We start from the raw sequence: 60,948 nt of genomic DNA on the forward strand, positions 1-60,948 counted from the left end.
ACAATAGGTTATCTGAAAGCAGTTATAATGGGTAGCGCTGGCTCATTCTGAATGCTCAGACTCAGGCACAATGCACTGAGATGGCTGCCTACTCACTAATATTACAACTAAAAAAAATACATTTGTTGGTTCGAGAATAACATTTTAAATGGTAGAGTGAATTATTTGCTATGTGAACAGTGTAATAAAGTAATATAAACTATTCCATAAAATCATAACAGGGGGCATACAATAAATTATTGTAAGACCCCTGTTATATATCATACCCCCCAACTGTCCCACTTTCTGCGGGACTGTCCCGGTCCCGGGCGCATCCCACTGTCCCGGATAGTTCAATGAATGTCCCACAATTCCGTAACAGATTACGGAAATGCGGGACATTCATTGAACTATCCGGGACAGCGGGATGCGCTGGCTGGAGCCGAGCGCTCCTGCTTCTTGTGCGGCTCCTGCTCCTTATGCAGCTCCTTGTGCGGAGGCGACAGGCCCTTTTTTATGGTTGCGCAACCTTATAAAAGGGGGGGCACTGTGTATGGGGGACACTGTCTGTGGGGCAATTCTGGGCACTTTCTATGGGGGGTACAGTCTTTGGGGGCACTGTGTAGGGGGGCACTGTGTATGGGGGCTATTGTCTATGGGAGCACTGTGTATGGGGGCTACTGTCTATGGGAGCACTGTGTATGGGGGTACTGTATATGGGGGGCACTGTGTATGGGGGCTACTGTCTATGGGGCAATTGGGGGCACTGTCTATGGAGTCAATTGGGGGCACTTTCTATGGGGGGTACTGTCTATAGGGGAACTTTCTATAGGGGGTTCTGTCTATGGGGGTAATTAGGGGGCACTGTGTATGGGGGGCACTGTGTATGGGGCCACTGTGTATGGGGAGCACTGTCTATGGGGGCTACTATCTATAGGGCAATTGGGGGCACTGTCTATGGGGCAATTGGGGGTACTGTCTATGGGGCAATTGGGGCCACTGTCTATGGGGTCAATTGGGGGCACTTTCTATGGGGGGTACTGTCTATGGGGGCACATTCTATGGGGGGTACTGTCTATGGGGGTACTGTCTATTGGGCCATTGGGGGCACTGTGTATGGGGGGAAAAACTGGTACATAGTTATAACTCACTTATAACTGACTGCCTTCTATCTATATTTGTATTTTATATGTAGGAGTTGCTATATTGTTTTCCTTAGGAAGTACAATATGAGAATATAGCACATTTTGTTTCCCTGATCATGACACACACTGCAGAACATTCTGTCAAAATCCAGAAACAACAACACTAACAGACTTAACTCTGAATAGAGGATTCTATACATTTCTTACAGTATCTGTTTCTTAACAACCCTAAAGAAAACATAATAAACAAGGAAATAGCAAAATAGCATTACTTTAAAGTGGGTGAAACCAGAAATTGTTGGTGGCCGAGGCTTATTATAAGAGTGGTTGGGGCTTAACTTTTCCCAGACTTGAATAACATTCCCCTACTTTTTTTTACCCTGATTAAAGTATGGCTGAGCTATTATAGTAGATGGGCACTGGTAGGGGATAAAAGGTTTAACAGCATGATAGGCACAGATGAACACCATGGTTGCCGCGCTAGTATTCTCCAGTATCTTAGCAAAATAGCCATATGAGAAATGATGAGAATTGTAGTTCCATAGATCACTGGTAGTTTGTTACATTTGACATACATGTTTGTACATCTTTGTATGTCTAAGATTGCCTAAATGTAGGACCCCGATCCACTGCCCTGCACAGCCAGAGATTTGTCTGTTACTCAAAGCTGGGCCAAGTAGTATTGGCACCCTGCATGTTGCCCAGTTTGCACAGGAGAGGATGCCTTGGTTTTGTTGCAATGAAGACATGTGCATCTGTTGCCCACCCTAGTAGCTGTGTGCTCCCAGGCCAAAGAACCAAACAATTGTTACAGTATAAAATAAGAATCTGCTATTTCCCAACAATTACACTCGGATGATTGAGCTATGGCAGAAGAAATATAATATACACATTCAGATAAAGTAATATGTATTAGCCTTATTTAGCCAAATATACAGTTTGGCTTTAACTTAGTAAACACATTACCAGGCCTTGAAGCCTCAACTGCAAATTGTGAATAACATATGGTTGGAAGTTGCATCTAGAAAAACACATAGCTAGAAGCAATACAGTGTATAATAAGTATACTTAGATGCTGCATTTAAACATTTACTGGGCTCTAGAATCACCAGAGGGTGCAATCCATACATTCATTTGGTCACTATTTCAAGCAAATGTATTACTAGGACTCAGAATCACTGCCCAGAAAAAACAGTAGATCATGAATAAGTACCTACAGACTTGCTGTTGATTACAAAACGTGTTATTATACCCAAAAAACAAAGCAAGACACCAATTCCACAGCTATTAACTGTATTCTGATTTAATAGAATATAAACACAATTCCTAGAGTGCCTTACCTAATGTGCCTGAAGATACATTTAGGGCTTTAGGGTAATTGTAGAGTCTCTTGATATCAATACTTCTTAACAAATTATATTTCAAGTAAGGTAGTCATCTCTGAATTCTAAACTGCTCCATTTGAAAAAAATTGAGCATCAGCATTTAGAGGGGGTGGGAAAGGAGGCCATAAGCATCAGGTTCTAGCTAAAATTCTAGCTAAAAAAGTAGACATTTTTGGCATCAATAACTATTTAGCTGTATAGGTTTTGCAGAATAGTATGGCAAGGAAATACTTGCACACTAATTATGGGTTTTATGTGATTAATACATTAATAATTATAGGAGATACATATATCACAAATTCCAATAAAACCACAAGAAAATAAAAAGATTGATGCTAAAAGCACAATATAAAAGACTCTAACCAATAGTTATAAACACCCACTTACACATGCCTTATATAACTACCCTTTTACTTGTGGGAATCCATTGTCTCGATTCCCTGGCTCTTACTGTGCTTTCCATTTACTTTGGCATGGTTATATACTGGATCTGAGCAGTTCTTCTGTTCTCTGGTTCTGTTTTCCTTTGGTCTGATGAGTCCTCCTGCAGATGCTCTGTCCTTTTTTGTGTTTCTCCCTTCTGGCTCCATTCTCCCTATACCTACTTTGCTTATACTGATTACCCCTCTTTCTAGCCCCTCTTACCTCAGCTTATGTCTTTATCTAATTTATTACTTACTTACTAATATTTCCAGGCAGTTCAGTGGTCAACAGTATATTGTATTCAATGGCAGGTAAGATTGAAGGCATCAGACCAGTGCCTTTGTTATCTATGAAATTCAGCGGTTGTTTGCTGCCCTGGTCACTACAAAACCAGAATAAGTACTTTTACTTTGGACAGAGAAAATAAAATGCATATCTGATTTTTTTAACATGCTACTAAAATCTTACAGTGGGACCACATACACCACTGCCACTGGACACCACAAGATTAAAAAAAAAAAAACAACAAAACAAAACAGTATGGTTAGTGTGCATGTGTATAATAAATTGTTGTGTGTACAAAAAGTTTTGTGTGAAAACACATTATTTCACACTTTTCCGGACCAACCCACTTTTCTGCTACCACAGTTTTTAGAAGTGTGCACAAGAGCTACTTTTTGTTTACCACAGTTTTTAAAAGTGTGCACAAGAGCTAATTTTTGTACAAAAAAAGGCCCTTTTAATTAATTAATTTACATAATGGAAAAAGAGTTAAGGTGGCCAGGACAGGGGCGCTCAGGCAGCAGCGACCAGCAACTCATCTCGGGCAGCAAAAAGCCGCTCCTTGTAAGATGAAATTCCAACTGAATTTTGGATCCTGTAGTGCAGAGAGCGCAATACGATCTCTGCACTAGCTATCAGGCCCAGATTTGCGGTGATGCCACAATGGCCCAGGCCTAGGGCAGCATAAATTTTGGGGCGGCATGTTGCCCAGCTACACCTCACATACGGAGCACTGGGGACGGGACACAGAAAACTTTTCAAAAAAGTGAGACACTTTCTTTTTTGCCCCATAAAATGCTAGAGCTGTGTAGTATCACCTCCCTGAAGTTACTCACATGTGAGGCAAAAGAATTCAGAGAACTATTTTCCATGCCAGAACAGTCCTTTATCTCCACATTAGATTTTTGATGTGGAGCAAGGATTCGCAAAGAGAAAGTGAGAGATAGTGCTGAGTCCTGATTCTCAGAAGAATAAATAAAAAATCATTATCTTTTTTCCAGCCGTATGCGTCGATACCGCTTGTTAAAAAATAGCAATGAATAATAAATCAGTCCCAACATGTTCTGCATAAGACTGGAAAGGAACAGCTCCCGCTCCCACCAATTTATCTGCCACAAAATAATATTCACCAGTATTGAATGCAAATGTTACTGTACATTTGAACTGACAAAACTTTCTATCTGGTATGACATCCAGACAACAATCTTGGTGCACACTGAAGATAAAGAATGTGTTTTAGCACCTTCATTTCAGGGTAGTCTTGCAGCATTACGGGGAAAAGATAGTTCTCTAAAAAATATTACTGCAAAAATCTAAACACGTGAATTAAACGTTGTACTGATGGAAAGGAACTGAATTTGACCCCTGAAAGCAGTAAAATCAATTCTGACAAACTTACTCCTGTAAAAACCCAAAAGTGTTCGTCAAAACACTCCTCTGACTGTCAGGAAAGAAAATTCTGCCAGGAAAGTTTCAATAAATGTGATAAAATACACATTCCCTAGTATTAATTATTATACATTTGCTCCTTGGATTTTAAATGATGGGCTTGTCTTGCAGATAAATAGTTAAAGATAAAGTTAAAGATAAATGTATTGCAGTTCAAAGGGGAAAAGAATAGCATTGTCTGTCTCGTTTCACTTAGCAGGTTGGTTTCTTTCTTTTCTCTCATTATTTTGTTTGGATTTGTTAGAAAGAAGCATAGCAGTCACATTACTATTTTACCACTCTTGGGCTTAAATCATTAGTCAAACAATACATACAACAGTAGGGGGATTATTTATCAAAGTTTGAATGTACATTTTCCCTGTGATTAAAATTTCTTTGAGCAAAAACTCGAAAAAATTTGAATTATGGTTTCAAAAAACTTAATTGCAAAACTTGTGTCTAAAAACTTGTGAGTTCACATAGAAGTCAATGGGAGTTGTCCTAGGCAAAATGTATGTTTTATTTGTCACTTCAAGTTTTTGAAATTCAATGAATTCAAGTTTTTGTTTTTTTGTGGTTTAATTGGATTGAGTTTTTTTAATTTTGAACTTTTTAATAAATAAAACAAATATTATAGTTTCTTAAATTTCAAGTTTATTAAATAAAAACTCTAACATTTTTAAAATTGATATATAAGCTTCCCTGTATTCTTAACGGAACAGTAGCACCAAAAAATGAAAGTGCATAAAAGTAATTACAATATAATCTACTGTTGCCCTGCAGTGGTACAACTGGTGTATTTGCCTGAGAAAGACTACTATAGTTTATATAAATAAAGCTGTGGTGTAGCCATGGGTCAGCCATTCAAGCTGGGGAAAAAAGGAGAAAAGGCACAGGTTACATTGCAGATAACAGATACCACTGAATTATAGTCTACAGAGCTTATCTTTTATCGGCTATGTAACCTGTGCCTTTTCTCCTTTTTTCCAAGCTTGAATGGCTGCCCCCATGGCCACAGAGCAGCTTTTTTTTATATAAACTATAGTAGTGTTTCTGTAGCGAACATACCAGTTTTACCAGTTCAGGGTATATTTTTATTACTTTAAATCACTTTAAATCACAACACTATTTGTTGGTGTTACTGTTCCTTTAAGATAAAACCAGGGGCACTTTTTTAGAACATTCTGCTATTGATTCCATTTCATTTAAATTCAATAATTTTGCATGCAGTGCAGCCCAGCATTTTTTAAACATGCCCTGATTCTTCCTTTAATCTTGTAACTTTATCTCAAGAGCATGAGAACAGGTTCATTTCAGCTGGTTTCCCAAGACTGTGTGCTATCCCTGATTTTATCTGCGTGGTGGCTTCCCCTTACAGCCCGTGCCTGACATGTATTAATAACTCTAGAGCAGACAATTATTATTTTTGGTGTCTAGGGGAAACACAAGACACTGTGTGATAGTCTGTCAGCCATCTTTCAGCACATTCAAAAGCATTTTTCTCTAAATGCAAAGAGAAAACATTTGCTACAAATTTAGCACACACATTTGATTAAGTTGGTTTTTCATATTTACTAAAAGAACATTTGTTTTTTCAGGATGTCTTTTCTGTAAATAAACACGTTGCTGAGGAGAGAAACCATTTTCTGTTTAACTGTTTTCTTTAAAATAAAAATTCTACCGGAGAAAATACGCTAAAAGTACTTTTTGGCCCAGTGGATTCTATTTATTGCTTTTTGGGACATATAATTTTGGGGACATGGGAAGACTTTTACCATTTTGCCAGTTTAAGACTTGGATTACACAACCAATTTTTGTTTTACTTATTCTTTAAAAGCTTGCAGCTGATTTGCAAACAGAATCCCTTTTCTGCACCAACCAGCATCATCAAAAGTGTCTGGACATTAATATACATAAGAAAATCCAATCAAAAACAATATTTCCATATACAGGTATAGGACCCATTATCCAGAATGCTCCAGTATTCCGGATAAGGGGTCTTTCTGTAATTTGGATCTCCATACCACCTCTAGTAAAAAAACTATAACACATTAATTAAACCTAATAGGACTGTTTTGCATCCAATAAGGATTAATTATATCTTAGTTGGGATCAATTAGAAGGTCCTGTTTTATTATTACAGAGAAAAAGGAAATACATTTTAAAAATCTGAATTATTTAATTAAAATGGAGTCTATGGAAGACAGGCTTTCTATAATTCGGAGCTTTCTGGATAATGGGTTTCCGGAAAACGGATGCCATACCTGTACTGACAAATTCTATTTCATAGTAACTTTCGTGTCTGTTGAAATGATATTGGAAAAGCATATTTGTTAAATGTTATATAGCCACTTTCCTGTCTCTGTATTGAAGCTGATGTCTAGCAATTCAGTTTCTGAAGTAGCTGGAGTTATTGCTTCTGCCTAACAAAATTAATTTTGGTATTTAATCGTTAAAATGTCCTCTGATGCTTTTTATACATTTAAACACCAGTTGCCTTTATAGGGACACTGCTGTCAGATTTAAAATGTTATCAATGTGCAAATAATGTGTAAAGTTGCGTTTGAGGGAAAAGTACTTCTGCTGCATAGTGCTACATGTGCTTGCATAGAGAAATCCATTTTTCTGGTACTGGTGTGGTGTCTATTTCCTTTTTGGCAAATTGCAAAAATCTGTCTTCTTTTATTTACATTAGTGTTTCTAGATAAACAGTATCAGAGCTACTGTCCCAATAGCACTCAAAGACGTATTCATATTGACTCAATTCTAACTAAGATAAAATTAATTCTTATTGGAGGAAAAACAATCCTATTGGGATTATTTAATGTTTTATTGATTTTTTTAGGTATGTAGATCCAAATTATGGAATTCTGTATAACAGGTTCCATACCTATACACAGCACTATGCAGCAGAGTAAATTAATAAACAAACAAGGGTCTGTTACAATAACAAATACAAAAAAAAAATACAAAGTACAGTTACTTATAGCTAAGTTTTAAAGAGACAAGAATAAGGTGATCTCTGTTGCATAGAGCTTACAATCTAAGTTTGCTGTTCAAGATGTCTGTGTGATTTGACAGTGAGAGTAAGAGATCAGAGGCAGGGTACCACTGGACTTATAGGCTAATAAATACAGTGGTGTTTGCCTTCTAAAATGAAAGTTATTAAGTGTTGTAGAAATGGTGTAGCTACAATTAAAAATGTCTATTAAAAAGCTTTGGAAATTTAAAAATGTATGATCTGGTTAGAAAAATTGAAGTATTTGGTTTTTTTGTTTCTTTTTTTTGTTCCTGATGATTTTAATGGACTTTACAAGTGTAAAATAATTGTGTAAATGTAGGCATCCTTATACAGATTTTATGTGCAAGGGAAACTTGACAGTCTTTTACATGCCACAGATTTATAAATATGAACTTTATGTATCCCAAACTTCCCATTTCCATAATAATTTTGAATAAGCAGATATTTTGCAGTCATTTACTGCCACTAACTGTTACATTTATTCAGTTAGTTTGTAGCTTTGGCCAGCACAAGCCCAAAATGTATAACATGTAAGAATATAGGAAGGCTAACCTCTGACGATGATTAACTGATTAACATTCTAACCTTCATAAATGTAAATACAATTTGTTATTGTTTGTGATATTGTCATGGCACCGTATACTCAAAGTGATTGTGAGTCCTGTGCGGGTATGTACTGCTGCATTGTGAAGCCTAACTGTGTCTTGTTTGTTAGACTTTTAAATGACTTCTAACCTCATTGTTCAGACAGGGAGAACATTCTGGGTAAAGTCAGGCTGAGAAGACTGTTATATCTATTTGATAATGGATTTTACGCAATTGCCATGTACTTCACTTTGCCTAGGCAGACGTCCGTTAACAGATGAGTAAAAATAAACTCAGCCTTTTATGTATCTGGAACAAAGGAAGAAATAACTGCAAATTTACAGTAATTTGCCTTTGTGCAAATAATACTAATCTAATGCAGTGTTTTCTGGTACAAAGCAGTGTTTAAAAACATTAATGGCCCCCATTTGTTATGGCTGTAACCTGGAGAAGGCATGGAAAAATCAAAGCAAGACAAGAAAAAGACTGATTTGCTTTTATTTTCTAGCCTTGTAATGCGAAATCCACAGCCGCTCCTCTGCACCGTGCTGCAAATTCATCATTTAGAATTTACTCCTTTGATTTTATTTTACACCTAAATATTGGTTAATCTTTAAATATTAGCTGTTAAGACTAATAAGGTTTACTGTTAATACGGAGAACAGTAAAGTGTATTTTTTTCCGTTAGTCACTTAATCCCCTAATGGTGGGCAGTGTGTTACTTTTTCTGCCTATATAACAGGTTAAGAGAGAATGAGGGTTTTTTTATCAACAATAAGGGGAAATAAATTATTGTACAACCGCAGAGGCCAATTATGCATGTGAACATCTTCACCTTTAATGGGAAGTCTGTGGATGAAGGCCAAGCGTCTTCTCATGAATAAGGTCTTAAGCCATTAAATCACTGGATAACACAGGATATTGGTCATTACTTTCCACATGAACAGTTCATTTTGTGACTGTACAACTGGGATGTGAATGTATGTTTGATCAGAGAGTCTGTCTCCTCAAGGCTGATCCCTGTTTCATTTATTTATTTTTTTGCGTGATTTTTTTATTCCTGTTCTGCTCCACTCCTTCTCTCTTTATGTTTTGAATGTATCCAGTCTGCAAATTCAGTGATGCTCAACTGAGCTAAAGCGCTTGGAACAGCCTGTCCAAGCTGAAAGATAGTCGCGCCCTAGAATTGAATGGTCTACATTAAATAGCTCTTCACTCTACAATTTGCAATTTATTTAAATGCACTCTTGAATAATTATTTGAAACTGGTGTAGCCTAGGTTATATTTTGCAGGGAATTTAGATTAATCAGAAGAATAATTATAATATTTATGGAAACGTACGAGTTTGTGGCTGACAGATAAAGTATATATTATCTTGCTGACTTACAATAGGGTCAGTGAATAGTGACTCACAAATTAGCTCTGCACTTTGTTTCTGACCAGAATAAAGGCAGAAATGGAACAAAAAAAAAATGGTGAGGATTCTCCTGCTGTATAATGTGAAGAAACAAGGTGATCTATCATACAGAAATGTAAGCCGCTGGTTACAATTTTCTAGGGCCCCCAGCAGAGTTCTGCAGTGGGTCGGGTACCCACAGGTTACCAGCAAGAAAAGCGGGTACCCTGCATATTGTGGCAAGATTTTAAGATGCAAAACAGCAGGTCACGTGTCGGGTCAAGGGTCTTATCCATATTTCTTATCTTATATTACCTATATCATCTATATTTTACTCATATATTTTACTTTTTAAAAAAATGTTTTACCCCTGCCACTTCTGATAATGTCACTTACAGTTTGTAGAAACAGCTCTTCCTGTTTAATGGTGGTCATGAATTTGGCTGCAGATAAGGTGTTGCGAACCGAGTAGCGGGTCAAAGCGAGTAAAAATGTGGGTTGTGGGTCCGGGTCTCAAAAATTGGTTTTGCGCAGATCCAAAACTGTTAGAGATCATTTTTTTTTTAAACAGATGTGTTGAGACTGCTCATCAGGGCCGGAACTAGGGGTAGGCAGAAGAGGCACCTGCCTAGGGTGCAACGACTGGGGGGCTCCAGGCAGGAGCCTCTCCTGCCTACCACTTGTCCACACTCCCTTCTCATTGCCCTCACTGATTGTCATTACGCGGTGGGGGCAATGACCCTTCACCCCCCCCCCCCCATCCACTTGACAGAACTGCGGGAGGTGCCTAGGGCGTCTGGTCGACTTGGCCTGCCCCTGCTGCTAATCATTCAGTATTTGCTTCGGGCCCCTATATTTTTAGAACTTGCAGCTCTCTATTCTCTACTACTCATGGGGTTCTGTAGGTAGCAAATACCAGTGAACAGATAATTGAGGGCACTTGTTTTTATCTAGTGGTAGTTTCTTATGTGTGTGCAACACAGTGGGCTTTTTTGCAATCCTGAAGAATCTGATTCTGTCTTGTACAATCATTCCTATTATAATAAGAAAGGGAATGGGACACAGCATTGCTGGAATTCTGCACGTAGACTAGAGTCAGCTGTTATTCAGCAATAACTGTGCATCTGTCACTATCTCCAAAAACTGAACAATCTCATGTTGTTTGAGGAATGTACATTTCCATATGTTATTTCCATTAAGGTTTAATACCAGAAAATGCATTTCTCTGCTTCAGGAATACTTACACTGAGCACACCATGTAACTCTAACGGCAGTGTTATGCTGCAGTACAAATTTATAAAAATGTATAAAATACCTCAGTCAACTGAGCAGTTTCAAGGGTCTCAAGGAAAATGTACCCTGCTTTCTGTCATGTCACTTTCTGAACTTCCAGAATCCACAGACAAACCATGATAGTGTATTTCTGTTTACAGGGACCATTTTCTTCATCTTGTTTCATTGTGATGTGATGGACTCTTAGACTCAAAGTCTCCAAGTTCCAGGGAATCTGTGCACTACCCACTAAGCAAAGTAGAGGCACTACAAGTCCTATAAGTCATCACTGGCATGGTTGGGTGTCAGGTGATTTCAATTTTAGTTCATGGGGGCTGTTTTATGGTGCATGGTTTGGGTTTCTTATACAGTTGAGTCATATAGCTCACACCTATGTTAAAGATATTTTAAGTTCACTCTTATCATGCTACCATACATTGCCAGTGTAAGGTGCTTTCCACAGCGCTGTACAAAAACAGTGTTTATACATACCGAATTACAAACAGATGAACATACAAAGCAACCAATAACTGATGCAAGGTCCCTGCCCAAACAAGCTTACAATTTATCAAGAGAAGGGGTTGAAATACAAAGTGTGGGAATGGGCAGGATTGAAATTAGGGAAGGTAAGAGATGTAGCACAAGATATTGCTTTTAGAAGCCTACTGAAGTTGTGCTAAACTTAATAAGGGTAAGCTTCTCTAAATAAAGAGATTTTTTGAAGGCAGAAAGATTGGGAGAAAGTAAGACAGAATGAAGGATAAAATTCCAGAAAAAAAGGTGCAGCCCTTGCAAAATCTTAAATGTAAGTGTGTGAGGAGGTAATGAGAGAGGAGTTGAGGAGCAGGTCAGTAGAGGAGTGTAACAAGCGAGATGGAGAGTATTTAGCGATAAGTTCAGAGATGTAGGTTGTTTCATAGATCACTTTGATCAGTGATCCCCGACCAGTGGCTTGCGAGCAATATGTTTCTCACCACCCCCTTTGATGTTGCTCCCACATTTCTGGCTTGGAGACAAGTTTTGGAAGCACAGAGACACAGTTTTAATCCAAGCAGAGCCTCCTGCAGGTTAGCAGTCCCCATGGGGCTACCAGATAGCCAATCACAGTCCTTATTTGGCATCCCCAAGAACTCTTTTCACTGCCTTTTAATTGTTTAGCATAAATCAAACACAATGGCAGATTTATCAATTTTTTAGTTGGATGAATAAAATGTGAGGTTTTAGAAAACAGTCTTGTGTATAGTCATGGTTGGATTTTTCAGGTTTTTTCACAAACTGAGAAAAAAAGCACAAGCTCAGTTTTTTATAAATCTGCGCCTAAGGTTAGCTTTCCACAAGCTCCCCACAATATGTTCCTGGAATTTTGCCTATTTCTCCTCACAGAACTAACTGTAAGTCAGTTAGGTTTGTGGGCCTCCTTGCTGCAAACATGATTTACGTCCACAAATTTTCAATGGGATTTACGTCTGTGCTTTGTAATGGCCACTCCAATACATTCACTTTCTTGCTTAAGCCATTTTGAAAATACTTTGCATCACTGTCATGCTGGAGGACAGAGTAGGTTTCTGATAGATGTCTCAAGGTGTTGCCCCAGAATTTCTACATAACCCTCATTTCTCATGATGATGTGCACCAGTCCCTTTTGAGCAAAACACCTCCACAGTATGATGCTGCCTCCCCATGATTTACATTTCGAATGCTCTCTTGATGGATCCTCCATCCTCTTGTGTCTTTGACTCTTAACTTATTGCAACTGTATCTTGTATTTATTTGTATTTATTGTTATACTTTGTATTTATCTATTATTTTATTAACCCCCTGTTTGTATTAATGTATTCTACTGTACAGCGCTGCGTACATAAGTAGTGCTTTATAAATAAACATACATACCTTTACCTTTTTGGAAATTATTCCTAGGAACCAGACTTGAGGACATACACAAGTTAATTTTTTTGGAGTTACTTGGATTTTCTCATGGTATTAAGGGGAAACATTAATGGAAGTGGCTCAAAGGTAAATACAGCAAAAGGCGCACTCCCATTTAATTAAGATATTTGGCCAATCAGAAGTCATTACAATACATTTTGGAATCTTCAAGACAGTTTAACGAGACAGTCAACATAGGGGCCCATTCAATGTACAAATGCGAATCCTGAAATACGATAATTTCTGATGATCGAAAATGTCGCGAAAATTCTTTTAGTTTCAATGCGAAAATTTCAGGACTTTCGAATCGTAAGTATGAAATTCTCACATTAAAAAGATCGTAAACGTATTGGTGATCCGAAAGCCACAAAATTTTTGTATCCCGACGATTGTAAACGGCGTAAAACCTTTTCTGACGTTGAAACTTCAATGCATGCTTTTAGGACTCAATAGCACTCTGCAGCTCCAACCTGCCCGAAAAAAAGTCACGATACCGAAGCTTGAATGAACTCTGAAACTTTCATACTTGTTGCAACAAATACAATTTTGTCTCACGAATTGTCGCGCAAATTGTCACACTAAGGGGCTGATTTACTTACCCACGAACGGGTCGAATGGAGTCCGATAGCGTTTTTTTCGTAATGATCGGTACTTTGCGATTTTTTCAGATTCTTTACGAATTTTTCGGATCCAATACGATTTTTGCGTAAAAACGCGAGTTTTCCTATCCATTACGAAAGTTGCGTAAAAAGTTGCGCATTTTGCGTAGCGTTAAAACTTACGCGAAAAGTTGCGCATTTTTCGCGTAAGTTTTAACGCTACGAAAAATGCGCAACTTTTTACGCAACTTTCGTAATGGATACGAAAAACTCGCGTTTTTACGCAAAAATCGTATTGGTAACGAAAAATTCGTACAGAATCCGAAAAAATCGCAAAACATACGAAAAAGTCGCAAAATGTTCGTTTTCAAGTCGGAACTTTTCCAATTCGGGTCGGATTCGTGGGTTAGTAAATCAGCCCCTAATTGTCGCATAGTAAGAAAAAGTTGCGGAAATTATTGAAAAAAAATCACATAAATTACACACAGTTATAAAAGTTCTCGGAGTAATCGGAACCAATCGTACATTGATAAATGGACCCCTTGGTATATGTAAACTTTTAACCCACAGGAAATTATATACAGTATATATGGTAAATAAAAGCTGAAATAAATCAGCCTCTAAGCTGTTATTTTGAAAATACCTTATAGAGAAATAGATATATTACTTCACTTATCACAGGTGATGTATGGTTAGATGAAAAGAGTGAAGTTGTAAAAAAATTAAGTTGAGGATAGATGTATGTAATCTTTATAATATAACTATAAATGCAGCACACAGTTCCTGACACAGTCCACTGCACTACAGTGGTTAGATGGCCTGATTTTTACACCACCCTTGTTAAGTTTCACACATTTCTTTTGTATGAGATCACCATTTTATTATAATCTTGTCCACAAACGTACAGCATGTTGTACAATGGGACCACAACATAGAACAAGCTGGATAGCAATGATTTAGAGTGCTTGAAAGGCTTAACTAAGCCCACTTCACTATTTTTGTACCTATTCTGGCATAAATCTAGTATGGCTAGAAGACTTGGTAAAAGGCAAGTATAATCAACTGTTTGCATAAATTCATATATACAATACAAAAACGATTTTTATAACAAAGCAATATCATCCACTTGAGCTATATTTACGGATACAATTCTTGTTTTATAGGCTCATAAATAATATTATTTAATTTAAAATACTATATGAACGGGAATACACATTAAAATGTCTTACGTCCGTGTGCTCTTTCTTTAGTCTTAAAAATGTTTTTAGAAAGCAGGATGGAACGCAACATAGCGGGTGTTGGAAGGGGACTGATAGAGTTTGCTACTCTGGGCCAGGCCCATCCAAAGATTTTTTTTCCTGGCGCAGAGTAGTTATACAGTTGGTGCCTAAGGTGTTCAATAAGTAGAACAATTTGGATTTTTAACCAAGCAAGCTGCAGATAAAGCTTAGTGCTTATTTAAAAGTAAATTGAAATATTGGAAATCTATATAAATCAAATAAAAGTGAGTGTAGTAATTGTCTTTATATTCTTTAATATATTTATAAAGGAGAATGGTGAGTGTTTCTTCATTATGTGTAAGAACTTGTGGTTTATTTTACATGGTGAAACACAGTATAATCTGATGTTTTGGTCCCACCTGGGGACTTTTCTCAAGGTTTAACCACCAGGTGGGACCGAAACATTGTATTATACTGTGTTTCGTCATGTAAAATAAATCACAAGTTCTTCACATATATACTGTATACACTTTAAATTTCCTTGTGAATAGTGTTGCTGCTTCTTGGGTCTTTACAATTGTATTGAAAAAAGTATTAGAACTAGCTAAAAATGTGTCTTGGCACGCATATAAATCAATAGACAAAAAATATCATAAATAGGACCCTTACTTCCATACATTCACTCACAGCGTTCAGCTATGATAGTGCCAGGAATTCTGAATGAGTACTGGCCATGCATATGTGATAAGATTAATAATAAAAAATATAGACTTTTGGCACCATCTACTGGAAAGAAATGTTTATATACAAGTTACAATTAGGTATCATTTCATAGTGTAATTTAATCTTTTCTACTGGATATATAATTACTTGCAAATTGTATTGCAAGGACATGCCAACCCCAAAAAATATTTTTTTGCCTAATAAAAGAAAAGATAATTCTAAGCAGCTTTGAAATATATATTTATTACAAATTTGTAATGGTTTTTAAGTTATTTATATTAATAATTGCTATTAAAAGCACTGCTTGCCCTTTTCTATTCTCTGCCCTGGTGGCTCTGGCATTTGAAACAATGTAACACAAGCCACAAGACTGACAGTCTTGCTGGAGGAGACTGGCTTTTGCAACATTGTTTAAAAATGTCCCACATCTAAGGGTGAAGGCAGAGAAGCGAATCCGCTTCCATACACCACTCTGTGTGCACTAAAAGCTATGGCATCAGCCCGAGTGTGAGCACACAGAGCGAAGCAGATCGGATCGCGGTTGGCCTGGAAAGGGTTCGCTTTCGTGTTTTCCAGGCCGACCGCGATCCGATCTGCTTCACTAGGGCTGCTGCCATAGGGTTTAGTGCAGGCACACAGAGCAGCGTATGGAAGCGGATCCGCTTCTCTCTGCCAGGCAGCAAAACGCAGGGCTGAGAGAAGCGGATTTACGCTTTGTCTGCCCTCACCCTAACTGTAAACAAATTGTTCCAAGGATAGATTTGCTACCTTTCAACAGCACCCACCCTTTACTACCAGTGAAGTAATTGTTTATAGAATTCCTAGCAGTTGTTAGTATGAAATATTTAATTGTTGTTACAACGTTACAACAAAAACAACTAAGGCTAATGCCACATGAGGCGTAGGGCGGATAAGCACACAATCTTTCCACTAGATCAGTGCTGTCCAACTGGCGGCCCGACCCCCCCTCTGTGTGGCCCCCCACCTGTCTGGCTGCTTTGATGGCTTACCTTTGTGTAAGCTTTAAATGGTATCAGTACTGAGATTAACTGGCCCCCTGCATGGTTCTCACCTCAGATTCAGACTGTAATCCTCCTGTATTGTTTAAACATGTAATCCCCTGTGTTGTTCACACCTTTTAATCCCTGCATTGTTCACCCCCTGCAGTGTTCACACCTCAGGCTCAGGCTGTAATCACCCCCATTGTTCACCTGTTCACACCTCAGACATAGGTACTGTAGGTACCTATGTAGGTACTGCCTAGACTATGCTGCCTGTGTGTATGGCACACACAGGGAGCATAGGGTAGGCAGAGTATGTCACACACAGACAGCATAGGGCAGGGAGGGTATGGTACACACAGGCAGGGTAGGGCAGGCAGAGCATGGCACACACAGGCAGCTAAGGGCAGGCAGAGTATGGCACACACAGCCAGCATAGGGCAGGTAGAGTATGGCACACACAGGCAGTATAGGGCAGGGAGGGTATGGCAGACACAGGAAGGGTAGGGCAGGCAGAGCATGGCACACACAGGCAGAGTATGGCACACACAGGCAGCATAGGGCAGGTAGAGTATGGCACACACAGGCAGGGTAGGGCAGGCAGAGTATGGCACACACAGGCAGAGTATGGCACACACAGGCAGCATAGGACAGGCAGAGTGCCTGTGTGCCATACTCTGCTTGCCCTATGCTGCTTGTGGGAGGTGAACCTGGCAGGGGTTTGTTGTGGGAGTTTGTTAGCAGTTGGAAATAGCCATGAAATGGTCCCTAAGGTGTGTAATTATGTGCTGGGGGTTGCTAAAAGTCAACAAATAGGTATTCAACCGCACAGCCCTTAGATCAGGCTTGATGCATCAATCCTCGCAAGGCACACCACTGAGCCCTTCAATACAATGCGAATATAGAGGAGAGCACCATAAAGCAGAATTTTTTCTGCAATTTTTTCAGACCAAAAAACACAACATGTTTCGGGCAATGTGACGCCCTTTATCAAGTGACACTTGATAAAGGGCGTCACATTGCCCGAAACATGTTGTGTTTTTTGGTCTGAAATAAATAGCATTTTAGCAGAATTCTGCTTTATGGTGCTCTCCTCTATATTCGGATTGTGCTGGGGGTTGCTCTGCTATCCACAGGGGAGGAGGAGGCATATGGAATTTAAGGGTATATCTTAATATGACATAATATAATTCTTTCACATATGAATGACGGTTGATATCCCCACAGTAAGGAACAAGCATTTGGGATTTTGCTGTGCTACCACCATTGTGATAAAATAGGTGTGGTTTGAAGTGGGTGTGGTTTCAAAAAGGGGAGTGGTCAAAACTGGCTTCCATTAGCGGCCCTCCACCATGTATGCTAGAGAAATTCCTGCCCTCGGCACCGCAGAAGTTGGACAGCACTGCACCAGATGTCTGAAAATCAGTATTCAATCAAATTATTTTATGAACCCAAAGAACAGCATTGAATCTCATTCAGATATATAACAACAATATTTAAATCTATTTTGATATCATGGCACATTACTGACTTCCCCCCTTACATGCAATATATGGTTGAAGAAAAGCAATGAAAAATGTTTTGAAGTTTTTTTAATTTCCTTACAAACCAGCCTCTGAACTCATATTCTTAAAGGAGACATATTGGATAAATGGGAAAAAACGCTAATTTTGTAGGCAATTATGAATAATATCCGGTGCTGGTTTCCCTCTGGGCTAAACATTAACCCTATCTGTAACAATGGCCCCTTTATTGGAGCTCCCTATAGATCCTATCACTTCTCTGTCCGAGTTTGAAATGAAGAGTGGGCGTGTCCTAATGGTCCCTGCCAGAAGCACAGTAGGAGGGGGAGAGCCAATCACAGCCCTGCAGTCACACAAGCACAGACAGGCTTCAGTTCCCTATCAGGTCAGCCTAGCTGCTGATTGGTTCCTATCCTACAGTGCAGGGTACGGAGGGCTGCCGGCTCCCCATCTCATCCAGAGAATTCAGCCAGCAGGAAGTGGAACAGATGGGCGGGGCTAGTGGGGTTTTGGTGGAATTTCTCAATAAATCAGTCAGAAACACAACTTTTTAAGCACAATCCTTCTATATCTAGAGGAGTATAATTCCCTGGTACATTCATAATTTTTATAGGATATGTCTCCTTTAACCCCACTAATTGCTCAAAATGATCCCAAGCAGAAACCACTGCAGGTACATTTGTATCTGTCTCTGCACTGTAGTTACTCCTCAGCTATGTCCCTGAACTGCAGTGGTTATTATTATAACATATATGGAATTATATGTGCTTTATTTTTATAGAGATATTCTGCAACTGACATAATTGAATTCATTTTTATGTCATTTTAATTTTTTTGTGGGCAGGGTTGACAATGCTTTACATAATCCTCATGCCACGGATCTTCTTTCCTGTATCTCCCTGCCCTGATCCTTTGGCCTAGCCAACCCTCACATACATTTTGCTTGATGGCTGCCCTCCTGTTGCTGCTGTGTGTAGATGTATCGCTCCTCTGTGTTTTACTTTGTCTCCTTACAGCTCAATGGTAGTGAAAAAAAAGTCTGAAAAATTCGCTAAAATTTTACTTGTGCAACAATTTTTCCACAGCAAATTTTTTACATGCCCATTTATGCACCCGCGAATCGATGCCTGCAGAAATTTCGCTCATCACTACTCACTAGCCTCTTTTTAGATGGGGAAGGTGGCTTAGAGAGACAAAACTGGAACAAACTAGGGTTAGGGTTGCCAGCTTTTCTAGAGAAAAATACCAGCCTTCAATAAGGTGTTTGATTTTAAACAGGTGATCAGTAAATGCTACTGATTGGTTGCTATGGGTTACTGTGCCAGGTCAAACTTAGTGCCTTTTATTAAATAACCCCCATGACTAAGTAATGAAAAGAAGTGGCATACAGCACATAAAAACAAAAACGCACACAACTCATAAGTTCATTTTCAAAAATAATACTTTGACAAAAAGCTGTTTTTTTTGTTTTTTTTTTGTTTTTTTTTTTACTCTACAGCGCATGTTCCAGCCTATGTGGCACTCAGGGTCAGACTGGGCCACCGGGCCACCAGGAAAAATCCCGGTGGGCCCTGGCGGCCCAGACCCGACCCTTGCCGGCGCTCCCTCTGCCGACCGTTCCTCCCCTGCCGTGTTTAACTTGCGTGCGTTCAGGAAAGGACATTCGGGGGGGGGGGGCGGTCAGTGCCATGGTCACTTTTACAACTTGTATATTTCAACTCTTCAGCATTTAGTAATTAATTTATATACTGCAATTTGTGTGTTTTGGATATTACTATATAATAAAGTACATCATATATATAAGGCTCTGTATCCTTTTTGGAGATTTGCAAATGGCTGCCCTATCACAAATGATGTACTAGAGATCTTTGTGGCCATTCTTTACAAATCAAGCCTATAGCAGTAAATACAGAGTGACAGCTTCATGGTCATTGTCCCAGAACACAAAATGCAAGAGCAACTTTATATGCAATGCCTCAAAACACACTCCAGAATAAGCACAGTGCTGTTTCCTGACCCCAGAACGGGCAGAAATAGGGTTGGCACCTTTTGCTGAGGCTAACCCCGGGCAGTCGGGACGTGATGATACATGCAAAGCAAACTTTGCCTCAAAAACAGAGCAAAAAGAAAAAAGAACTGCAGCAACATTATCACATGTAACGCTCCTGGAGCACAATACAGACAGTGTGGGACTGGCCCATCAGGATACCAGGAAACTCCCAGTGGGCCCAGGTGTCAGCGGGCCCTCCTGCTCCTAACCAATTGGCCTACTTCATGGTCAGTCCCTATTTCTGAATGGGAACAAAGCGGAAGAAGTATAGATGCTAGCATGTAATTAACAATAATAGGAGAATAAAGATGTTGAGTGAGGAAAGGAGGAATAATAGTTTGGAGAGTGGGCCCATGGTGTAAGGTTTTCTGGTGGGCCCCTGGGGTTTCAGTCCGACACTGAATATAGAACCCACAGTCTAATGCCTTCAGAATACACGAAAGAGTAAATGCAGCAGCAATTTCAGGGGCAATGACACAGAAGATCTTGGCAACGTCTCTTATAAAATCATAAGCTATACTAGAATAATTAGTTAGAGGCACTGCAGTTAAAAGGGCCATGCAAACATACGTAGGAGTCATACACTGCGACTCACTAATAATCACTGGCCACAAGCTAAATGGCACGTTAATGCTTCTCTTCAAACCAATGGCTTCACTCGTTGTTTCGCTACAGGATTTGCCCCACTGAGTGGCTAAGCGCCGCCGCTGGAATGCGCACCATGACAGACTGCGTTCTTGCACTTCCTGGTTACAGAGCTTGGTTGCTAAGGGCGCTCACAACAACAGCGCAAGGAATTGGAACCGGGAGGTTGAACTGAAGCGCTCTGATACCGGGAGCCCCGCTCTCTCTCACCCGTTACACTTGGCGTTTCGCTTATAGGCGCCTGTTCCCGTTACAATGAACCGTAAGGTGCTGGACGAGCTTAGATGGGACGATGGCTATGCCATTCCCGTGGCCAATGCGGAGAATAAAACCCTGGAGGAAGAGGTGAGCAAATGGAAACCACGAACAGCTGTTTTTGTTTTTTTTAATCTTCACTCGTTTTCATCTTCTCTTCATCTTGCCCCCGGCCTGCTGCGTCTACTCCCCCCGCTGTTATTCACTCACAACTCCCAGCATTCATTGTCAGCCGACTCCCAGCCGGGATAGGGAAAAGCGCAGGGGAGGAAACATTGCTTTCCTGTATTTATAGCCATATTTATATCCCTGCCAGTCAATTCTATAAAACTATACACAAATGTTGTTTTCAGGCGTGAAATAGCTTGGCTGGCCAGCTATACTATTCCGTGTCTAACATTCTTTCCAATTGTATTAGATCTTGAGAATATTTGCCCATTACATAAGCAGCCATGTATGATACCATACCTTTATGTGCATGCAGGAATCTCTGAATATTCTGAGTGAGAGCTGGCAACTGCCCAGAAACATACCTTTCTCCTACACTTGGGCTGCACCAATCCTTTACTATTATGAATATTCAAAAATACTTTATTCAATCAAAATGCGATCTATAAAAACATACATATGTAGCCCACCCTTGGGAGAGACTAGTATATATGTATGGGCATTTTCAGCACACTGACAGTGACACCCGTACAGTTATACTGGTTTAAACAATACATTCCATTTTTATTAATCAAGTGCAAACAGAAGGGACCTGAATCAGCAGATGATTATTATCAGAGAATAACACAATATAAATCACTAAAATAACATTTAGGTTATAAGGAACACAAACACTGTAGTGTTATATTAACTCACTATTCAAATGATTAGTCGCCCCGTGACAAATCTCCCTTGTCGCGGGCAACTAATCTCCCCGAAATGCCATCCCACTGGCTAGAATGTAAATCGATTTCGGCGCCGCGTATGCCATCCCACTGGCGACGACAAGGGAAATTTATCGCGGGGCAACTAATCTCCCCGTCTGTCACAGCCCTTATAAAGTTGCTCCAAGTGAGTGGTTATTGCTGTCCCTTGTTAGCAGTATAGCGTTGGCAGCCCAATAAGGTGCATTCATTTAGGATAGACTGCTATACTTCCAGGAAAGAAGTGCTCCTAACTCACTGGATCACATTGTGCAGCATATTTGGGCTGACAAGATGTAGGCAGCTTTGATCTGCTGCAGAATCACCTTGGGCTCATGTGCAGTTTTCCAGCATGGGGCCTTTCTGCCAAACAGCATTTCCCTGTTTCCAATTAGGCTAACACTGATAACAGCTCTTCTAGGGTAAGAACCTATGGAACAGTTCAGTCGCTGCAATAGATCTCTGCTACCACAGACAACTAACAACTCCAAAATGGCTTTCCACCGGCAACAATAGGCAACAGTGGAAAGTCCTTCTCATCGTTTTCATTTCCGAAGTCACGCAAAGTTGTCTGAAGGAGGAAACTTTGTGCAACGTTGGATTACCAAAGCCATTTTAGAGCGGTTAATCGCACACGATAGCAGAGATCTATCGTGAGCAACTGAACCGCTCTGTGGGTTCTTACCCTTACAGGTGCTAGTCCAAAGCTGGGATGGCAGGTTCAGCTTCCCTCCACTCACTCTCGGTAGCAGGCTTCTACTGGATCAAGATCTCTGCTGGTCTGTTCCAGCCTCCTGCTCTCCTTCACTGAAGGAGTATTAGTACCTTGCAGTGAAAATAAATGTACAACAATTTATAAAGTGTCAAATATTTGTTTACTACTTTGAGGCATGTGACATATTTAGGTCATTAACAAAATACCTGTTTCTAAGCTTTAAAACGTTTCCATTAAGTGCAAAAGGCATGTCAAAGTAGTTGTTGATATAGTAACAGAAATAGTGAAAATAGTAACATGTATCTTAAGTACCATTGTTTTAACAGTATTTCAAGGACTGTGACAGATAAAAAATATCAGTGTATTTTCACTTATTTTGCCCCCAAAAAATGGAGTTCATATAGGTAAGGACTCAGCTGGCTAACAGATTTTAGTTATATTCCAGCTGAAGAGAGTACTTAAATAGTGATAAGTGGGCAAAATACTGTTAAAGGTGAGTCAAAACAAATGTCCCCTTATCCTGTTAATTTTTATACATGAGCGGTGTGAAATTTTGTGCAATATTTCAAAACTATTTCAGCAAACAGGCACATATAAAATAAACCAACTATGACATAAAGCACACACTTACCTTTTAGGGATACTTTTCACTATCTTCCCTTATTTTACACTTTGGGGCAGATTTACCAAAGTGTTAGATTAGAGCTCTTCTGTCTATTTTAGAAGCATATTTATCAAATCGTGACCTCTAACTTTCACCCATTGATAAATATGCTTCTAAAATCCTATAGGAATTAATTGAAAGTGGGTGAGTTTTTCTGTAGTGAGCTCTATTCTCGCATTTTGAAAAATCATTTTGTTGAAATAGAATGTTTTGCACTATATTTCTTCCAAAAATACTGTATGTTGTCTTTGTCTTATTGAACCTTGGTTGATTTGGCCAGGTGTATGATTGCATGTATGCAGTATTCTTTGGGCAAACATATTACTTTCTAGTTATCTGCCCTGTCCTCTGTGCACTACAAACATTTAACTGACTTATTACTGACCATGATAATAACTCGTTCAGTGCTTAATTGCAAACTTCAAAAGACAGATGGAATGGGCATAACATTTATATACATTATCTATCTATCTATCTATCATCTATCATCTACATGTGCAGCAATACGTACACTGTTGTTACTACTAAGAAGAAATAAAATACATTTCGGCTTTGTATGTATTTCATATTAATTCAGATGCAGAAGAAAGAAAAGGAAAAGATCCAATTGTCGAACCAAGTGAAGGGATTCGAAGAACGAATCCAAGCAATGGCAGACCATCTCAGGAATGTCAGACAGGAGTTGACATACACTCAAGTAAGAGTCCTGCAGTTTAGATAGCATAATGTTGCATGGCAGTGCTGCAATGAATGTTTAAAACCAAAAACACATAAAGGGCACCTATCACCACGGAGTTGCTTTCCCCACCAGAGGTGTAGACTAAGAGCCCACACTTCGGTTGGGGGAAACAATTTTATATATATTTTTTTTTTTTTAAAAAAAACAGCCCCCGTCTATTGGAGGGAGCTCGCAGTGCGGGCAGCCATGTTATTTAGCACACATGAGCCTATGAGAGCCAGTTTGGACAGACCATTCTATTTGATTATAGTCAGTCAGTCCAGATACATAATCCCACCTGCATTTGCCTCTTCTCAGTGTACATGAGACATCAGTAGTTCCAAATAAATAGATGAGTGACTAAACAAAAACAACATTTCTCTATTTTACATATTTTCTACAAGGAAAAATAGAAAAAAATTACCTTTATGTAGGGTATTTCTATTTTTATAAGAAAAATTAGGTGTTGCAGAAAGGACCTCTTAAATGTTCTATGCAAGATACAATATATAATGAAATTATTAACTGAGGTTAATGTATCCATGCAATCTGTAGGGTCCAGGATATTTATATACCAGTATGTTTGTAATATATTTTGTGTTTGCAGTGAAACAAGTAATAAATAAAACTTTATCTTTACAGTCCCTCGTAAGGGCCAGGGAAAATGAGACAGAGAGTGAAGAACACTTCAAGACACTGTCAGAAAGGGAAATTGGACGTCTCAAACAAGAAATTCAAAGGCTTGAAAATGAGCTAGTGTCCTTGAGAGAAAAGAAAAACAGCCATGAAGTAAAATTATTTTTCATCTTATTTGAAGCCAAAGATAGTTTTTTCTAAAGATGGTTTATAATCAGCAATGTAAACCTTTGTGTCAAAGTGTGGAGAAATGGTTTAGTCCATCCTCATGGCTAATAGCACACAGGGTGTTTTTGTTCATCAGTTTTATCCACCAGAGGTCAGTGGTGGAGAAAATGCCCCTGTATGCCAGTCACTGCCCCTGGTGTTATTGATTTACAAGACACACACAGATGAACCTCAACACAGAAAAACTCAAGTATGCCTTTAAGCATAGCCAGGCTGCTTGTCAGTAAATGACTTAAACAGCATTGACATGTGGAGAAGGCTATATGTATTGGTTTAAAATTTACTTTCCCTTTTTTGCTATAGTTTATACAGGAGCAGTGGCCAGCTCCATGTTGTAGCTCCCACCCTTTCCAGCTAAAGTCAGGTGATCCCAATGGAGCCAATAAAATGGCAACCATTTGGGGGTTATAACCTTGAAAGCAAGCATGTTGCATGAAAAAATCAGAGGGAATTGCTTTGACGTAGTTGGCCATCTTGAAATATAATGTAATATATGGACAAACAATCCCTGTTTTGCTTTAAGGGGAAGGCATCTCTTGTTAGCTTAATGCACAGAATGTCTTAAAAGAGAACTAAAGCCTAAAAATGAATATGGCTAGAAATGCCATATTTTATATAATAAACTGGTTAAAAGTGTCAGCATCTCTTTAGTAGTAATGATATAGATCAGTGCTGTCCAACTGGCGGCCCCCCTCTGTGTGGCCCCCCACCTGTCTGGCTGCTTTGATAGCTTACTCTTGTGTAAGCTTTAAATGGTATCAATACTGAGATTAACTGGCCCCCTGCATGGTTCTCACCTCAGATTCAGGCTGTAATCCCTCTGTATTGTTTAAAAATATAATCCCCTGTGTTGTTCACACCTTTTATTCTCTGCATTGTTCACCCCCTGCAGTGTTCACACCTCAGACTCAGGCTGTAATCACCCACATTGTTCCCCTGTTCACACCTCAGGAGCAGTAGAAACCCACAAATTATCCCTTCACCCTACAAAAAGAACATATACTGAGGTAGTACTGCAATTAAAAAGTTTTTTAATATATAGTTATTGTGCAGACTGTAGGAGCAGTTTCAGCATTGTGTCACTGTGTGCTGCCTGTGTGTGCCATACAGCATAGGGCAAGCAGAGTATGGCACACACAGGCAGGATAGGGTAGGCAGAGTATGGCACACAGGCAGGGTAGGGCAGGCAGAGTATGGCACACAGAGGCAGCATAGGGCAGGCAGAGTATGGCACACACAGGCAGGGCAGGGTAGGCAGAGTATTGCACACAGGCAGGGTAGGGCAGGCAGAGTATGGCACACACAGGCAGGGTAGGGCAGGCAGAGTATGGCACACACAGGCAGGGCAGGGTAGGGCAGGCAGAGTATGGCACACACAGGCCAAGTATGGCACAAACCAGCCAAGAATGGCACACACAGTCAAAGTATGGCACACACAGGCAGGGTAGGGAAGGCAGAGTATGGCACACACAGGCAGGGCAGGGTAGGGCAGGCAGAGTATGGCACACACAGGCCAAGTATGGCACAAACCAGCCAAGAATGGCACACACAGTCAAAGTATGGCATACGCAGGCAGGGTAGGGAAGGCAGAGTATAGCACACACAGGCAAGGTAGGGAAGGCAGAGTATGGCACACACAGGCAGGGTAGGGCAGGCAGAGTATGGCACACACAGGCAGGGCAGGGAAGGCAGAGTATGGCACACACAGGCAAGGTAGGGAAGGCAGAGTATGGCACACACAGGCAGGGTAGGGCAGGCAGAGTATGGCACACACAGGCAGGGCAGGGAAGGCAGAGTATGGCACACACAGGCAGGGTAGGGAAGGCAGAGTATGGCAGGTTTTTGCTGTACTTCAACCATTAATATGGGTATGGTCATGTGATAACACGGGTGCGGTTTCAAGTGGGTGCGGTTTCAAAAAGGGGAGTGGACAAAACTGGCTTCCATTATCGGCCCTCCACCACGTAGGTCGGAAAAATTCCGGCCCTCGGTACCACAGAAGTTGGACAGCACTGATATAGATCTTTACAGTTGTCACAGTAGCTTCCTATGTTGGATTCTGTTAGAACTGTCTGGGACAGTGCACATGTTCAGTGGGCTCTGAGCAGCTGTTGAGAAGCTAAGCTTAGGGGTCATTGCAAATTATCAAGCAGAAAATGAGATATGTCTGTCATATAAGATGATTCTACAGGGTTAATCTAAATTAATTACTAATCAGCCTTTTACTGTTACATTTATAGTCTATTTATGCAGTATATTGTGAGTCGGTCCCTAAGCTCAGTAACTAACAGCATCACAGAGTAAATGCAGTGAATAAGCAGAAAAGAAGATGGGGAGTTACTGTGGCAGGTCTTCCCTGTTAAAGGGCTGTGGTTGACTTGGTCTGGTACAAAAGCCCAAAACATAATGTACAACATTTCTGCCCTACTTCTTTAGCTAGGCTTTAGTTCTCCTATATATTTTTGTAATGGGTGAGTGCAGAGGACCTCTTGTTGTTGTCTATATGTGGAGAAGGCCATGGGCGTCCGCAGAAAATTTTCCAAGGGGGGGCAAGTAAGCTAGCATCATCCTGCAACAGATAAATATATATATATATATTTTTTTTTGCAGGATGATACTAGGGGAGGCTAAATATGGCCCATACACAGACTGACCTACGGCTAATGTGACACTTAGTGGATTCACTGCTGACGTAAAAAGTTAACCTCCCAACTACCTCTTGCCGTTCCCACTGACTCCCAGGGATACTGTACAAAAGTGCGGGTGGGGGTGCTTTTTTTTTTTACCCTAAAATGTTTAGTATTAGTAGTAAAAGTATTCATACGCGCACTTCTGTTAGGGGATCTGCAAACATTTGTGTTTGGGATCAGTTAGCTTAAAGGGGTAGTTCGCATTCGAATTCACTTTTATTTTTAATGGTTTTTCAGTTATTTAGCTTTTTGTTCAGCAGCTCTCCATTTGGTATTTCAGCAGCTATCTGGTTGCTAGGGTCTTATTTACCCTAGCAACCAGGTAGTGATTTAAACAAGAGATGGGAATATGAATAGTTAAGGGGCCTACTTGGAAAAATAAGTAATACAAAATTATAATAATAATAAAATTGTAGCCTCGCAGAGCAATATTTTTTGGCCCCCATTTGAAATCTGTATAGAGGCAGAAGAGAAAGGCAAATTATTCAAAAAAATTAATTAGGAAGACCAATTGCAAAGTTGCTAGGAATAGGCCATTTTATAACATACTAAAGGTTAACTTAAAAGTGAACCACCCCTTTAGATGTGTTTATGTTAGTTTTATAGCAAGAAAGGCAGTGGGTACTGACTCCCCATTATATACAGTGAGATGCAGTCCGTATTTACAAACCCAGCACATTATATGCCATGAGGAGCAGTGGGTACTGATGGCAGATATTCAGGCCCTGGCACTATAACACTGGCACTGATACACAACATTGGCCCCACTGTAACTTACTATAAATGAACAAAACAATGACAAAAAAAAAAAAAAAAATAGTAAGTGCAAAAAACAACAACACATTTATAAACTCACAATGAGCTTTTTCAGAGGGAAAGAGTTAACTTACCCTCCATGTGTTAGGGTAGGGGATAGATTATAAATTAAACAATTTAATGTCAGCTAGTGATTCTTTAGAACTGTATAGTACCTGTGGGATGAAAACTGCAGCAAAAGTTGAGAGTTGGTTCTCAGGTAAAGTTACAGCTGCAGATTCATCTTTTCAGTCTTTATTTCTGTTTCCAGTTTGCAAAATCTCCCGATCCCTGTGTGCATCTGTGCTCTGATTGGTCAATTTTACTGTCTGTCAAGGAAGCTGTGCTCTGATTGGTGAATCCACAAGAAGAAAGATCCAATCGGAGCACAGCAAAAACGGGCTTGAGGGGAAAGTGCAGAAACGGAGTAAGGTTTTTGTTTTTTTTGCTACTTTTCCAGGGGGGGGCAAGTGCCCCCTCTTGCCCCCTTCTGTGGACGCCCATGGAGAAGGCTATTTTGACCACACAAAGTTAAATAAAGGTAATGATGTGGCAGATCCTCCACTGGGGGAAAAACAACAGTGACTGCCTAATATTGCTTATCCTACTTCTTTCAGCTGAATCAACCTTTCATGTGCACACAATACAGAATTTAGACCAAAAATGCACACTTGTGCAGTATCAAGCAGCAGAGGATTTGCCATAACTGTCATAAGACATAACAGTTTAGATGAATGCAAAATAAACAAATGTACAGTACAGAACAAACTTTCTGAATAAATATGATTTGTAAAAGCAAAACTCTGATCTTATTTATATGCGTTATGGAACAATCTGTATGTTTTTGTGCTAATAAGGCTGATAAATGTTATAACTGGTAAATCATTTTTTTAACTTCATATTTAATAACCTAAAAACTACATACATGTTTACATTTTATTCTTACAAATTGCTTAGAACAACATATTCAAAACCACTCAAAAGCTGGAAAATCTTAAGCGTCAGCTTAACTGGGACCAGCAGACTTTGGAAGCTTGGCTCGAAGAATCTGCACGCAAAGATGAAGATTCCATGGCAATACAAAAATATTCCCAGAAAGATGATGGAAAAATTAAAGTAAGTAATATTTTTGTTTGCATACAGTTTTTGTTCTGATTTTTTTACCCAGTCCTGACTAAACAAACATTTATAGGGAAATGTAATAAAATAAAAATAACAGGAAAATGTATAATGTTTTGCAAACCTGTAACATTTCATACAACTTTTATTAAATGTCCCATAAGACTTTTTTTCAGTACTATTGTCTGAAAAATAAATATAGTTTTTACTTTTGTAGGAACTGTCACTGCTGATTGAAAAACTGACTCTGGAGGCTGGTCAGAAACGTAAACTTATGGACAATGAGTTGACAGAGACTATCACTGCACAGGTGAGATTAAATTTACGTTTCTTTATGTGTACCTCCTTTACTAATGTAGAGTTGAACAGCGTGGTTGGCAGAGGCCATCTCATGCAGCTTCAGGTTCTCTTTTTGAGGTTTCGAGCAGAAGCATGCACAGTATTGCCCATGAGATTTAACATCCCAGACCAAACGTTCAGAGTAGTAGAGGCACAGAATATGAGGAAGAAATTTACGTAAAGTTTCTATTACATCATAGAGTATAGCCGCTCACAAGGTTCTAAATGATCTTAAACTGTCTGTTCTGCAGTGGCTGGAAGCTAAATGGTTTCCAAACTTTAAAAAAAAAAAAAAACACTTGCGCACATAATCTAACTTGTCAGAGGTACCTTGAATGGCAAAAAAAAATATTCTTTTTCTTACTATTTTGCACTGTATTCAACTCGGAACATATACAATACACTATATTTCTTCACTTTCATACTGCAGGTAATTCACAAACTATTATCATTGTCACTATTATTTTAAAATAGACTGCTTTTTCTTTTACAGATAGAGCTGGACAAAACAGCTGAAGATTTTCGGAAAGCTCATACTGAAAGACAGCAACTGATTAGTCAGTGGGAAAGCACCATAGGACAAATGCAGAAAAGGGACAGAGACATTGATCACTGTGCAATGGTATAAACTAAAAATAAACCCTCTAATCATATGCTTCATAATGAATTCTACTAGTACTTGTCACTAGTATAGTATAACTAGTAGCTTTGCTTTCCTGAAGTACAAGTATTAATATTTATAGACTTTACTGTATTATTATAAAAGCTATTCCTATCTGCTGCATTGTTCAGATGCTGATGCAGAGTAATGGCAAGGTAAACTTATTATTTTTTTTTTTATCAATTCTTTGTTTTATTTGTTTTTTAAAGAAAAAGGAGGGTTACAGAAATGAAGGGATGGGAGAGGGTTGTCCTTTAAATTACAGCCTTATAAACTGAGGTAATACAGCAAAAACTGACAACAAGTCGTTGCCAAAGATCATAAGAAAGGGTACATATGCAAATGTTTGATAATATACTAACAAATGTAAGTGTATAGTCTGATTTCGGAGAGCTAAAATGCTAGTTTTTTCATAGAGTATCATAAAGATTTGACAAAATTTACCCAAGGGGACCATATTTTCCAATATTTTGCATCATAAATGAAATTTCCTCCAAGCAAGTTAAAATTATTTGTATGTATGTCTTTTTAATAGTACTTTTTGTATAGAGAGTATTGTACATTTTTACAATATAATTACACCACAGATAACAGACATTGCAATAGATAAATAATTATAGTAACAAAGATCAAGTGCCATGTGTTACAGTGGACTTCATCTTTAAAATAAGTTTTAGTATGATGCAGACAGTGATATTGTTCAGCAATTTGCAATTGGTCTCTTGTAAGGTTTCAATAGAAAAATAACTGTTAAAATGAACAATAAAGCCTCAGAGAACAATAATCCCAGTGACCCACATTTGAGAGCTAACTAACTGAAACAGTGCTCAGAACAGGATATTTTATGACATACTAAAAGTTAACCTAAAGGTAAACTACACTTTTTTGAGACACAGGAAGAAAGAGGACCCACCAAGCAGATTTTAGGCCATCTAATTGGTGTTGTCTGTGAAAAAAAATCACAATTAAAAAAAAAAAACCCTGCACCTATTATTTTCTTTTTTAATGTGAATAGTATGAAACACTAATTAGGCTGATACAGTGGATCTAAATGTGGACAATGCTGTACTAGTCATCAGCTCAAAATCTGGAAGATTATAATCATTTTTTGGGAATCACTGCTCAAATCAAATCCTTATTTTTTTCTGTTTATCAGTATAATGAACTTTTTACAACACTACTTATCTACTTATACATATACAATAATGATTTTATATGATTTATAACTATAAATCATATAAAATCATTATTATATATGTATAAGTAGATTTATTTATACCATATACTATAATTGCTTGTTAATTGTTTTCTATTAGTTAACATGGTTAGAGTATATATTTATGAGTTTAAATGTGTGCAGGTGTTTAAAATGCATTTTCATTCCAGTTACTAGCCCAGGTCAAACAGGAGCTAAGAGAAAAAGAAAGTATAATCAAAGAGAAAATTCAGTTCCTGCAAAGTGAAATTGACAATAATAAGGAATATGAGAAAAAGATTTCTGCTGCAGAACGACAGGCTGCAAAGCTGAGATTGGAGCTGCAGGAACAAGAGATCATCCGAGGTCGTCTGCAAGATGAGGTACCTTTCCTTAATTAGGACATATGTACACTAACAGCAACTTTTTACGTGCTATAAATATATCCAGCTGGCTATTAAAATATTTTGTTAGTGTTGTTAAGTGATGGAAGCAGACTGTGCAAGCAGGGGTTTATTCATAGTAAAGAAGTAATGGACCCCAAGGTCCACAAGAGTTTAGGGAGGTAGGTTAAAAAAAGAGGACAATGGGTACAGAAAATGGGAGGGCACACATTGAGGAAACTAAGATACTTACTTTCTTTTTATTATTATTAACATGTATGTATATGCCAGTATATTCCACAGTGCTGTACATAAATGGGTGTGTATACATTAAACATGCATGAAAACAAAAAATCAGTAAGCAAGAAGTAAAAAGGGCCCTGCCCACAAGACCTTACTTTTAAAAATGTTTCTATAAAGTATAAATTATTCCTCTTGATTGACAGCTGGATTCTTTAAAAGGTGTTGTTGATCGGACAGCTAGTGACTTAGAGACTATGAGAACAGAGGTTACCAGTCTAAAGAAAGACATCCGGAATAGGCAAAACAGGTATTTATTTTATTAAATACTTCTTCCTAATTAAGCTTTTTACAAAATTTGTAGTGCTGTAGTATACACTAAAAATTATAAAAAAAAAGAAAAAAAAAACAGCAAATGGGGTCAGAGTAAAATTCAAGTTGTCTTTTAGTATCATGGGGAAATATAAATAAAACCGGGTAGAGCACCTCTAAGGATTATTTGTTATAAGCTGCTACTTGGTGTAATGTGTGTAGGGTAGCGACACAGGAATTGGGAGATTTTTAGCATATCAGAAACTCACCTGCTTTTCCCTGGCGTAACTGATTACAAACTGACATTTCTAGTGGCTTTTAATATAGGAGGTGGAATGACTGCAATTAAGCTGCCTTGATAAAGCAAATTAACATTTTATAATTTTCTATTTTTACATTTATAAACGAATACCTTTAATAATGTATTGGTTTCTATTTATCTGAAATACTGCTTTTTGTATCTTGCTGTCTTACTATTCATTTTTACTGCAGGCTACAAATGGCACAAGAATATAATGATGGCCTATCTGACAAGCTCAACTTTGTCACTGAATCAGCCTTAAGTCTGGAAGAAAGAGCTTTACGGATGGAAGAAATGTTCAAGGAACAAGAAAAAACTGTTAAGGTGTTCTTATATTTACAAAAACATCACTAATACATGTTCATAAAAAAAAGAAAAATATACTGTATGTATATGTAATATGGTGACAAAGAAAGGAAACATTCTGCATCTTTAACAGTCAAGTATTCAATGTTATGAGATGCAGGATTTTTTTCTCTTTTTTCAATTGGAGCCTTTCATTACACTCAATTTACAATACAAGGCACATTCTTCACATAATAACGTGGAACACATCTGTAGGCTCTAGAATGTTTGCTACATGTGTTTTATATTTTAGTCTTATAATTAATTGTATTCTTTATTCATTTAAGTATGATCTATTTATATGCCGCTTTCCCACCTATGTGCTGTTTTGCATAGTGATTAAACAAATACTGTTACTGCATTGAGCAGGAAATATACATAACCATTATTTTTACACACAGGATCTTGAAGTCCAGTTAAAACAGATAAGGGAAATACTTTTCAAAAAATCTCAGGAGCTGCATGAGTGTAAAGCAAAAGAAAAGGACGTCATAGCAGAAATCAATGGAGGCCAAGTTACACTCAAGAATCTCAATAGTCAACTACAAAAACTTGACTCACATGCTCTAAAGCAGCAAGGAATAATGTACAATCAGGTACACATCTTTTTTTCTGGTTTATTGATATACTTTATATTTCACATTATTGGATATAAAATATACAAGTTTTTTTTGCTGAAAGGGGGAACAGCTTAGGACATGGAATTGCTACATTACACCATATACCATAAAATACTCAAAACCCAGTGCACATATGTAGGGGTCTACAGCATCAAGCACAACTGTACATAAGCCTAAGTAGTGCATACTGACACAAATACCTTTAGGGCACTGCCACACTGGGCAAATTCTCAGGCTGTCGATACATTCAGGCAATAATCTCTACACTCTAAACATCTTACTGATTTTAGTGCAAAATTGCACACTCAAGCAGTTTGTGCCTGCACCTGGGCTGACAATGGCTCCAAGTGCAGGTACATCAGTTAGGTTTTTGGAGCATAGAGGTGGATTCTTAGCCTGCGTTTATCCACAGGCTGATTGTGCCTTGTGGTTATAAATGACCCCTTATGTTGTATGATGACAATTAACCTTATGTATGTAAACAGGATTTTCAGATCCAGCAATTAGAGAGACGGCTATCACGTTTAAAAGGTGAGGTCAATACAGATGAGAAGCAAGCCTTGGAAATGAGGGTATCGCAGCTTACTAAAGTATTTGAGGAGCGCAGAGCTGCATTAAAACTATTGAATACCCAGCACAAGAAACTCCAGGTACTATTTTGTGATTTTACAGATTCCTAGATATATAGGTTGTCCTATATTTAAATGCACCTTGGTTGGGTAAAGAGCAAAGGTGGCCATGTAGGTAACGAAAAATACGAGCAAGGACCACATCACTGAGCCAATGCAATTAATAACTATTAATTTTAATATATGTGAGCAAGAAAACATGTCAAGTCACAAGGCAAGAAAGATGTCACAAACAGAAAAAATGACAGCAAAACATAAAGGCAAATTGCAATTAACTGTGACTGTGCAGAACCTTCACAAATGTCAGATTCAATCTAGTGATGATTTTCTGGCAGAAAAGCAGTCACACATCACAATTGTGTGAGCAGCAGTCTATATCACTAGAAAGTTGGGCAACAAAATTACCTTTTGCTATGTTCATACATTAATAGGTGTTGTTAGTTAGTTCAAAATACAGGATTTAATTAAATTCAAAGCTTATTCATATTTAATAAAGTTTGTTTGTGAAGTTAGTTGGTTTTGACAGTTTATGTTACAACATTTGCTATTTTGATAACAGGGGGATGTGCGTTATATCAAAAGAGAACTTGAAAAAACTGGCCAGGAAAAGGGAGATTTGATCAGCAAAAAGGAAGAATTTAATCTCTTCAATATGATGTCCGAAAAGACTCTGAAAAAGATCAAAGCATCTAAGCAGGTACGTTATAAATGTTATATTTGTGCAAATATTAGAATCACTGGGGCTCTCGTTTAATCTGTGGGTTACTGCCCAGGTGCACCATTGCCCTCCTAAGGCATGACAGAACTGCCATCTCATAATCCCATTGGAAAAACAATAATCGATTTACATGTAATGCATTTTTTTGTGTTAGAATTTAAGGTTTTTTCTTGCAAGTTTAAATATTTTTCCTGTGTTTTTCTTGTGTATGAAAAGTCAAGTACATGGCAAAATATTACATTTTATTCACAAGTGTAAGGATTCCTGCAACTTACTAAACAGTTTTTTAAAAATGTAGAACTTTTTTTCATTTATAAAGTGTTATATAGGGTTGCCACCTGTCCAGTTTTGACTCAAACAGCCTGGTTGTTCCACCATTGATATAAAAAAAATAGTGCAAAATGTTTGCGTCAAAGCAGGAAAATTGCACAATTTGGTCATTTACTATATCATCCCTCCCTAGTGATTCATTTTCTGTTTCATCTGCATTCCAGTGATCTAGCAACAAGTGATATTTTATGGTGTTGTTATAGGATTTAATGGTTGAAGACAATATTTTAAAGCTGGAAATAAAAAGGCTAAGGGACATGCTCTACAGTAAGGCAGATGATGTTTTCTCATTGGAAAAACGCAAGTTGCAGTTACAAACTGCAATGAAAGAACGAACCGAAGAGATTTCAGTCCACAAAGAAATGCTTAAATCACATATAAGATACGTGGATCAGGAACGCCAAAATATAAGGTACATTGTAATTTTGTAATTGTCGTGATATGACATGAAATGTTTTCTAAAGATTACTTAGCAAACATTTTCTGCAGTTCAACAAAAAAGAGCTGAGGCATTTTTATACAGTATTGGGTTCAGTCTCTGAGGTAAACTGGATTGGAAAAAGAGTTTTTTTTTTGTATTAGACTCTTTCTCATGTAAAATCCAGTGTTGTCTACCAGTGGTGTACATAGTACATTGAAGTCAGGGTGGAACCGCTTTAGCTAGTGACAGAAAGTCAAGTGGCCAAATACATCATCATAGGAATTATATTGCTTTCAGTCATACAGGATATAAATACTATTGTGCAAAATAAACTACCAGTTTACTTTAAAAATAAAGTAAAACCCTTTACTAATAATTGTCTCCTGTAAGCACTGATGCAGAGCAGTGATTTGCTGTGGATGACAATATAATTTTAGTGAACATTACTGGTTCATTTATGAAGAGCTAGGAAGCCCAGTGCACAAAGCCCTTGCACTTAGCTCTTTGAGTGGTCCAATCTGCATTCTACAGCTTTAGTTGGCTTACAAATATGCAGAATACAGTGATGACATATGCAAAGGAGTCCTGTAATTAACACTTGCAAAAAACAGGCAGTGAGTACACAGTACCGTAGCGCCTTGCATTTCCCATGCACTCGTTGACATCCAAGCTAGGACTGTGCCATACAATGCACATGTGCCTACCTCTGGCCCCTCCCGCACACAGCATAGCATAGAGAGTCTCTTTCTGTTCCACTCTGGGAGAGCAAAGAGTTGTACGTAAGTAACAAGATACAAATATACAAGAGGAAGATGTGTAAATAGCACCATCATGCCTATTCTTCTAAATGTGTTCCTTTTTTTCTAATAAAGTATGTCTAATTAATTAAAGAATATTTTTATTTTTGGGTGATACAAGATCTTCAGAATTTATGGACCATAGACTAGGTGGATGCAACAGAATTTCCACAAAGAATGATTTGCTCATCACAATTAACAGGAATTATTTTATAAAAAATGCTAATTATAACAAATTATGTAATATATCTTGCATTTACCGTGGCATGATACACTGTCAGTCAGTGTACTTAGATTATATCAGTACTAAAGGTGTTCCTGCTGTTCCTAGCAGATGCAAGCAAAACACCTAGCATCCCATAGCATTAAGATGTTGACATATTAAGGTAGGATTGCATTGCCTAGAATGCTTTTAGTTTGAAATTTAAAATTTTTTTTTTTTAGTTCACAGCTTCATGAGAGACTTGCAAAAGTTGAGAAAATGAGGAAGAGGTTTGAAATACTAACTATTGCAATGATGCCACCAGAGGGTGAAGAAGAGAAATCTCAGGCCTATTACGTAGTTAAGGTAATAATAAGAATATATATACGGGTATGGGATCCCTTATCCAGAAACCCATTATCCAGAAAGCTCCGAATTAGGGAAAGCCTGTCTCCCATAGACTCCATTTTAATCAAATAATTCAGATTTTAAAAATTGATTTTTCTTTTTCTCTGTAAAAATAAAACAGTACCTTGTAATTGATCCCAACTAAGGTATAATTACTCCTTATTGGAGGCAAAACAATCCGATTGGGTTTAATTAATGTTTTGTTTTTTTAGTAGACTTAAGGTATGAAGATCCAAAGGAGGTTTTTTCACTTTAATGGGTAACCCACAAAATTGCCTAGTGTTTATAATTCAGTCATTCTTGACTGAAAGACAATATCTGTATTATAACAGAGCTGCCATTGTAGCCCAATGACCGAGGTACTAGTGCTGCAGCTTTACCCATGTCCACACAAACATAGAATTTAGCTTTTATTTCCTTTTGCTCAAACTAGACTGTTTAAGGAGTACTATGTTTTAGATCTTTGTTCATTAAATGACAATGTCTTTGAGCAATCAGATACAGACTAATCACTGAAAATGGAGTTTCTTTCAACCATTTTAAACTAGCTTTAAGGGGCAGATTCAAAATCTGAGTTTAATACATACATAAAACGCACCCACATTCTGTTAATTTCTGTGGGGTTTTTAGATGCTTATTTATCAATACGCTTCTCACCATTTGATTAATATGCTTTTAAAAGTCCCATAGGAATGAATAGAACATGGATGAATTTTTATGTATTAAGCTCTAAACCCACATTTTAATAAATCTGCCCCTTGATATACTTTTTAAATTAAAGATTGTAATTTTCTACATCATATCAAGAGAACAACATGAACTTCCCCTTTATAAGCAGATTTGACATAATATCCTATTCTGAAGGATGTTCACTGTTCAGTGTTATTGGTCCTTAAAATACCTTGCGTGGGATCTATTTTTAAAAGAGCTTGCTTTGCTCAACAATAATCTTATTAATAAAATAAAATCTTAATAATAAAATTTTCCCTAGGATTTTTCTTATATATCCTTTACCCCTTTGTTGCCTGAAAAACACACTGCATAAAGCAATATTGGTGCATTTGAGATGCAGGTTTGAGCACACTTAAATACATCACCTAATTGATCTTATTATATTTTGCTTGTTTGTACTCATGAGCGTTCAGAATTGCATTTTATTAAACTTGTATTTTAGTGCATTTTTTTAAAATGCAACATGATGCATTTTTTGCTCTTACTGCACATTCTAAGAGCCTAAAGGAATTTGTTCCCAGAATCCTGTTATGACTTATGCACATTTAAAAAACAATGGAACATAGAGTTTTGCATTTGAAACTCACAAAAACACATTTAGTTAGGGCTTCTAAAAATGCGTCGAATGCAATACGTATGTTTTTACGTGCTCAGCATGTATTTAGAAAACATGTGTGCAAGAACCCCAAGGAGCCAGAATGGTGTCTGGCCCAACACCTCTTGGACACAATGCAGGTAGGCAGCCAATAGCGCTGTCAATGGCACTCTCCATAGCAGAAGTAATCATTAAGGATTGATTACTCCTTTGCATCATGGGAGATTTTGTAAGGGTTATTTAATAATGACCTGAACACGAGTGCAAATGCAATAGCATTAAGTGCCACAAAACTACACCACATTGGTGCTCTTGTACTGAGAACTTGTGTTTGGGGCACCTTGCGCTGGAGTAAAGGCACAACAGTAAGGCCCTATTTTTTTAAGCTATTTTGACATCTGCCACACCTTTCACATATTTGTCCCCACTGTAGAAATCTATGAAGGAAGGTTTGTTCTTTTCTTCTTATGTTCAAAATATCCAATGGCAGAGAGCCTTTTGTAATGCTTGTACTTCCATATAGCTACTGGAAGCCTAGTGTTGCTTTCCATACACTAAATAAACTGCTTTGTTTTCAGGCTGCTCAGGAAAAGGAGGAGCTACAGCGAGTAGGTGATGATCTGGATGGGAAAATTCGTAAAGCTGAAAAAGAGATCAGGGCTTTAGAAAACACCCTGCAAGTTATTAATGGATGTAATACCTCTTTCAAAAAATCATTTTCCAAAATCACAGAAACAAGTAAGTAAACCAAACATTTGCTTTCAATAGGAGAATTGCACTTGTCTATGAAAAGAACAACCTATAGATATCCCTCACTCATTTCACCAAAGGAAAATTTAATCCTAAGCAACTTTATTAACACAGATTTATTACAATTTTTACGTTGTTCTAAAGATATCTGTCAATGTAATTGCTTTTGAAAGTAGTATCTGCAAGGCCAATTACATTCTGTGCACTCCTGACCTGGAAAAGAATTGGCTTCTACTGTGTCTTTTCAAGAGTCAAAACCAGAGGACAGAAATGGATAACACTGCAGGTTACAGGTTTTCATGTATATCAAGGACCATGCGCTACCGGGGGGCATGCTTCACATATACTCCATCCTGTACCCTTGAGCTCTAACTCAAGATGCAAAGCCCAAAATCCTTATTGTAATTTTACAAGGCTATGTTCAGAGTTGGCTGTAATGGGTTCTTGCCTTGGAATAAAGTATCCTAAAGGCACAATGAACCTAAATGCCAATTTCTGTACAATCTCACAAGTGTAAAGGACTCATGAACCTTTCTTTAGGGAATTTCTCTGAGCTAAACTGAGATTAGAAGTGGCAATAACAGAACAATATCTTGCAGTAAAGTAGATAATAAGATAAATAAAACATAAAGTATGTCAAGATCTGAGAATTAGCATATATATATATATATGAATATTACAAAAGGCATTTTCCTTTTCTATAAATGTATAATTGATTTAGCAAAAATGCCATAGAAGATTTAAATGCTGTGGGAAGCAAGCACACATGTATATCATATAAACATTAAATATAGTATATTAGTGGCCCTTTAAATTGTGCACTTCCTGTTATTAAAAAATCTATACCCTTACTGGGTAAGTGAAACAATGTTGTTGCATTATGTCAGGTGAAGAATACGACGAAAAAGTTCAACTTGAAGAAGAAAAAAAAGCTGCAGAAGAAAAGCATCGATACAAACAGAGGCAGATTAGGGAACTGCAGGAAGATACGCAGGTTAGATACTTGTTTCTGTATCTAACATGCAATGTGTAATTTAGCTATTATAAAATGCTTTAATATCCTATATATCAGGGGTCCTCAGACTGTTGGGGGGGGCCGGACCGCCATCACCACTGTCCTCACTTAGAGTATTTAGTGACTGGTCTGTAATTGGTACACCAATAAACAAATAAAATAGACAACTCTTTTTTACCCCACCCACCCACTCCCTTTACTACAATGTTACATACAAGTCCAGCCTTGATAGCATACAGAAGTAAAAGTGTTAAAGTTGGTATTGGTGTTGCTTTATAAAAGAGTAATCTAAAGGCCCTTAACTCTAGCTCAGGCTTGTTACTTTAACCTTTTTCTGACTCATATTGAGCTTCACCATCTTTAACTCTGCTTTATAATTTGCATGTTATGCCAAAACTTATACAATTTACGTAACTACGTAAAACTACGTAACTTGCCTGAAAACTTAAGTAACTTGCGTATTAAGCAAAAAACAATGCAGAGAAGCTTTACTGACCCCCAATGAACGAAAAAACGTATGGTTAAATTCCACTGCCCCCAATGAACTGACTTATTAGCACATTAATTATATTTACTATTTTTATAAACTACTACAGACACAAATTACGTAACTTGTGCAACAACGTATGTTACTTTAAAAAAAAAAAAAAAACTTACGCATAAACTCTACTGACCCCTCAATTAAAATACTGAATTATAAGCACATTAATCATTTTTACTATTTTTATGGACTTTTACTTACTAGTTATTGTGCCCCATAGAGAGATCATTGGCCCCTAAACTTACACAGTTTACGGAACGTATGCAAAACCATACGTAATTTCCATATCAAGCAATTACAGCACAAAGCAGGTCAGGTAGGTGGGGCTAAAAAAAACCATTGACCAAGTTGGGTATGTTCTACCTAGGTTATGAAAAACACATTTGATAGCATGATAAATGAGGAACTGTCCTATCAAGAGAAAGCAAAGGAACTGCTTCCAGCCATTACCCAACTTAACAAAGAAACAGAGGACCAAAAGCAAAAACTGGAAAGAGTATTGAAACAGGTATGTAAATCTCCAATGTTCCTTTTAAAATGATCTAACACAGGCTAACACCAATATGTTTTGTTTTTATCCTGATACCATCCTCTGTGCCAAGAGGCTGCAGCTAACTAGCTAGGTAAGAAATAATATAACAGATTATATATATAAATATATATGCAAAAAAAAAACAGACCGCTTGCTGCTTCCATTTTTGTATATATATATATATATATATATATATATATATATATATACACCTTATATCAGGAAACGTAGGAACACTACCAGTTTCAAGTTCTGCATTCTTTCTATATAAACACTTTATGCTATATACAAATATGTTTAATACAAATAAAACCTAAAAATGAGGCTCGCAGTCTACTCAATCAATATAAACTATAAAACATAATCTTTAAAATCAGAAAGCTAGTTTACCGCAGTTCCTATATCCAATTTTTTGTGTATAAAAATTTACAAATGTGTGCAAGAATGTGTGTGGAGTAGCCATGAAGTAATGATTTAATACTAATACTCCAGAATAAGACTCTAGGGCATCCCCTGGTACAATTACTATGTGCCTTAATAGAGTATCCTAAAACCCCAAACCATTATTCCACTTACTCTGCTTGCCACTCTTATCCAGTTCCTCCAGTGGGTACTGTATAGATGCAAGCATTAAGGTTTTGGCAGAGTCTCCTTCACTGATCATCTGACCGCACTTTTGGAAAAAGTCGGCCATGCATTTCTGTGTTGTGTTCCTGTTTTGTGTCTATGGTAAAATTTGGACTCTCAATGAAATTGTAACTCCAGTATAACCATAATATAACCACATATATAAAATAATAATAAAGTGTTAGTAGCACCACCTCGCTTTGAATAGAATAGGGTTTGTACACTTTTGGGCCGCTCTTGTGATCAGGAAATATCCATGGATTTTGGTATTTCTCACACCAAACAAGAAAACAAAACCAGATTATTTTAGTTCTTGGTCTTCCTGTTCTACTGAGCAGATGCTGACCTTGAACAGATGGGAGACTTTTGTTTATATAGAGAGGGGCTCTTTTAATAAATTACCCTGTTTATAGGGGGAGTACATTCAGTGAAAAAGAACATATTTCCATTAGGGCTTTATAATGACAAAAGAAAAGGAAAAATATATTTAAGAATAGGTATAATAATATATAATCTTAAAAGTCCTATTTATTTTGCGCTATTTTAGCAAAGATATTTTAGGTGTATGCTTTCCCTTTAAACCATGTCACCTACCAGTAGTGCCATATAAGTTCAGGACAAGTAAAACTCACTGTAAAGCTCCCTGTTGCAATTAAATATAGTCTTCTTTTCAAACGAGAGGGAAGCTCCAGCTTTAGCCAGTGAATGTATGGCTGATGGCCCGCGGGGAAATTGCCTGCGGTTATATCTTGGCTACTGGGTGCATCTGATCTCACTGAAATGCCTTTCCACCAGCAACAAAGTGAATTGAAAGGCATACGCATCACTTTGTTTTCTGAAGTTGCACAAAGTTTCCTTCTGCAGGAAAAGTTGAGTGACTTTTGCCGATGGAAAGGCATTTCGGGGGGGGGGGGGGATTAGTCACCCGTGGTAGCCGAGGTTAACCAGAGGCAACTAATCTCACATTGGGCCATTGCCCTATAGTTTGTTAACTGACAGCGTGTTGGGCTTGCTGCTGATCCGTCCTTCCTGCTCAAAATCAAGCCAGTTGTGCCTGTTGACATAGGGGAACCCTGAAGCTATTGCTGCCTCTGAACCAGGCAAAAGCTCAAGGGTTTCTACGATGGCCTGCGTCAATTGCTGCCGCACAGTTCTTAAAGAAAAAATAGGGCGCACATGCCGCTTGAACGCCAAATGCTGGAAATAAGGTCAACTGGACAATTTTCAACGCACCTGCGTCTGACTCACATCAAAGTGAGAGAACAATTGCAGTAATTGTAATGCACTGGCCGCAATTACATCACCCCTGGTGACCACAATGACACTAAGATTTCTGTGGGGAAAATGCTTCATTGTTAGGAAAAATTATTGGGATCTTTCTCAAAATGGCATATTGCTCACTTCACTTGCATTCATAAATGGCCCCTAAAGTCTGTTACATACACAGTACAATATAAACTACCATGTGACAGTGATCAGAGGTCAGATGAGAAGTGGTGTTGGTTAAGGGCATACCTTGTCAGTCCAGGGCCTGAGGTTCACTTTATCTGCTGATGCACATACCAGTATGATGCTGAAGGTACATGTGGTGTCTTTCAAGACCGCAGGTTTGCCACTGTAATACATATGGATGCTGACCTTGTAGCAATGGGAAGAGATCTCACTTCAGAAATCCTTTGTTAAAGTTGCCTAATCTATATGGCTTCCTGAAATGAACCATTTAGTTTTACTGGTCCTGGACCTATACAGATGTCTCTATTTCCTTTATTCACTTTTCCTCTTTTTCAGCACAGAAAGGGTTAATGTTAAATGTACCTGAGAAATCTTGTATAAGTTAAATGTGTAGCACATAGTTATATAGTAGGTATTCTGATTTTCACTGCTCTAGTAGATCATTTTGTGACTTATTTAACCAGCACTGTCTTTCTGCAACACCTATTGCACACATTTAGTGGAATGCATGCTGACTTCTATAAGGAGAATCCAAAATGAGCAAGCAGCAAAAGAAATGGAGGATGCAAATGGAATTGTAGGGTCATTTGAACTGTGAAAGAGAGCTTTCTGGATCCCATACCTTCCTATTGGTTTCCTCAGCTAGTATTTTATGTGCAAAAAAAGACAAAAATGTGCTCTTTTATCTAATATTGAAAAAATTATTTACAATGAATTCAGAGTTTAATACTCTTCCTCTTTTACAAATAGTATTCCAAATTGTCAAAACATGTCCGAAATGCTAAGAAAAGCAAAGAAGAAACACAAGAGGAAAAAGATATTAATGTTCGGGATCTGCGAGACTTCAACCAATCCTTAAACAAGATGCTGGCTCAAGCAATGGAGAAGAATCCGGACTTAGCCACAGCCCTTCAGTTATACTTTCATCAGGTAGGTGGCTCGGTTTCTTACAAACTTGCTTTTTTAACCAAATTACATTTAATTTTTGCACTTATGTCATGTGCAGTGCTTTTATTAGCAGAAAGGTTTAGACTCAAGAAAGTTTGCTTTTCTTAAAACAGCAATATTTGGGAGGGCTACGTAAGAATAAATGAATTTTCAGTCCGAAGATTTGAAGAGGCATCACTAAATTTAGAGCTGGGGGTGGTAGTTTATTATGGAAGTGCAATGTGCAAAAAACAAAGCGACACATATGCCTTTCCACCGGTGATTTTTTTGTTTGGTTGAAAGGTATTTTCAGAGAGATTAGATACCCACAGTAGCACAGATTTATTGTGAGCAACTAATCTCTCTGTGGGGCATTAGCCTAAAGGTAGAAAGCAAGTTCTTAACAAACTGTTCCCCTATTTATAAAGGAAGGGGGTGAAGGTCAGTGGAAAAAGCCCAACTTTAATTAATGCTTTACAATAGCGAAAATAGAGTTGGATTTTTTTTTTATTTAAAAAAAGAGGCAGAATTTCAACACAGTTCCTATTTATAGTACCCATTTTTAGCAAAGGTGTTTCTAGGTGTATACAGCCCCTTTATCGTTTTTTTTTCAGTTTGGTTTAGAAATACCTACAATTGGGTCAACTCCTGGAAGTTACAGTTCTAGATCAAGTTCATCACGTAGTTCCACTATTTCCGTCAGGTAAGTAGAAACTCCTTAAAAGGACAAGTAAAACCCCAAGAAATGTCATGTGGACAATAAAACACAAGCAGGCAGTTATTCTGCATCTGTGCCAGTCTCCCATCTTTTGTGACACCTTCTTTATGTATGTGTAACTAGGAATTTTTTTCAATGACTCTGTTAATTACTTAAACAAGAATGAAACCTTTAAAAATGAATATGGCTAGAAATGCCAGATTTTATATATTGAACTTATTGCACCAGCCTAAAGGTTCAACATCTCTATAATATAATTAATAAATGGGGAAACATGGAAGGGGGTCTGTCAGTTCTGACGAGTGTTTTCTATTAAGAGTAAATTATATTATTTTCTCTAGCAGTAACTTTTTATTTATAACCAGAATAAATATGTTAACCTTTAGATCAGGCACATCCAGGATATCAGTCAATTCTGGTCAATCTCCCCGGATTAAAGTAGTGGACCTAGGACTGCCTCCTGCCTCTCCTTCATCAAATGTATCATCTGCCCGGAGCTCCAGGACATCATCCAGGAGTGGCTCGTCAAAAAGCCAGAAACAGGAGTAAAATGTATTTATGTACTAATTATTATTTAGAGAAAAACTTCTCATTTAATTACTTATCTATATAATAGCATACATGATTTATTTTTCACCACCAAAACAGTAGTTAGTGAGAAATATAAGGACAGAAGACAAACTAGGAGAGGGAAGATAACAAGAAAGGGACTGAAAGTAGAACATAAAAACCAAAAAGATTTCAAAACAAAATGAAGGGGGTGGAGGATTTAAAGAGTTGGACTGCAAGGTAGATCAGGTGAAACATGACTTGTGTCAATAAATGTATAAAACGGTGTTGTTTACCAATTAGGTACACATTCATACATTGCATGTCATACTCTGTCATTGGGTTAGTTGGCTTATTCAGCTTTAAGGGGCTTTTTTTTTTTTTTTTTTTTTTTGCACCTGTAGTCATGTAATTCGCATGCTAGGCCACATTATGTAGACTGCTCTTTCAAATCACAGCCCACAATACTGGGATGGAAAGATCCAACTTTCTAAAGCAGGGCTGTCCAACTGGAGGCCCACGGGCCAGATGTGGCCCTTAAGTTTGCTTTGGGGCTCCATAGACTTCATTGTATGACATCATCATTTTAATAAAATCTGGCTCTCGAAAATACTGTATGAGAATTAATTGGACAGCACTGATCTAAAGAAACAGTCCTGTTAAGACAGCTTGGAACAAGGGAGATTATTTACACTAGTTAACAGTTTGATAACAAATTTCCAGTGGGGGTAGTTTTATATTTTATGCTTACCAATCATGGATCCTTAATACATTAGCTCATTAACATTCAATTGCAATGTAATAGATGTATCCAAAGACCCAAAGTGAGGTACCAGGCTGACATCAATTGTAAAATTACCACATGGAATGTTTATTGGGAATACAGCGATTTGAAAAAGTTATAAAAGGTGGTACTGAACCATGAAAAAAAAGAAAAGCTCAATTTTACATATATTTTAAATTGTAAGGAGGCATGCAAAAGGAAGAAATCTGGGGTGTGTGGGAACTTTGAAGGAAAGATAGCAGTTATCGTGAGCACAGAAAGTTGGACAGGCTAGTCCCTCAAAAAGGAAACCTGATTGGGGTAGAAACATTTAGCATTTTGGAAGGAATTTGCATGGACTGTTTTTTTGTTGGGTCTGTTGGCTTTCCTTCTTCTTACAGTCCAGAGTCTTTTCCTTATTTTTTGATTCCATGGAATAAATGTAAAGTAACGGTAAATAGTGTTCAGTAGCTGAGGAGATCAAAGATTTAGAAGGGGGAAGAATGGAGTAAAGGGTTTCTCCCATGGGATCGATCAAGAAAGGAAAAATGTACAGTAACATTTTTGGGACAGAAAAAGAAAAGAGAAAATACATTGAGTGGCATATCCCCTTAGAAATGCTGGGGCAACAATACAGTTTGTGTTACTTGTTGGTGCTATAGAAATGGCAATGATGGTCAGATGTCAGAAGGGACAGCAAGATGGAGGATAGTAAGTAGTTATTCAGATTAAAAGCCCACAGATATAATGCTGTAATTCTTCCCTCCCCTTACAGACCCAGGGGATGTGAAAGTAAAAAAAAAAAATATATGTGAACGGTCTTAGTAAAAATTATTCTATATATTTTTTTTAATTTAAACAGCAGAAACCATTTTTTTCTTTATTTGCTTTGTTGCACATACTTCCAATTATTATTTACACCTGATATTCTTCCAAATGATTATTTTAAATTTTTTTATATTCACTGCTTTTGATCGCATAAAAGATGATCACAAAAAATCCAGTCTGCTGAGGATATTCCTTTATTAAAATCCAAGGCCATATCCTAACACATTGTTTCTCATGTTTTACTGATATGTATGAGAGCAAGTCATTGTTACAGCAGCATTTTTTTTGTTTCTTTACAGCAAGTGAAGGAGATCTGGTATTTGGTCCAAAAACAAATTTAAAACATTTAATAACAGTCTTTGGGCAGCTAGCTTTGTGAAAGCAATTATAAAAGAGCCCTAAGCCAAAACATACTAGGTAATTGCTATCTATACCCTATTCTCTCAAACAGGACTTACTGTGCAGGCACTGAGAATACAGCTCTCACAAGTAACTGTCCTGAAATACAGGAACGCACATAAATCAGATTTAGCTAGACTTGCATATGAAAGATTGGCAACTTTGATAGTAGACATAAAGCATTAAAGAACATGATGACAGGAGTTGCACAAGGATATTTTTCTATTTGTTTTTTAGCTTTGTTCCTTTCTCCTTTTCAAAATCTGCAATCTGGGTGAGAATGTTCAATAGGTCTCCAGACATACACTTAGTGGCAGCTGCACTACCATTCTGAGCTTTGTCAGATTCCACTATTCTTTGCTCATCTGTGCAAGCTCTGCTTGTGTTACCTTGAGAATGGGTTTTATACAGTCCACTTGTATTTCCACTGGACCTTCTTTCTTTGGAGTCTGCAGAAACATGCTTACTCAAGTTTAGGTCTGATTTTCTACTTGATTTCCGTCCTTCTTCAAGGTGATCCAAACTGCTATTCCTATGCCTCTCTTCTGTTTTATACAAGTCTGTGGAGTCCCTTCTGCTGGATTTATATTTACCAGCTGAAGCCTCACTGCACGTTCTACTACTACTTGCTTGAGTCTTTGTACTACTGAGTGAATCAATGGAATCTTCAGACCTACCTCTGATACGTTCCATGATTTCAAAGGAAGATGAGGAAAGAGAGCGATCCCTTGCTGCAGATGCCCTGCGATGGCCCAGTCTGTCGTGCTCTTTCAGCATTTTTGGCACTTCTGACTTGTGATTTAGAAATGAGGCCGAGGTGTTGGCTGGAGGAGAGTAACACTCTTCTTTGTGATGCGATGGATCATTTGAAAGAGATTTCTTGGACCGGCTCGATGACTCTGAAAGCTTTCGCCTTCTCTTTTTCTTTTTTTGTTTCTTATGACTGTCGGAAGATGAAGTATCTGAAGAAGAACCACTTGATGAGGAAGATGAAGATCCTTGTTTGTGTTTCTTCTTCCTAAAAGAGCAATTACTACTAAGGATTTACAAGCTTAAAAAATATGGTTATAAACTAGCATACTGGTGATTCTGTAGTTAAGTGTTATGTGAAAAATATTTACGCTCCCAATGACAGTTAAAAGAAACACTGCAAAGCATTCTATCTCAAAGGTCTTGCCCAATAATGTTCAACATAAACTAAAGAGATAAGATAAGACAGCACTAAATGATATAATGTCTTACGGCTCTGGCACATGGGGAGATTAGTCGCCCTTGTCACGAGCGACTAATCTCCCCGAACTACCATCCCACCGCTGAAAATGTAAGTCGCCGGTGGAATGGCACGCGATGCTCAGGCGATTTCGGCAAATCGCCGAAGTTGCCTCGCGAGGCATTTTTGGCGATTTGCCGAAATCGCCTGCCGACTAATCGCGGGCGACTAATCTCCCTGTGTGCCAGAGCCCTTAGAGGCATCATTTTAAAAATGGCTAGCAGAATGAACTTCAGGCAAATGATTCTTATATATAGGGCTCATAAATCTCCATCATTATTTTCTTTATGGAATTTCAAATGTATGTACCTTTCTCTACCTGTGCAGGGATATACCCGTGGCTCACAGGCTGTGCAGGGATATACCCGTGGCTCACAGGCTGTACAGGGATATACCCGTGGCTCACCGGCTGTGCAAAATATATACCCGTACAAACACACAAAGGCAAAATATATGTGCGTAGGTGGCCCTTTGGTGCAGCCCTATAAACTGTGGCATCTTTCACGTACCTCTCTGCTGGATCTTTCAAAAATATAAATATATATGTACCTTTTTTCTTCTTTTAGAAGTTTACGCAACTTTTCTGCACTGGTTTCTATTTTCTTTTCCTTGACCTTTTCTTCCTTCTCATCTTGTTCCTCTCTTTTTTCCAGAGATTTCTTTATTTAAACCCAGTCATCAGAAAACAATTGTTATTATGCGCAGCATGTTTCACAAGTTTCATTTAGAAATTCCCCCAGCACACACAACATAAACAATATGTAAAATGGATTTTGAGATTCAAAAGTTTGCGCACAAAGCAAAAATACATAAAAAAAAAAAAAAAACCATGCATAAAGTACATCACAAAAATGTCATCCATTAAACAGAAATCAATACCACAAAAGAAGTGAATTGTGAAGGATATATAGGTATAGTATGTCCATAAGCGCCGTATCGTACATATTAATTTAGATTTCAATGCAGAAATTATTCATAAAAGTTAATATATTTCATACAAACCAGTTAAATAGACCCATTTCCATTAGAGCAGTCCCAGAATCACAGTCCATTTTCAATATATGAAGAGCAAAAATGGATGTTCACATGCCAAAGCGCCAACAGTGTAAGGCAGGAAGAAATACACACATAAAAACACATCAGTATTACAGGAAATTAATACAAATTCAAACATGTTATGTATGAAATCAATTACATTACTCTCAAACTCAAACAAAATAATCTAAATTTGCTCTAATAATGGACAGCACCTAGGAACTTTGTATGGGTCTAATGGCCCAAAAACTGTTCCTCCTAGGGCTTATATACACAGCATGGATGTCCTGCTCTTTGGATGCCTCTGTACCTTATGCTAGATTAAAAATTCTGCAGAGTGAAGCAGTGTAAACCACAATCAGGGAAATCCTACATCTTTGCAGCTCCTGTCGGTCCCTAGCCTGCATGTCTAAATTACATGAAGGCGATGCACCACCTATCCCATGATTACAAAGCAGCAACACCATATTCAGAGGAAGGCAGCAAATCACATTTTTAAATATGCGGGTATTTGCTCAGATCAATATATGTTTTATCCATTTGCAGGACTGGCCTACCTTGTGTTTATTGAATTTTAAACTATTAGTTGTGGGGCTTATGCTTTAAATTTTATAGCATAGTATGTTGCACTTGATGTGTGGTCATGCATTTTTATTTGTAGGGCTTCAAATGTAGCTTGCTTCTTTCACTATAGTAACACTTTCATTAATCTTGAGAAACACAATTATATGCATCATATAGCAACTAGTACACAAAGAGCATCAATGACTGGATTTAATTTGGTCAGTGACAGGTTAAGAGAAAATAAAGAATCACCTGCATTCTCTGGCGCAATTTGCTCAATGCCTCTTCAGCTTCTGTAAAGGTCTCGTCTAATGTTAAAACTTTGCTGTAATAACTTTCTGCATTCAGCAGTTTGTCTTCCTCTTCCAGCCTTTAAGTAAAACAAAATTGGTTTGCAAGGGTGTTATGCATTATGTAATGTACAATACAGGTGTGAAAAACAAGAATTTGCTGTGTTAAAACTGTAATGGAAAAATATCCCTTAACTGTCCTATTGAAGGCATAACTACTCCTTATAGGCCAAGGTATAGAAGTGATTGTCAGCACTGATTGATTCAGCCAGGAGTCCAAGCCTCTGTACCTTGCCTCTGATAACCACCAATAGTAGCATTGCTAAAGCCCCCCATAACTAATTTGTAGTCATTTAACAAGTAAAGACGACGTAACCGAGGGTCCCTGCTCATATATCTACATTGCTTCCCATGTACAAAAGCTCATGTATATAAATATGTAAGTTATTATATGTGCTGTATATATGTTGGGGGCAAGAAGTTCAGCTCGCATTACTGCTTCTTGTATCACAACAGCAAATCATTAGGCCTATAAAATAAAACACCTCCCATTCGGTTTTAAAATAACCTCTTTCTGCTAAGTTGTAATTAAAACAGGGCCAGTATTTACAAGCAGTGTGTTATTTAAGACTTATCATTTAGTATCTTCACTTATTTGAAGAAAAAGTACTTGCACTCACTGGCCACCTCTTTCCACAAGGGTTTGACAAAGGTACTTTCTTGCATTGCGATGGTTTGGACAGTTTTCCAAGGCAATCTCAAAATCATTAATAGCTTTGTTAAGGCTTCCTTTTGTAGCATATCTGGAAGGTGTTAAAATATAGATAACAAAAATCACATACATATTCTTTGGAATAGATTTATTTTTTCAGTATAAATATTGTTTTGTGGGGCACATAAGAAATCCAAACAAGGTGATGAATTAAAGATGCCACATCTTCTGATTCACTCCTCTTTCTTTATATTTGGCAGCCGTGTGAAGAGGTCTGGGTTCCTCCTAAACTTCTGTATGTCCAATAAACAAAAGTTTAAAGGTTCTAAGACACAGAACTTAAACCCAACTAAACACAATTTAGAAAAAAAAAAAATAACAGCCAACTTTGGATTTACTTAGTAACTGTAGCCATTAGTAGTAATAAATTAGTTGGAACAATATACTTTTGCATTTCCCATATTATGTTATTTCTAAACTGTTTAATCTAATATGGGATATACAAAAGTATACACTTCTAGCCTACTACAGGTATAGGACCTGTTATCCAGAATGCTTGGGACCATGGGTATTCCAGATAAGGGGTCTTTCCGTAATTTGGAATTTCCGTAAATAAAACATTTACCCCAATAGGATTGTTTTGCATCCAATAAGGATGAAATATATCTTAGTTGGGATCAATTACAAGGTACTGTTTTATTACTACAGAGAAAAAGGAAATCAGTTTTAAAATTCTGAATTACTTGATTAAAATGGAGTCTATGGGAGACGGGCTTTCCATAATTCGGAGCTTTCTGGATAATGGGTTTCTGGATAACGGGTCCAACACCTGTACTACTAACATCTATAGTTACTAAGTATTACTTTTTAACAGAATTACATTTATTATTGCTAAAGGTGCTAAAAGTTAGCAAACAAAGAGTTATAACTAAAGTTTAATAAGATCTAAAATGTTACATGAAATTAGATAAAGAAACATTATGCAATGCACTGGCTACATTATGCAGAGGATTAAAATAACTGGCTTTCTAGCCTAAGTACAGAAATGTGTATAAACCCAAGTAACTCTGTAAACAGCATTTAAGCATTCAGCTAGTTGGTGCTTTGGGCTTGCGTTCATAAAAGGGCTACTTCATCTTGCCAACAATGCCACAGCGACATTAGGATACAGCAAACTTAAAAAAAAACCCGCAGGCAGTAAACACAGAAAATATACTTACAGTGCCCCTCGTGCTACCAAAGCTTCAACATTTTTGTCATCTATTTCCAAAGCTTTGTTATATTCATTCATGGCATCAACATGACGGCCCACTTTAAAATAATCCACACCATGCTTTACACTAAAACCAAAAGAGTACATTAGTTCCATAAGAAAGGAGTTACAGTCTAATGTATATATGCACACAAGTTCTTCACTTACCACTTTAAGGCCCATGAAGAGGACTGTTTCTTCCTTAAGAAAGGAGCATAGTCTTGATCACGAAAGTTTTCTCTACAGGAAGAAAAACAGTAAGTAATTGGAACATATTTGCTAACGTAGGTTCCAAATCAACAAGGCAGTTTCCAATATCAATCTATTAGTAATTAGCTAGTCTACTGCAACTTAGAATATAAAGGCTAAGATTTTATTGGGTGCTATGAGAAACTGAGCAGGTGAAATCTAGCACCATTGTTATGAAATTAGCCCACATGGGTTAAATTGCAATTTCACTTTACTCTCAGAACTCATGGGGAAAGCACCTTTGAAAATGAGCAACACCATGACTCTGTGGGAAGCACTTTTGCCTTTTGGCACTGGGGTCAGTTCAATCCCAGCCAGGGCAGTAAATGTAAGGAGTTTGTATGTTCGCCCTGTGTCTGCATGGGTTCCTACCACACTCCAAAAACATACAGGCAGGTTAAGTGGCCTTTGACTAAATTGACCGTAGTGTGTGTGAATGTAAAAGGGACCTTAAATTGTAAAGCTCCTCTGGAACAGGGACTGATGTGAATAAGGTATAATCTCTGTAAAGTTCTGTAAAAATGTGTTGGTACTACATAAATAAGAGGAGATAAATTAAAACAAGCAGTTACAAGTTATCTGCCCAAGCATGGGAAAAATGAAGAATGCAAAATATCTTTTTGTTTTCTAATAGCAAAATAATAGTAAAATAAATTGTTAAATTATAAACCCCTAGATTTACCATTGTAAAATGTAACATGGGTGGATAAATCTTTCCCATTCTCTACTCCCTCTGTAAAAGATCATTTCCTTTTTTTATATCAGTTTGCTTTTTACAATTTTTTAAAAAATGTTTTACATCTTTTCACCCAGGCTTTTTAGCCTGGCAGTTCCACTCGCCTTAAATTCTACCACTTTACTCTAAAAACATTTTCTCATTGTCCTCGCTGCCAAAACATTGGCTTTTGTAGAAATAAACAAGCAGCATTTTTCTGTGTGTCACGGTTTGTTGCATAAGTGTTCATTACATACGTATGTCCATTATCTTTTTAAAATACAGAAGCTCACATGATATTTGCTGCCTAATAAAATAGTGACCAAACCTTAAGGCTAGTACCCCTTAGGGTGGTAAATGCAGTGACAGAGGGGTGGGATGGTAAGATTTGTATAAGTGTATGAATATTGAGAGCTTAGATTTTACACTGAGGCAGGGACCAATGTGAACGCTAAACAATCTGTAATACCGCTAGAATAATAACAATTACCTCTGTAGGCCTCTTATTAAGGATGGCGGATTGGATTCATCAATTCCAAGTTTACTCAATAGAATATCAACAGATGATGGGTTAGAAAATGCCAATGACTGCCGCAAAATCTTTTCAAAGGTGTTCAAATTGTCAGAGAGAACAAGACTTTGCCTACCAGAAAGAGAAACATTTACTCATTGATATCCAATGTTTTTACCACTGTGTTTTTTTTAACTGTTGCTACTACCATTTGCCACATACTAGATGTATTAGAAGGCAGACCATTTTTTAAAAAATGCTTAAGGCAAAGCTGGAGGAGGACAGTAATGGACAATAGTATAGATGTTGGATATTTTAACTGGAGGACTAAAGTTGAAAACATTAGCTTTGTAACCTATGGACTGGTTCATATTTAATATCCCTACCTTGCATCATTCTTTACAGTAATACTTATCATTCACAAGTACTTGATGTACTAGATTCCTAACATAAAATATTACTGGGTTAAGCAGTTTGTTTAGTTGTTCACTACAGATGCCTCTTCTCATGTATCAAACCTCAGAGAACATAGAGCAAAGGCATTACAGTGCAGAGGGCACACCCAGATTGCAGAAATGGCTGATATGAAGAGAGTTTAACTAACTGCACCGCCTGAGTGTATCTATAGCAGGAATTCAATGCTGCCTTTACTTTGCTTCTTCCCAGCAAACCGGCTGTGACAGAGACTGAGGTGCTTTGGGCACTGCAAAATTACCCACTATTGCCAGGCAAACACTTGCAGGTAATTCCTATGCAAGTCAATGATGAATGATTTGGGCTACAAAAAACTGATGCATTTAAAATACCTTACTTCCATTCCCTAGCCTTTTGCCATGAATACAGTTTAACAAATGTTAAAATTGAACACAAAAAAGGTTTTCCAGGTAGAAACGTTTTTGAGACATGAAAGTACCTTGTAGTAAATGTTTTACTTCTTCAATAAAAACACTAAAAGTCTGGAAAACAACAGTGTATCTAATAAAATCAATAGACAATGTATACTCTGCGGGTACCAAGTCCATATACATGCACAGATTAATGTGAAGAACGGTGTACATTTTTATAATTACCTATAATATTCAGGCATATCATCAGTGCTTATTACACCCAGCTTAATGAAAGACTGATGAGTTGGAAGTGCAGACTTGTGCAAAGATAGGGTGAGTTTTTCATGAAAGCGATCAATGTCCTTTACAGCAGCTAAATCAAAAAAAGGAAAGTAGTAGCAGTCAAATAGTTCATCTTACTGTCTACAGTTTCCTTCTAAATGCAGTAACAACCCTCATGAAATTATAATACAGGTATGGGACCTGTTACCCAGAATGCTCAGGACCTTGCGTTTTCTGGATATGGGGTCTTTCCATAATTTGGATCTCCATACCTTAAGTGTACTATAAAATCTTTTAAGCATTACATTGTAAGCTCTTGTGAGCAGGGCCCTCTGATCCTATTGTTACTCTGTATAACTTTGTTTGTTAAACTTTCAAGATCCCTGTTTGTTTACATTTATTGTAAAGCACTGTGTAATTTCCTGGCGCTATATAAATAAGTAATGATGATGATATAAACCCAACAGGTTTGCTTTGCTTTCAATAAGCATTAATTATATCTTAGTTACCATCAAGTACAAGGTACTGTTTTATTATTACAGAGAAAAAGGAAATCATTTTTAAAATGGAATGGATCCCATACCTGCAATAATAATACAGGAGAATTTATGGTTAAATTAAGTTATTTTTCCAAGGAGCTTGGATGATATATATAGGGCATAACAGTAAAAGATGGGCTAACAGGCAAAATAAAATGAAATATCAGGACATGTCACCAAAAACTTGGCAATTCTTACCCTGTCATTACATGTATACTCATGCCTAACATTGGTGGCGGAGGACACCGGGAGCACCACAGTGGTTAATATTTTACAAAGAGTACATGAAATAGTTAAACTTAAAAGTAACCCCTCCTCCAAAAAAAAGTTTTTGTACATAGGAAGAAAAAGTAATATAACTTTGGCAATGGTTTTAAAGTATATATCCCTATCTGTTATCTGGTTTCAACTATTGAGACAATGAGATCAGTAAACAACCATATCTGCAACCAAATAATACAATGATATAAGTTAAACAAAACATTACCCAAATTTGTCACAAGGGTGTTATTGCAATTTTGCTTTCTCTTTTTCATTAAAAAAAAAAAAACGTAAATACAAAAGAGACGTTGTTCCTCTACACTAGTACATTACCTTGGATCAAGTCCCCAGTCTGATAATATGACAAAGGATCTCCATGGCTACTTTGCGAAGGCACATCTCTTACAGGACATAATGCCTGAAATAAATCATGTGGTGAAACATTTAAAACAGATTGTAAAAAAAGATTTTATTACTGGCAAAGAACAATTTCTTACATTTATCTTTAGATCTTTTATATCTCTTAGAATTCCACTGCCCATGCACAATAGCTCCAAGAAAAATCCAAATTCACGGATACATGTAATTCTTCCAATGACAATATCACCACGCTCAGCATCTCGAAAAAACAGTTCTCTTTTCTGGGCACTGGGAACCTCCATAAATTGTTCCAAGGGTGGCATTACAGCATAACTACCTACAATAAAAATGTAGAAATATCCATCAAATTTAAAACATCGGGCATTTAAATCTTGCATAACTGTTCGAGAGGAAGGTGAAATAACCCCATTTGAAGCTGTCTCCAATTTCCCCATGAAGGGGAGAAAAAAAATACCCTGCCAAAATCTAATAGTGAATGTACAGGGGCAACCAGTACTGCCCACAGCCACAGTAATGGGTATTGTAGTAGTATCCATACTAGCCACGTGTATGGTCACTTTTCATTTGTTTGCTTTGTCCAGGCTGATACTTTGTGCCTATTTAAGTCACCAATAATATGGTCCCCTGACAGGTACCTGACTGGGCAGATGAATGATTATGCACAGTTGATGATAACTCATCTGTGGGTGTGGACCATAGCAATGGCTCTGCCTACCAACAAGTTTTAAGATCCCACTTATGCAGTAATAGTTAACACCACATGGAACAAATAGGCACAGTACAAATGACAAGAGCATTACGTGCATGTCCAATGCAAATCATAGCCGGTATATTTAACCATATGCTAAATTTGGGTATGCCTTTGAGTAATCATTGTAGTTTAAAAAAGACAGACAACTGAATTTCATGCAACTCAGTAATGAAATAAATCCAAAAAAGATAGGTACAAAATGTGCGTTCAGTGCATCAAGGAAATTGAATAATTTAGGAGTAGGATTCCAGGAGTTGTATAATTAGATAGTAATGCATAATCCCATTTTATGTTGATTAAAAACCCTATAACAGCCTAATGAGAAGCAGGCAGGTAATTAGGCAGAGAAGCAACCCTACCCATGTTTGACACCACCTCACTACAATAAAAACAGAATAGCAGCGTGTAGCTGAAGGTGATCTGAATAACAAGTCTTCATTGTTTGCAGTACCTTGTGCCACCTCCTGCATTTCTGATTTCTCCTGTGAATTCGATTTCCATGAAGTGGCAAAAAGGAGGTCAGCCTTCCTGGCAATAAATTGCTGTAACTCAGGGTTTTCAGCATTCCGTTCCTTTCTGGAAAGGTAAAAAACACGAATAAAAAATGTGAGAGATCTATGCAACTACAACATAAATAACACTTAAAGACAAAGGGGCTGTAGTTTTTCTATTTCAGAATTTACCAGCAGGCACCTTTTGGGGCAACATTCATCAAGGCCAACTCCTGATTCTTAAAAATGCAGTCAATGGGAGACAACCCCCAGTGATCTTGATCTATCATGAAAGAAACACTGCTGGTGGGCCATGAGTGGACCCCTTACGCCTCATAGATGGAAGCTAGAATTACTCGTCACTTGTTAAAGGGATATTGTCATGATTTTTATGGTGTACTTTTTATTTTTAAATTACACTGTTTACATAGCAAATAATTTACTCTGCCATTTAAAGTTTTATTCTTGAACCAACAAATTAATTTTTTTATGCTGTAATATTGGTGTGTAAACAGCCATCTCAGTGCATTGTGCCCGAGTCAGACCTTTCAGAGGGAGCCAGCGCTACACATTAGAACTCCTCTCAGGTCACCTATTGTTTCTCCTACTCCCATGTAACTAGAGAAGTCCCAAGCCGGACTTGGATTTCTTGCTATTGAGTGCTATTCTGATATCTACTGGGTGCTGCTATCTTGCTACCTTCCCACTGTTCTGCTGATCGGCTGTAATATCACTCCAACTTGCAGCGCAGCAGTAAAGTGTGACTGAAGTGTATCAGGGCACAGGTCACATGGCCGTGGCACCCTGGGAAATGAAGAATTTCAAAATTAAATTTAAAAAAATCTGTTTTTTGAAAAATGGATTTCAATGCAGGATTCTGCTGGAGAAGCTCTATTAACTGATGTTTTTTTAAAAAAAAAAAAAAATGTTTTCCCATGACAGTATTCCTTTAAGGTTATGTTTTTTTTTGTCTGCAGGCAATAGAAAATGGCAAATAGCACTTGACTAGCAAGAGTTAAATCACTTTAGCGTACAATAAATTTTTCTTAGGTTCAGGATTTCAGGCAGAAATAAATATACTGAACAAGAACTAGGTAGTTTCTTTGTCTTTAAAATAGATGGAAAGGCTCAATCACTGGGGAGTGACTAATGTTAGGCATCCCCCAGTGACTGTAATTGCTTACCTGATACCCTTGGCCTGTGCTCTTATTACAATAAAACTGCAATGGCGGGCCATTGCAGTTTTATTGTAATAAGAGCACAGGCCAAGGGTATGAGAGCGTTTCCCTTTTCCTCTGTCACCTTTCTTCAGAATCCCAGGGCCGACACATGCGCAGTTGAGTTCTTGTTAAAGTCGGCTTTTCATACTGCGCATGCTGAAGATCAAAAAAAAAAAAGGAGGAAAAGGAACGCTCGCCCACATACAGCCAGGCCAGTGCAGTTTTCTCCTAACAGGAGCACTGGCTGGGGGGTTCAGGTAAGCGATTAAATCACTGGGAGGTGCCAAAAATTTGGCACCCCCCAGTGATGTAGCTTTTCCTTTAAAGAGCAATTCCCATTATTTCACTGTTGATATCAGGAGGATAATGCATTGTGATTGCCTGCCAATTAACATGCTAATTTTAGCTTACTTTATGGGCCTGCAGAAATAGAGTCAGTGCCCTATGTAGCCTCCTTCTAGAATAAGAGTATCACAGCAGATACTGGTTTATATAACTGGATCAATGAACTGTATTCTGGTTGCCTCTCCACTTTTCTTAAGCTGCCCATATGTTGCAAGATGTGGCTATTCTACCACTGCATCTGTCTGCCTGCTGGTGAGCAGAACCGAACCTCCATTGTCCAGAACCCTCTGGACTGTCCAAATGCACATTTTTGGCTTTTGTCATAGTAGGTCTCCTCCTGTCCTTTCCAAGAATGCTGTTCTTTTTAAAAACACTGCCCACTTGTTAAATTTTCAAATCCCCCTCACTAGCCAACACTTGCCCGCCCTTCCTTTATCTCCCTTTTCTTGTGCAACTGTACACAGTATTAGGCTGCAGGATGTTACACTTGCCCCTTAACAGGTCACATGTTGCCAGTAAACACAGAGTCTACTCCTGACTTGTTTTCAGTTTCATGACAGATCTCTTTAGCTCCAAGCCAAACCCTAAGCCACGTATGCATAGATTTTATTTTAACTGACAATACACAGGGCTTTCTGTGAGTGTCTCTCTCTTCCCAGGTTTCAGGCACCCAGCCCTCTGGCTACATGTAGCTATATTGAACACTGAAAGTTATAGTTCCACACTTGTAGACACTACAGTTTTAAACTAGAACATGTGCTGCCAAGAAACAGTTTCTTAACAGCAGATGGGTAAACAAATATCAACATACAATGTAGAATATATCTACGTATTATGAAGTGACTGGTTCTTTAGATTGGTGCCATAGCAATGCTGGGCAATAGGCACGTCAATAAACACGGCGCAGGGATCATAAGCAAGGAAAGTTGCAAAGAAATCACTGCAAGATGATTGTTACATATAATTACTGCACCGTGGTAAGGCTGGCATGACATGACTGATAACTAGCAGCTTGTACCCTCAGTCCTCCCCGCCCACTGGGGGTTTTGTGTTACCTGTACTGGGGCCACTTGGAGAGGTCCCCCAGCAGTTGCTTAAACCCCGCATGCTCATGCTGCTCGCTCTTCAGTAGTGACAGAAGGGAAGGGCCATGCTGGCTCAGACTCTGCCGAACAAGATCTTTCTCCATGCTGCACCGAGCTACACCAACACGAACAGCAAACACGATTCATCGCATCGAACACCAACCATCAGTAAACCCACACACTATTGGACTACAGAGAGCAGAGATGCGATTGGCCGTGCTGAGCTAGTTGTTCAATTGGCTAGCTGGAATAGCTAGAAGTAGCCATTTGTATTTTGGGCAAAGTTATACACGTTCTTTTATACATGTATCGCTGCAGTTCCTACAATACATTGCTAATATAGGCAGAGAAACAACATATTGCAACAAATAAACATAATTAATCAGGATAAGGACACTATCAGGGACAATGTCTATCGAGTAACCCCCCTCCCCTTTTTTCTCTGCTTTGGAAAGAGCAGCTCCTATCTCCGCCTCCTCTGGCCTCATTTGCTGAACTGGGAC

The 60,948-nt window shown here is 38.0% G+C and overlaps 2 protein-coding genes across 3 annotated transcripts; one reads left to right on the forward strand and one right to left on the reverse strand.

Annotated features, from left to right (window-relative positions):
* The first annotated feature begins 20,756 nt into the window (after positions 1-20,756).
* On the forward strand, positions 20,757-45,873 carry ccdc39 (coiled-coil domain containing 39). The gene is given in 20 exon segments (NM_001078874.1): positions 20,757-20,950; positions 23,728-23,847; positions 24,511-24,657; positions 29,175-29,333; positions 29,554-29,646; positions 30,169-30,297; positions 31,723-31,914; positions 32,361-32,464; positions 32,959-33,091; positions 33,514-33,708; positions 34,218-34,382; positions 34,921-35,058; positions 35,613-35,821; positions 37,072-37,195; positions 39,143-39,302; positions 40,202-40,308; positions 41,238-41,378; positions 44,232-44,411; positions 45,023-45,111; positions 45,513-45,873. Coding segments are annotated over 20 exon segments (2,838 nt in total). The 5' UTR covers positions 20,757-20,860; the 3' UTR covers positions 45,676-45,873.
* Positions 45,874-47,437: 1,564 nt separating this feature from the next.
* ttc14 (tetratricopeptide repeat domain 14) lies at positions 47,438-60,745 on the reverse strand. Of its 2 annotated transcripts, none has more exons than XM_012963389.3 (12): positions 60,416-60,740; positions 57,756-57,880; positions 56,670-56,869; positions 56,506-56,590; positions 55,334-55,463; positions 54,243-54,395; positions 52,957-53,028; positions 52,757-52,876; positions 51,505-51,627; positions 50,787-50,904; positions 49,485-49,594; positions 47,438-48,683 (listed from the first exon to the last, which is right to left on the reverse strand). In XM_012963389.3, the coding sequence occupies exons 1-12, from the start codon at positions 60,547-60,549 to the stop codon at positions 47,888-47,890; spliced, it is 2,166 nt and encodes a 721-aa protein (XP_012818843.1). In that variant the 5' UTR covers positions 60,550-60,740; the 3' UTR covers positions 47,438-47,887. The 2 variants fall into 2 exon arrangements, 1 of the variants encoding a protein (XP_012818843.1); XR_001170792.3 differs by having other exon boundaries at positions 47,932-48,683; positions 49,485-49,577; positions 60,416-60,745.
* Between the last annotated feature and the right edge of the window lie 203 nt (positions 60,746-60,948).

The sequence above is a fragment of the Xenopus tropicalis genome, chromosome 5 (genome assembly GCF_000004195.4).
Source record: "Xenopus tropicalis strain Nigerian chromosome 5, UCB_Xtro_10.0, whole genome shotgun sequence".
In the NCBI taxonomy this organism is placed as follows: domain Eukaryota; kingdom Metazoa; phylum Chordata; class Amphibia; order Anura; family Pipidae; genus Xenopus; species Xenopus tropicalis.

Excerpts from the sequence above, each read along its gene's own strand:
- ttc14 (XM_012963389.3), bottom strand. The coding sequence starts at position 60,549 with ATGGAGAAAGATCTTGTTCGGCAGAGTCTGAGCCAGCATGGCCCTTCC. Across the intron at positions 52,877-52,956 it reads TCTTCATGGGCCTTAAAGTG|TGTAAAGCATGGTGTGGATT; the intron begins GTAAGTGAAGAA and ends TTTTGGTTTTAG. Across the intron at positions 50,905-51,504 it reads CTTGTGGAAAGAGGTGGCCA|GCTGGAAGAGGAAGACAAAC; the intron begins GTGAGTGCAAGT and ends TTTTACTTAAAG.